At 32.6% G+C, this 72,089-nt stretch overlaps 2 protein-coding genes across 3 annotated transcripts; both read left to right on the top strand.

The window, feature by feature from the left end:
• The first annotated feature begins 17,820 nt into the window (after nt 1-17,820).
• On the top strand, nt 17,821-23,882 carry LOC130947321 (solute carrier family 40 member 3, chloroplastic). The gene is made up of 13 exons (XM_057875989.1): nt 17,821-18,450; nt 18,927-19,152; nt 19,234-19,297; nt 19,881-20,095; nt 20,177-20,353; nt 20,446-20,520; nt 20,797-20,898; nt 20,983-21,100; nt 21,185-21,331; nt 21,872-21,978; nt 22,070-22,183; nt 22,482-22,785; nt 23,582-23,882. Exons 1-12 carry the CDS (start codon nt 18,284-18,286, stop codon nt 22,773-22,775), a joined length of 1,806 nt encoding a protein of 601 aa, XP_057731972.1. The 5' UTR covers nt 17,821-18,283; the 3' UTR covers nt 22,776-22,785; nt 23,582-23,882.
• A 22,492-nt stretch (nt 23,883-46,374) lies between these two features.
• On the top strand, nt 46,375-50,419 carry LOC130951469 (uncharacterized). Of its 2 annotated transcripts, none has more exons than XM_057880123.1 (9): nt 46,375-46,589; nt 47,552-48,079; nt 48,259-48,324; nt 48,425-48,591; nt 48,710-48,863; nt 48,949-49,030; nt 49,135-49,493; nt 49,617-49,721; nt 49,924-50,419. In XM_057880123.1, the coding sequence occupies exons 1-9, from the start codon at nt 46,443-46,445 to the stop codon at nt 50,236-50,238; spliced, it is 1,923 nt and encodes a 640-aa protein (XP_057736106.1). In that variant the 5' UTR covers nt 46,375-46,442; the 3' UTR covers nt 50,239-50,419. The 2 variants fall into 2 exon arrangements, with proteins under 2 accessions (XP_057736106.1, XP_057736105.1); XM_057880122.1 differs by having other exon boundaries at nt 48,707-48,863.
• Nucleotides 50,420-72,089: the final 21,670 nt, after the last annotated feature.

Below are 72,089 nucleotides of genomic sequence, written 5' to 3'. Positions count from 1 at the left end.
TTCAGATTTTGAGAGATCATGTTGACCTGTTGAGTCAACACTTTGTTCTGAGCCAATATGGCATTCAGGGTATCAATTTCAAGAACTCCTTTCTTCTGAGGTATCCCATTATTCACGGAATTCCTCTCAGAAGTGTACATGAATTGGTTGTTTGCAACCATATCAATGAGTTCTTGAGCCTCTTCAGGCATTTTCTTTAGGTGAATAGATCCACCTGCAGAATGGTCCAATGATATTTTCGAAAATTCAGATAGACCATAATAGAATATATCTAACATGGTCCATTCTGAAAACATGTCAGATGGACATCTTTTGGTCAGCTGCTTGTATCTTTCCCAAGCTTCATAGAGGGATTCACCATCTTTTTGTTTGAAGGTTTGAACATCCACTCTCAGCTTGCTCAGCTTTTGAAGAGGAAAGAATTTGTCCAAGAAGGCTGTGACCAGCTTATCCCAGGAGTCCAGGCTATCCTTAGGTTGTGAATCCAACCATATTCTAGCTCTGTCTCTTACAGCAAAAGGGAAAAGCATGAGTCTGTAGACTTCAGGTTCAACTCCATTCGTCTTTACAGTCTCACAGATCTGCAAGAACTCAGTTAAAAACTGATAAGGATCTTCAGATGGAAGTCCATAAAACTTGCAGTTTTGTTGCATTAAAGCAACTAGTTGAGGCTTAAGCTCAAAATTATTGGCTCCAATGGCAGGAATGGAGATGCTTCTTCCATCAAATTTGGACGTTGGCTTTGTGAAGTCACCAAGCATTCTCCTTGCATTATTATTATTTTCGGCTGCCATCTCCTTCTCTTGTTCAAAAATTTCTGAAAGGTTGTTTCTGGATTGTTGTAATTTAGTTTCTCTTAGTTTCCTTTTCAGAGTCCTTTCAGATTCAGGATCAATTTCAACAAGAGTGCCTTTTTTCCTGTTCCTGCTCATATGAAAGAGAAGAAAACAAGAAAAGAAGAGGAATCCTCTATGTCACAGTATAGAGATTCCTTTATGTTAGTAGAAAAAGAAAGGGGAGAAGAATGTAGAAGAGTGGGTTCGGATTTTTAGATGAAGAGAGGTGAAGAGAAGTGTTAGTAATTAAATAATTAAATAGAATAAGAAAAGAGAGGGAGAATTTCGAAAATAATTTTGAAAAAAAGGGTTAGTAATTTCGAAAATTAGAGATAAGATGTAATTAAAATTAAAACATGAAACAATTAGTTAATTAAAAAGAATTTTTGAAAAAGGGGTGAGATATTTTCGAAAATTAGAGAGGGAAAAGTAGTTAGGTGGTTTTGAAAAAGATAAGAAACAAACAAAGAGTCAAATAGTTAGTTGAAAAAGATGTTAGAATCAAATTTGAAAAGATAAGAAGATAAGAAGTTAGATAAGATATTTTGAAATCAAATTTTGAAAAAGATAAGATAAGAGATAAAATATTTAATTTAAAAATTTGAAATTACTTACTTCACTAACAAGAAACTACAAGATAAGATTCTAGAACTTAAAGATTGAACCTTTCTTAACAAGAAAGTAACAAACTTCAAATTTTTGAATCAATCACATTAATTGTTAGTGAATTTTCGAAAATATGATATAAAGATAAGAAAAAGATTTTGAAAATATTTTGAAAAAGATTTTTTTTTTTTTTGAAATTTTCGAAAAATAGAAAAAATGAAAAAGATATGATTTTTGAAAAAGATTTTGAAAAGATAAGATTTTTAAAATTGAAATTTTGACTTGACTTGTAAGAAACAACTAATTTTAAAAATTTTTGACCAAGTCAACCCAAAATTTCGAAAATTTTGAGGGAAATAAGGAAAAGATATTTTTTTATTTTTGAATTTTTAATTATGAGAGAGAAAAACAACAAAAATACTCAATGCATGAAATTTTTAGATCAAAACAATGAATGCATGCAAGAATGCTATGAATGTCAAGATGAACACCAAGAACACTTTGAAGATCATGATGAACATCAAGAACATAATTTTGAAAAATTTTTGATGCAAAGAAAACATGCAAGACACCAAACTTAGAAATCTTTAATGCATGGACTCTAACAAACGAAAAATGCATATGAAAAACAACAACAACACAAAACAAGAAAACATCAAGATCAAACAAGAAGACTTGTCAAGAACAACTTGAAGATCATGAAGAACATCATGAATGCATGAATTTTCGAAAAATGCAAGAAAAAAATTTTTTTTTAAGCATGCAATTGACACCAAACTTAAAAATTGACTCAAGACTCAAACAAGAAACACAAAATATTTTTTATTTTTATGATTTTCTAATTTTTTTTGTATTTTTATTAATTTTTTTCGAAAATATTCTTTAGAAAAACGAAAATAGAAGAAAAATTTTGAAAACTTTTTGAAAAGAAAATAAAAAGAAAATTACCTAATCTGAGCAACAGGATGAACCGTCAGTTGTCCAAACTCAACAATCCCCGGCAACGGCGCCAAAAACTTGGTGGACGAAATTGTGATCCATACTCTTTGTACTTGTATGAAATTTAATAATTGGCTCTATTTGAAGTCACAACTCCGTTCAACTAACCAGCAAGTGTACTGGGTCGTCCAAGTAATAAACCTTACGCGAGTAAGGATCGATCCCACAGAGATTGTTGGTATGAAGCAAGCTATGGTCACCTTGTAAATCTCAGTTAGGCAGATTAAATTGGTTTATGGATTTTTGAATAATTAATAGTAAATAGAAAATAAAAAGGGATAGAGATACTTATGTAAATCAATAGTGGGAATTTCAGATAAGCGTGTGGAGATGCTAGAATCCTTTCGAATCTCTACTTTCTTATTACTTTCATCCAATCCTTCTTACTCCTTTCCATGGCAAGCTGTATGTAGGGCATCACCATCATCAATGGCTACTTTTAATCCTCTCGGGAAAATGGTCCTATGCGCTGTCACTGCACGGCTAATCGTCTGGAGGCATCACCCTTGTTGATAGCTACATCCCATCCTCTCAGTGAAAATGGTCCAAATGCTCTGTCACAGCACGGCTAATCATCTGTCGGTTCTCAATCAGGTTGGAATAGAATCCATTGATTCTTTTGCGTCTGTCACTAACGCCCAGCCTTCAGGAGTTTGAAGCTCGTCACAGTCATTCAATACCGGAATCCTACTCGGAATACCACAGACAAGGTTAGACTTTCCGGATCCCCATGAATGCCACCATCTATCTAGCTTATACTACGAAGATTCTGTTGGGGAATCTAAGAGATATGCGCCCGGCCTAAGGTAGAACGGAAGTGGTTGTTAGTCACACACGTTCATGGGTGAGAATGATGATGAGTGTCACGGATCACCACATTCATCAAAGTGTTGTGCAACGTATATCTTGGAATAAGAATAAAAGAGAATTGAATAGAAAGTAATAATAATTGTATTGAAACTTGAGGTACAGCAGAGCTCCACACCCTTAATCTATGGTGTGTAGAAACTCCACCGTTGAAAATACATAAGTGAAAGATTCAGGCATGGCCGAATGGCCAGCCCCCTGAAACGTGCTCAATGGCCTCCTAAGATGAAGAATAAAACAAAACTGAGACCAAAGATGAAACGTGGTCAAAAGACTACTAATACATTAGTAAAAAGTCTTATTTATACTAAACTAGCTACTAGGGTTTACATGAGTAAGTAATTGATGCATAAATCCACTTCCGGGGCCCACTTGGTGTATGCTTGGGCTGAGCTTGATCTATCCATGAGCTGAGGCATTTATTGGAGTTGAATTCCAAGTTATAACGTGTTTTGGGCGTTCAACTCCGGATCATGACGTGTTTCTGGCGTTTAACTCCAGACAGCAGCATGTACTTGGCGTTCAACGCCAAGTTATGTCGTCAATTTCCGAATAAAGTATGGACTATCATATATTTCTAGAAAGCTCTGGATGTCTACTTTCCAACGCCATTGAGAGCGCGCTATTTGGAGTACTGTAGCTCCAGAAAATCCATTTTGAGTGCAGGGAGGTCAGATTCCAACAGCATCAGCAGTCCTTTTGTCAGCCTTTTTCAGAGTTTTGCTCAAGTCCCTCAATTTCAGCCAGAAATTACCTGAAATCACAGAAAAACATACAAACTCATAGTAAAGTCCAGAAATGTGAATTTAACATAAAAACTAATGAAAACATCCCTAAAAGTAGCTTGAACTTACTAAAAATTACCTAAAAACAATGCCAAAAAGCGTATAAATTATCCGCTCATCACTATACTCACAATGCGGCTATACTTTATAAAATTCTTTACTAGCAAAAATCCCAACGTCATTGTAACCTGTTTCTGGCGTTTAACTCCAACTTGCAACCTGTTTCTGGCGTTCAACGCCAGAATGCAACATGGAACTGGTGTTCAACGCCAGTTTACATCGTTTATCTTCGCGTAAAGTATGGACTATTATATATTGCTGGAAAGCCCTGGATGTCTACGTTCCAACCCAATTGAGAGCTCGCCAATTGGACTCTTGTAGCTCCAAAAAATCCATTCCGAATGCATGGGGGTCAGAATCCAATAGCATCAGCAGTCTTTTTTCAGCCTGAATCAGATTTTTGCTCAGATCCCTCAATTTCAGCCAGAAAATACCTGAAATCACAGAAAAATATACAAACTTATAGTAAAGTCTAGAAATATGAATTTTTCCTAAAAACTAATAAAACTATACTAAAAACTAACTAAAACATACTAAAAACTATATTAAATTACCCCCCAAAAAGCGTAGAAAATATCCGCACATCAAGGGTCTCTCAGTTGTACAGATATACAACACAGACATAGAAATCACAAATAGAATGCAACTACTGCAAACAGAACAAATAGCAGGTAAACAGGGATAATCAGTTAGGCAAACCAAAGTAATTACACTCAAACAAAATACACAGATGCATATGATGTATGCCTTCCCTATGGTTGATGACATCATCTGTCGGTTATATAGCCAGCTCGACATGTCCTGGTAACTAACCATGGACAGTCCCTCTGTACGCGCATCCTTAAGCTCAAAATTAACCATGGGAAGAATCCCAAGCTCAAAAATATCTATAAGAAGAATCACAAACTGACATGGAGGAAACAACACCCCAAGCTAAAAAAATATCCATGGAAAGAATCCCAAGCTGATATGGGGGAGACAACACCCCAAGCTCAATTCATATATATATGTGTGCATGCCCCTGGAAAAACCCAGAAACTTAAAATGTCTGGTCACATCTTACATACAGGGGGTCAATGAATGTCTCAGAAATCTCAAAACACATAAATCATGTGATCATTCAATCATAAATTATTAATGTCAGTATCAATATCATTCTCATTCATATCTTATTCATCATTTGTATAATCATAACATTTTCGCACATCCTCAAATATTTCACATTAATCATTCATCATTCATGCCATATATCACCTTCTTCACCCTTCTCAAGTCAGTTTCTCTACTTCACACTGCTTTAGGTTCACTCTCCTTCTTCGGCTTAAAAACTAGGTAACAGACCTTATAGGATAGTTATAGAGATTTAGAAAGCTAGGAGATTGGCCAAACTTTAAAAAATCACATTTCTGCCAAACAGGGGTTTTGCGTACGTGAGACTATGCTCCCTTACGCGGGAGTGTGAAAACTGGAATCTTGCGTACGCGACCCCTGGTCCGCATATGCGCATCATGAAAACAGCATTACTTCCTCGCGTCCCGTGCAGATGCTCGTGTACGCAAGCCTTCAAAATTGGGACCTCCGCGTATGCAGGCCTTGCTCTACGTACCCGGGACGTCTGAGCACTGCCCAATCCCCACGTCGTGTGTGCATGCTTGTGTACGCTACTCCTCCTGTTTCTCAAAAAGTTGCTAAGTTGCAGAATTTCCAAGTTTAACACCAAACTTCAAACGCGCATAACTCTTTCGTTTTAAATAATTTTTCATCCGTTCTTTAAATGGCATAAACTTCACGGATCCAATTTTTATTTAAATCAAGTTTGACAAAAATCGAGGGTTCGGAAGCCGAATTATAGTCTGCCGAAGTTAGTTAAAAAATCAGGTTTTCATAAAAAATAACCAATCCCCAGTTTTACCAAAAGCTCAATATATAACCCATTATTTCACAACTATCACAATCCCAAGGCTCGCAAATATTATTCATCATCAATACATAACTCTCATTAATACCTCTAAGCATGCCCAACCAAAACCACACATAATCATTATTCATTTCAAAACTCATCATCATAACTCAATATCATCATCATTCATCACACATTCTCATCAATATCAATATTCAACACAAATCTTAATCAATCATTCATCATACATTTTAGTCACTCACTCAACTAATTCTAACAATAAGTCACTAATCCTCAATCTTTCCATATCATACAACTTATCTTATAGTCATCTAGCCTAAGTTTTCACGAAATGTTATATATTATATATGAGAAACCAAAACCATACATTGGTCAATTCCTCCCTAAGTTTGGAACGCCACAAATACCACCGTTCCACCAACGCCCAAGGCGCGAATCACTCACCAAAACAGAAGACCTAGCCTCCAAAGTCCCAAAATTAAGCTTTCAACACCACCGATTTAGTTCCAATACATATAATCCAATCTAATACCAAATAATATCACTAAAATAAACTTAAGGTTCATAATCATTAATGGTTCACAAGAGTTAGTGGCTTTTCACCTTACCAACGAAAACTTGGAAGAAGACCAAGTAAGTCCTCAAAGTTAATTTGATTTTAAACACCAAGATCACATAATTTCTAAAAATTAAGACCTAAATTTTCGAAAATAGGAGAGAATGGCTGAGTAAAAAATAGTGAGGTACTTACCAAATTATTCTATGAGTTTTGTAGAGGGTTTCGAGATGAATGTGTGGCCACTGACGGCTCGTCAATCAGAGCTCCGAATTGAAAGTTGCGGCAATTTGAAATTGGAACAAGGGTTTGCTCTTTCTTCTCCTCCCCCCTGTGACCCTTATGAGGGAGGGAACAAGAGCTGAAGCTCTTTCATTAAAGGGTATTGGGTTAGGCCTTGGGCCTAATATGGGTCTGATTCAATCGGTTTGTCTCGTTTGACCTAATTTTGGGCAAAAATTTTTAAAATTAGTATTAAAATTTATATTTTAATTATTCCTACTTCTTTAAACTATAAAATTTAAGTTTCAAATTTTTTTAAATAATAATTAATTTATTGGCTAATTATTTATTAATTTTACGGGTTTTACACAAGGCATATGACCATAAAGTCTACCTTCTTCATCAAACTCAACAAGTATGATGAAAAATTTATAACTTTCGGTGATGAAGGTAAAATAATTGTTATTGGTAAGGTTGACAAAATTTTCTCAACTTACACCGATAATATTTTCTTAGTAGATGGGTTAAAGCATAATTTCTTAAGCATAAGTCAATTATGTGATATTGGTTATGCAGCAACTTTTAAAAAAGTAGATTATAGGGTCATAGATGAAATAACATGGGCTGTTTTATTTATTGCAAAGAGATTTGACAATATCTATAGTCTTACTCTAGACGATCTTAAAGTTAAAAATGTGACTTATTTTTCTTTAATGGAATCTGAAAAATGAATGTGGCACAAGAGATTAGGACATGCTAGTATATTCTAAATCTCTAAACTTGTTAAAAGAGACTTAGTTAGAAGTCTTCATAACATTAAGTTTGATAAAGATATCACTTGTAATGCTTGTCAAATGGGTAAACAAACAAAAACTTATTTTAAACCCAAAGATGTCTCCACAAAGAAACTATTGAAATTCTTACATCTTGACCATATTTGGACCAACTAGGACTCAAAGTCTTGAGAGAAAAAGTTATAAAATGATAATAGTGGATGATTATACTAGGTTTGGTTAAGTATTCGTCCTAACTCATAAGCATGAAGCCTTTTCTATTTTTAAAAAATTCAGCAAGAATATTCAAATAAAAAAGATTTAAAGATTGTTTTCATTAGACGTGGTAAGAAATTTGAGAACCAACATTTTGAATCTTTTTGTGATGAACTAGGCATATCACACAACTTTTATCTTGTCCTAGAATACCACAATAAAATGGTGTTGTGGAAAAAAGAAATAAAAATTTACAAGAAACGACTAGAGCTATGTTGTGTGAATATGATGTTCCAAAATTTTTATGGGTTGAAGTTGTAAATACAGTATGTTTCATTTTAAATAGAACACTCATAAGAAAGTTTTTGAAGAAAATACCTTATGAACTTTGGAAAGGACACCCTCCTAACTTCAAATATTTTCGTGTATTTGGATCCAAGTATTCTATACTGAACATGAAAGAAAAATTAAAAAAATTTGATCCAAAGAGACATGAATGTATTTTTCTTGGTTACTCCATTAATAACAAGGCTTATAGAGTTTATAATAAGAACTCTAAGACTATTGAGGAGACTATGCATGTCACATTCTGTGAATCTAACAATATTTCTAGTGTTTACATTGATAAAAGTCTAAGAATTAGAGTTGAAGTGACCAAGAGAGTTGAGATAGAATAATCAAATTTGAGTTCACAAGAAGCTGCACTTGAAAGTACAGAGAATGGCAATTCTGCAGGAGACAATCTGAAATTATCTCATGTCACAGCTGAAAATTCTGAAGCTAAGACAATTGTTGATCAAAATGAACCTGAAATTATCAACCAAACCAAAAGACCAAGAGAATAGAAATTTTAGAAAAGTTATCCAGAGGAATTCATAATTGGTGATCCCTCCAAAGGTGTGAGAACAAGATTATCTTTGAAAATAGTTAAATCAAACAATGTAGCTCTCATATCAAAGATTGAACCTCAAAATGTCTTGATCCATCTTGTGTATTGGCTATGAAGGAAGAATTACAACAGTTTAAAAAGAATCAAGTTTGGACCTTTGTACCTGATTTGCATGGAAAGAAAGTCACTGGTACAAAATAAATTTTCAAAAATAATTGGATGAAAATGGAACCATTGTCTGAAACAAAGCAAGACTCGTTGATCAAGAAGAGGGAATTGATTTTGATGAATTTCTTATACTTGTAGCACGAATGGAGGCCATCAAATTACTCTTAGCTTATGTGGCTTATTGTAGCTTCAAGTTATTTCAAATGGATGTAAAGTGTGTATTCTTAAATAGAATAATATATAGAGATATTTGTGTGGCTCAACCTCCTGGATTTAAAAAGAAAACTTTTCCAGATTATGTTTTCAAACTTGCTAAAGTCTTATATGGTTTGAGATAAGCTCCTAGAATTTGGTATGATAAGTTTAGCTCATTTTTGCTAAAAAATTATTTTCAAAGAGGAGCTACTGACACCACTTTATTGATTAGAAATTCAATGATCATTTTATTTTTGTGCAAGTTTATGTTGATGATATTATTTTTTGTTCTGCTAATGAAGACTTATGTGCAGATTTTGCTAAGCTTATGACTAATGAGTTTGATATGAGCATGATGGGAGAACTCACTTTCTTTCCAGGTTTGCAAATTAAGTAAACTGTTGAGGGAATCTTTGTTCATCAAGAGAAGTATGCCAAGCAACTAGTTAAAAGATTTGGGCTGGAATGTGTTAAACTTATGGGAATTCTTATGCATCCAAATATCAAGCTAAACAAAGATGAGCATACTAGAGATGTAGATGAGACAAGATATACAGGAATGATTAGTTCCTTAATATATCTTACATCCTCAAGGCCTGATATCATTCAAAGTGTTGGAGTGTACTCAAGATTCCAATCAAAGTTGAAGTAATCTCATCTCTCAGCAATGAAGAGAATCATTAGATATGTGTTTGTACCACTAATTATGGTTTGTGGTATCCAAAAATTGATTTCTTTCAATTAGTGGGTTATTGCGATGTAAATTTTGTTGGAGATCAAGTTGACAGAAGAAACATAAGTAGTATTTGTTAGTCTAAAGCTACCAAAACACTAACGAGAATATTTAGCAACAGATCCTGAAGAAAATTTTGTTCTTTCGCATTTATGGTAAAATCATCCTATCCTTAGTTGCTAGAGGGAGAACTTTTATTTCATAATCACTTAAAAGAACAAGCGCTCTAGTCTCTTACTGGTGTTTGAAACTTTGAAGAATTGACATCTTCTGTTGTTTCCCTATAACAAGTGCCTCACATTGGTTATTCATATGGTTATAAGGTACTGGAGCTAAAGAAATAAGGAGACTTGCCACTTGCTGTACAATTTCCAAAACCTGCACATATGATAATTCTCTTAGGATATCTTTAACAGTAGAAAAAACAATCAAATAGCCAATCAGCTAGCCCTAAATATAAAAGTCTATAAACTTTTACCGATTCTAAAAGTTGATTAATACTTATGATGTCAGGGTTCTGCATAGATAATGATGACATGCGATCCGACTGACTTCCAGAGTTACTGGAGCCACAATTTAGAAAACAAAATCATTATAAAACTAATAACAAAAAATATTAAACAACCACATAAATACACACGCTATTTGAACAATTTTACCTTATTAAAATTTGGAAATTCGATCTGAGCTAGTGGAGAGTAGACGAGCAGAGAGAGTCATGGCGCAGAGGAGAATCTTGGAAGAACTGAAGAGGCACTGCTTCTGAAATGAATTCAAAGGAATTTAGTGGAATAAGAAAAAAAAGCATCAAGAATCGGGAGAATTTAGATAAAATTGAGAAATTGTGTTGAAACAGAAAGGTACCTGGGGCAGAAAAGCGTAGACGAAAAAGCACCAGGATCACGAAGGTCTTTCGGCAACAAACAGTTGAAACGAGAGTTTCATTCTATAATTTTATATGGGGCAATTTTAAAATATCAAAAGAGTTGTTATTTTTTCGTGTAATTTTTAATAAGTTATTTATAAATTAAATTCTAACCATTAGATCTTTTATTAATCTAATTTAATGCTTTAAATTTTATGGTACGTTAAATAAATTCAAAACACTTGAGTTAATTTTAGATAAACTCCCTAATTGCTAGAAAAGAAATAAATAAATCCAAAATATTACAAGTGAACAAAATTTCTTTTCGGATCTCAGGTAATAAAGAATATGTTTAATTTATTAGGCATAATGAAACAAAACATAAGTCAACAATACAGTTAATATACTCACCTGGCGAAGGATTAGATGGTTTCTCATAATTTAGATTATTAAATGGTTTTAGTAATAACAAATATTTTTTTAATTTTTAAATAATTTTTGAATAGTCATTTTTTATTTTATTTATTAATTAGTATTTCATATATTTAATTTTAAAATTTATCTTTTATTTTATAAATTATTATTTTATTATTCATAATCTATTTTATCTTTACAATTCTATCATTAACAAATTAAAACTGTAAAAAAATAAAACATTCATCAATAATGACTTTAATTCTAGTTTGATATGTTCTATGAATACGATCATGAGTAAAAATATTTCAGCTAATTTGATTTTTCAAACCTAAGTGTTATATTGTAAAATTAGGATCCAATCTTTATTATTCTTTTGAATTAAATTATTACTGAAAAAAGAAAAAAAACAACATAAATCATTTGAGAAGAATTTATATAATAAATTGTATATTTGATCTGTTCAACGGCATAAATTTGAATAAATTGGTTGTTTTTTGTATCAAAAAAAGGATAAATTATGAAGATATCTAATCAATTAGTTTTTTTAGCTAATCAATTGGATAATTCAACCAATTAATTGAATCCCTCAACCAATCAATTAGATAAGTAATTAATAAATTTGATTGACTTGAAGAAAAACTGAATTTTTGCTCATAAAACAATCTATTGTCATAAAAAGAAAATGATTTTTATTCACTAACAAATCGATTACTTGAATGAAAAAATCGATTTTTTTTTTCAAGTTGTAAAATAGAAAGGATTTTTATTTACTAACGAATCAATCAATTACTTGAATGAAAAAATCAATTGTTTCTTCTACAAATTTTAAATTTTTTGCCATGAAGAACGCATATCTGGCAATTGATAAACAATGATTAAAGTTGTTGCAATAAATTGATAATCACAATAAATCATAAATAATTATAATTATAGAATTAGGTAATTGAAAAAGTGATTAACTATATATTATGAAATTATTACTTTTAAAATTGAAAAAAAATATGATTTCAAATTCATAATAAAATTAAAAAAAAATTAAAGATATATACTGAGAATATCAAATTGTTAACGAAAGAATTATAAAGATAAAATAGATGATAAATAATAAAATAAAATGTATAAAATATAAGATAAATTTTAGAATTAAATAACATATAGAAGACTAATTAATAAATAAAATTAAAAAATTATTATTTAACAATCACTACAAAAAAATGCTGAGTATCGTCAGATTTATCGTCAGAAAAATGAATAAATCCGATGGTAATTTAATTATCGTCGAATTTATCATCGAAAACAATCAGACGGTATAAATCTCACCGGTAAATATTTACCGTCAGAATTTTTTCGTCCGACGATAATCAGCTCAGAAAACCAATTGGTTACCATCGGATTCTTCCGAAGTTATTGTTGGCACCTAAAATATTTTTTCACGCACTATTACTGTCGGATTATTCCGGCGGTAATACTAACGGTAATGTCATTTTTCTTAATTTGAAATAAATGGTCAAATTTAATTTTAAATTTAAATTTTTTCACATAATTAGTGGTCCATTCATGAATAGTAAAAAACTTTTATTTAAAATAAATAATAAATATTCAAATAAATTAAAAGTCAATTACATCAAATTAAATAAATACAATCAAACAATAAAACAAAAAACTAATAACTACAGATTCAGGTGGTCGTCATCGGTTTGTGGCCTTGAGTCGGCAGCACAGAAGACAGTGATTTTTGTATGCTACCAACTGTTTTGCTGCCACCAGCAACGGTGCGCATCTGGGCCTGGTACACCTCTATTTGAGCCTTCATACGCTGCATCCACTCCAGCGGCTCCCTCCATTCCAGCCTGAGCTCATCCGTAGATGTCACGCGAGTGAGGATCTCCTGATACCTCTCCCGATAATCGTTAAGCTCTTGAGCATGCTGCTGTAGGTTGCGTTGGAGCTTCTGCACTTGCTGCCTCAAATCCACGCCTTCCTTGGGCTCAACGGCTCGACTAGCGGCAGAGCCTGACGACTGCCTCAACGTGGAGGTGTGGAGACTACTGACGAAGAACAACCCTATCCTATATACGCGATTCTTGTACGGCGCTGAGGCGGTCTCGCACTAAACCGCATCGAGATCGACGACTGAAGCTATAGAGCCATCGGTGGCATCTTCCTCACCTTGCTGAGACTGCCGAGTCACGGCCTCTAGTCTCTGTGTGTAGGACTCTTGTGTAATTAACACAAATTATTGTGATTAGTACGGCAGATATACAGTTATCTCTAATAATTTTATAGCAAAAAATAATCAGATGTATGTTTACTCACATAATAGTCCTGAGACTGTTAGTTAGCAAATGTCTCTTTGTTCTCCTTTAGTGTACTTGAACGTCTCTACCAACGTCGCCTCACAATCCAACGACTTCGACTGCACATTTTGCATTGAAACAATATGATTAGGATGCCTAGTAATGATATGCAGAAGAATATAACTAAGTTGTTAACAAAATCAAAGTCAATTTACATACCAGTCTAGCTTTAGTCTTCATAAAGGTTGTTTTGCTGCCTGTATAGTTGGACGACTTGTCCGAGGCCCTGTTAGCTCTGTTGGTGAGATGCCGATGCCGAAACCCCTCATCAGTCTCCTAATGAAACAAATAGAGCCTTCTTTATGTCCGGTCAAAGCCACTACGTCCAGTGGTCCTGTCCCTGACAAACATCTTTCTGATGGTAAGGTCGTGCTTAGCGTCCCACCTAAAGTGCAGCTGCAACAAAGAAATTTTAAAATTAGTAAGCAATATAGAAGATATAAACTAGCTTAAAAATGTTTGAACGTAAAAAAAATATTAATTACCGTGGTCATCTCTTGGGTATATGTGTTGTTGTTCGATGCAAATCTAATAGCCTACAAACAAGATTCAACCTAAATCCACTAGACATGACTCAAATTTCAAGAACTTTTAATAATAAAGTTAATCATAATCATTGAAACTTAAAAACACAAGCCATGCAACCAAATCAACCTAAATCCACTAAATAGGAATCAATTTTCAAGAACTTTCAGCAATAAAATTAATCATAATCATTGAAACTTGAAACACAAGCTAGGCAACCAAATCAACCTAAATTCACTGAATAGGAATCAATTTTCAAGAACTTTCATCAATAAAGTTAATCATAATCATTGAAACTTAAAAACACAAGTCAGCCAACCAAATAAATCTAAATCCACTAAATAAGAATCAATTTTTAGGAATTTTCAGCAACAACCATAATTATTGAAATAAAAAATATTAAACAGGTAACTAAATCAACCTAAATCCACTGGACATGAATCAATTATCAGGAACTTTTAGCAAGAAAGTTAATTATAATCGTTGAAACTTAAAACACAATCCAACCAACAAAATCAACCAAAATTCACTAAAAAAGAATCAATTTTTAGGAGCTTTCAGCAATAAAGTTAATCATAATCATTGAAGCTAAAAAACACAAGCCAGCCAACCAAATCAACCTAAATCCACTAAACAGGAATCAATTTTTATGAACTTTCAGCAACAACCATAATCATTAAAATAGGAAACAATAAACAGGAAAATAAAGTCAACCTAAATCCACAAGACAAGAATCAATTTTCAGGAACTTTCAGCAACAAAGTTAATCATAATCATTGAAACTTAAAAACACTAACCAGCATTCAAACCTAAATCCGCTAAATTAGAATCAATTTTCAGGCACTTTCAGCGGTAACCATAAATAGGAAATACATGAGAAACGTGACACTTATCCTGTGCCGCCATCAGGCCAAATCTTCAACCTTATGATGGGAGGTGATGGAGGGGCCTCAGCTGCGACCTCACTTCTGTGGCTAGACTCCAAGGTCGTAGCATCCGTCATTAGAGGCGGCATCGACATGGATGCCGGCTGCTGAGTGGTAGGAGGCGGCATCGTCACCATAGACGGGGGCACAAAGTTGGGATTAAGGACCACGATGAACGATTAGTCTGCTAAACTCGCAACTTGTGGCATCAATGGGGTGGTCGGAGTAGAGGGAGAGGATCCATAAGTCTTAGGGATACCGGAAGAAACCCTCCCTCTACCCTAACCACGGCTACAACCACGACCAGTAGCCTGATCCACAGCACCTCTACCTAGCGACATGTTTGCAAATATAAAATTATCAAACAATCGCAGCAACAATTTCTCAGCAAAATAGTCATCAACGCATCAATTAACATAATTAGACCATTTTAAATACTTCAACAATTCAAAACCTAATGTATTGAATCTAACCTAACTTAATCAACCTAAATCCACTAAGATTAGAAAACTAAACTGAATTAACTTTGAAACTGATTCAAAATTAAAATTGAAATTATAATCAAAGCTAAACTAAATTAAACTAAAATTAAATAATTATGAAACAATCTCAGCAATAATTTCTCAGAAAAATAGTCGTCAACACATCAATTAACACAATTAGACAATTTCAAACACTTCAATCATTCAAAACCTAATGTATTGAATCTAACCTAACTTAATCAACCTAAATCCACTAAGATTAGAAAACTAAACTGAACTAACTTTGAAACTGATTCAAAATTGAAATTGAAATTCTAATCAAACCTAAACTAAATTAAACTAAAATTAGACAATTAGCAAACAATCGCAGCAATAATTTCTTAACAAAACATTCATTAACACAGGAAATAAAAAAATTAGAGAATTTCAAACACTACAATAATTCAAAATCTAAAGTATTGAATCTAACCTAAATTAATCAACCTAAATCCACTAATATTAGAAAACTAAACTGAGCTAACTTTGAAACTGATTCAAAATTAAAATTGAAATTCTACTCAAACATAAACTAAATTAAACTAAAATTAAAGGAATTGGAGAAAAGTTGCTCAAGAACCTGTAATGAAGATCAGAGCATGAAATAAGGAAAAGAGGTGGATGTTGCAGCCTTGATCGCCAAAGTTGCAGTGGCAGTAAATGATGGTGGCGGCAGATGGTGGTGACAACGAAGGAGGGAGACCGAGGGGAAGAAGGAGAAGAAGGATGCGTCGGCGGTAGGGGTTGATGGCGATAGAGAGGGGGTGGCGACGATGGTGGTCTCGGTGGCGGCAGCAGATGATGTTGACGGTGACGGCTGAGCCGAAATGCGTGCGAGAGAGAGAGAGAGAGAGAGAGAGAGAGAGAGAGAGAGAGAGGGGGGATGGCAATGAGGGTTCAAATGAGAGGGAATGGGTTCGTGATTTGAATTTACGCCACTTTTACCGTCGGATTTATCATTGAAAAATTTCGATGATAAACCATTGCGAGTCACCAAAATGCATCGTTTTACTAAATTGAGTTACCGTCGGATTTTTCAGACGGTAAATCTGATGATAAAAGACGCGCCAATTTAATTTATTTTTCCTCTAAATATTATCGACGAATTTACTGTCAGAAAATAGAATCCGCCAGTAATTACTTAATCTTACAAATTTGACGTGATTATCACTGGTAAATCCGACGATAAATCCGTCGCTATTTTACGACACTAAATCCGATGATAAATTTGATGATCCTTAATATTTTTTTATAGTAAATTATTAAAATATTTTTAAAATATATTTTATTAGTAAAATTATTTAATATTCCAAATATTTTAAAACTATTAAAATCCGAGCCTAGTCAGTTATGTATTTTCTTGTTCTTGTAAGAAATTATAATAAGTTTCCTATTTTCCTCTATGAGTGAGTAAGATGCTATTTTATCTGCATGTTACATACTCCACGTCATTCTTAGAGGAAATTAAAAAACATATTGCGACATATTTCCTTGAAAAAATCTCAAGTGTCATTTTCTCTCTCAACTTTTTGAAATTAACGAAATTGATCCCAGGGAACATTATATTGCGACATATTTCCTTGTCTCTATGGGCTTCTAAATGCTTGAAATGTCTCTATTACCCCCTTTTTTGGGTCTGAAAAAAATTCTTCAAATATCTTGGGGAAGTTTTATGATAGTGACTTGGCCACCTACAAAAATCAAACTTACTTGTGGATTTCTTTAACGCTACTTGGCACATTTTATTGCGTTTCAAAACCAAAATCCAAAACCAAATTTGGAGTCCAAATCAAATTGAAATTCTTAATGCTCATAATTAATTAAAAATATTTTTTAAAAACTATAATACTGAATTATGTCTTAAAAATTAAATAATTATATTATTTATATATTAAAAATTAACTATTAAATTAAATACACTTATAAAATATATATTAAAATATATAAAATAAATCAAATAATATATATAAATGCATGATAATTAATATGGTAATTATTTTTTGAATAAACATAACATTTTGGTTTAACATAAATTACACTCACATTTTGCATGATTTATTTTTAAAGTTTTGTTGATATGTGCTCTCAAAATATTAGTTTAAAAAGGTTAATGTGCTGATTTTTGATAGTTTAATTAAATTTGAAATTTAATTATTTGATAATAAAATTTATATATCTTATATATATATTATATTAAACATTTAATTAAAATCAATTAAAACATTAATCTGTCTAATAAAAATAATTTTAAGAAAAAAAAGTTATTAAAATATTAGACTAATTTGAATGTTCTTTCATAATCCAGAACCAAACACAGGAGAGAAACTAAGTCAGGGAAGAGTGATGCAGATTACGACTTTCCAAGTTGGTGTAAAATGATAGGACGATACTGCCACGTGGCGGCATGAGAAGGCTCTGTTCTGCTGAATGCTGATTCACGAAAGAAAAGAGAAAAAAATGGCCACACAAGGAAGTTGTAGTTTGCACTCTCCGCCCACACTTGAAAAAACGCAGCTTCTGAGAGTGCAAGCCGCAAACACATTCCCGTAATCCAAAACTAAGATAAGGTTCTCTCTTTTCTTCTTTTCTCCTACCATCTCAATTCTCAACCACCAACTCTTTTTTTCTGAATCGACGGTGAATTGAATGAAGAAGCTGAACACTGAATAGAGAGTGATTCTGTATTCTTCGGATTGAAGAACCAAACAGGGAAGTGAATTCAAAGGGAGATACGTACGAATTAGGTTTTATTTTTGGGACTGTATGAGTTGGGAAAATCCCAATTGGTTCTTATTCTTTAAGTTTGGAAGCTTGAGGTTTTACAAGAAGGAGCAACAACAGCTTCAGCTATGGCTATTGCTACGGCCACCTTCTCTCTCCATTTCTCCAAAGCTTCCATTCTTCATGCTCCTTTTCGTTCGTCTTCTTCGCCATACGCTTCCTCTAGAATACGCCATCGCTTCCCTTCTAGTAGATGGTTGAACAACACCACCATTTGCCCTTATGCTCCTCACAGGTCAGATTCTTGTGTTTCTTCAATTTGTAGATGTAATCATGATTTAATTTTTTATATGATAGTCTATGATTATGTGTATACATTGTCATTTGATTCATGTAGTTGATTTATCTATTGGGATAAAGCAAAACATGATACATTAGATTAGATTAGATACTATAGCATCATTTGTGAATTGTAATATGAAATATAGATGCGATAGCATCGTCTGATTTATGTAGTTGGTTTTTCTGATGATTTGTGGTATGCGTCGTTTAATTGATGTATTAGATTTTATTTATTAACTTATTTATTGGTAGAATGTGGTCAACTTTATCATATGGAATAAGGCTAAACTTGATGCTATTGAATGCTTAGAAACTGCATTTTTTTATGTTCCTATTTTATCTAATAGGATAAGGCTGAATTCACTATGGGGTTTCAGTTATGGTTATTTATTGTGTATTTCTCTATACCCTTTTTGGCTTTGGTTACAGATTTGCATGTATTAGTCCCAAATGTTCAATCACAGATACTAGTGTACATTTGGACCATGTTGCCACAGATGAGGATGGTGAGGAAGGGTGTTCTTGTTCTTCTCCAATGGTTAAACCTGAGTGTCCGGTGCCAATCGTTAAGCTCAACCCTGATATTCTTGAGGCTGAGTCTTTGAACCTACTCAATGAAGACACATTTGTAGATACCCTACTGACAGCATTGCCTGTAGGTTTATTTTTTCACCATTTTAAATGATGTTTTGCGTGGCCTTACCATTTCTCATATTTTTATGGTGGCATTATGCAGGTTTTGTCCAAAGAGGAGCAACATGCCCTCGCAGCTACTCCAGCTCATCCTGCCGGGTTACATGGTGGGTTGCTCTTCAAACTTGCCAAAGTTCACCTTTGGCATTGTTGTTATTGAGAATGTTGACTCGTCATAGTTCTAGTGTCAAGTCGTGTCAAAGGTCAATTGACTGAAGTTTTCACTTTGTAGACAAATGGAATGCTCTTTATTGTACAACCTACTCTGTTCTGCTTGTGGCAATATGGTCTCTTTTTCTTGGATAAAATGCTAGCTTGAATCAAAACACCTAATCTTCTCTTGGCATTTAAAAGGTGCTGTCAGTTGCACTAGGTGGTTCTTTTTGTTCTGGCATTACTGGTATTTGATTTCATATGTATCTTTAATGGGACAATCATACCTTAGGGTAGCTTGCTGGGTCACTCTTTTGTTTATTTGTTTTTCCCTCCCCAATCTCAAGCTTTCATTAGATTGATGTCATAATCTCTTTAAAAGAAAGCCATCTCCTTCTGGCTGATGAATCCAGCTTAGCAGTGTTATTGTGTATATCAATAATCTCAAATTGTTTGATGGCAGTGAAATCAATGATGCTATTGTCTTTTATGGCCAAGTTTAATTTTCTTATCTAATTTGAGTGTTGTATATTTCAGCTTTCTATGCTAGCTGCATAGTTGCAAATTTAGTTGAGCAGCTTTGGAACTTTGCTTGGCCCTCCGCCATTGCCTTGATTCATCCAAGTCTTTTGCCTGTTGCTGTAATGAGTTTCTTCACTAAAGTGGCTATAATTGTTGGAGGCCCCTTGGTTGGCAAAGTTATGGACCATCTTCCAAGAGTGCCTTCATACAATTCCTTAACTATTATTCAGGTGAGTTTTTCGATACGTACTCAATGTCAGTGAGGATACATCTCTGTTTTTCCTAAAATGGATCGCTCCCTGTATTTTCAGGCTGTAGCTCAGTTGCTATCTGCATCAATGATTATTCATGCTCATTCTGTGCGTCCTACTTCAGTGTCTACCCTGCTTCTGCATCCGTGGTTTGTTATATTGGTTGCAGCCGGGGCCATTGAGAGGCTATGTGGTGTAGCTTTGGGGGTAGCAAATGAGCGTGACTGGGTTGTGATGGTATTGTCTTTCGGATCTTATCCTGTTTGATTTATTTGAAAATTTTGTTTTAAAATAAATATTTTTCTGATCCTCGGCGGTGTTTTCTATAGCTGGCCGGAATGAATAGGCCGATTGCACTTGCTCAGGCAAATGCTATACTAAATCGAATCGATCTCCTCTGTGAGGTATTTGCTTTTGTTTTTTTTATTTGTATTAAAGAGAATAATATCCTTTTCCCAGTTGAATAGAATATGTAGGAAAAAATGACCTCTATAATTACTTTCTCCGTTCCAAAATATATGTGTCATTGAATATTTGGTATATTAACAATCCAATGTATTTGGATGCAATTTGTATCAAAATGCATTGAATTTATGAAAGTAATATATTTCCAAAATGACTGATATTTTGGAATGGAGATCTGTATGTTTGAGTCAAACTCATAAAATGTTCATTTACAGATTCTTGGTGCATCACTGTTTGGAATCCTGCTTTCCAAATATCATCCTGTTACCTGCCTGAAATTTGCTGCTGGCTTAATGATGGGGTTACTGCCTGTTACAGTAATTTCTCTTCCTTTCTTCATGTTCCATTACTTCCATTAATTGAAAGGAAAATTCATTTCATTCTCTATTTTAAATTCGCAGATTATTTTCACTTGTTTGGCAAACAAGCTTTCTACTGGTGTTCTTGAAAGGCCTAGACCTTCACAAACCTGCTGCAGAACATTCAATGAAGATTTTGCACCAGATGCTGAAAATATAGGTACCATTTTTACTGATCTTACTGAAGATGATCATCTTGTCCCTGTATTTTAAATATAATTTCTTTAATTGGATGGTGTAACAGTTGTTAAAGGTCTTAAAGCCATCAAGCATGGCTGGAAGGAGTATCTGGGTCAGCCAGTTCTTCCCGCTAGTCTTGCCTGGGTGCTCCTCTACTTCAATGTTGTTCTTACACCGGGAAGTTTGATGACAGCATTTTTAACGCAGCGTGGTATGTGAAATTCCCTGCATGATTGATTCGTTTATTCCTCAATTTTTGGGAAATTTCTTTTAAGTTCTAATAGATCGTTTGTATCAGTAGAGAATACATTTACAGTGTTATATATACATGTACAGTGTTCTAATAAAATTGTTAGTTCCTTCATAATCTATGACATTTCAATAGGAATTGCACAAATTGTGATTCGATTCATACAAATCAAATACATTGGACTAGGTTTAACATCCATGCTCTTTTTAATAACTATTTCTCACTTCGAATATGTGATTGTTAAACTGAATGCTGTAAAAACAGTCAAAAAGACAGAAGGCAAAATGGAGTAAATTCGATGTGACAACTTGAGGTTTATGGTCCTAGTCTCTACATTTGTTTGTACCTCATAATCAATCTGTTACATATTTAAACCAGTCATAGATGTTATTTATTTATTTCCCTTTTCTGTATCCCTTTAATTGTTTTTTCTCTGATGGGGATTATTTCCTTTTTATTCTTGCGCCAAATCCAATAGCATTATTTAAAATTGTTGAACAGGTTTACATCCATCTATCATTGGAGGATTCAGCAGCATGTGTGCTTTTATGGGTGTTACAGCTACATTCGTGTCTTCAACTTTGGTCAAGCATTTTGGCATTTTGAAGGTTTCTTCCGTAGCCTTTTCTTCATTACATGGACCGGAAAATATGATAACGTTTTTTATGTGCAATTATTGAAAAAAATTTTCTTTCCTAGGCTGGAGCTGTTGGTTTGGTGGTTCAAGCTTTACTTCTCAGCATTGCTGTTGCCGTATATTGGACCAGATCAATGTCGAATCAAAGCCCACTTCTCGTTTTCCTGTCTATGATTGTAAGTCACTGTACTTTTTATTTTTCTCAACTATCATCAATTTATGTGTTCATTAATTAGGATGTCCTAAACCATAACAACTGAAGTAGATCTGAGAGCTATAGAGGATCTGATTTGCTTATACAGAATTACTGTCCCAAAACATTCGGTAAATGTAATATGGAATGTTCACAGTAGTCAGTTCCAAAGAAGCCTAAAAAATTGAAGGCCCCAGATTTTGTAATTTATTTTTTTAGAAACTTTTAATCTTTATTCACTTTGCTCAAATTTGTTCATTCTGACGTTATGTGCGGTGCAGATATTGTCGCGGTTAGGACACATGTCATACGATGTTGTAGGGGCACAGATTATCCAAACAGGGATCCCATCATCAAAAGCAAATCTCATTGGGACAACGGAGGTCGCTGTTGCCAGTTTAGCGGAGTCTATAATGCTCGGTGTCGCAATAATTGCAAATGATCCATCTCATTTTGGGTGTTTGGCAATGTTGTCCCTTCTCTCGGTGGTTGGTGCCGCATGGATGTTCTGTAAATGGTTGTTGAATCCGACAGATGAACAAAAAACACTCTTTTCTTATGATCCTCAATTTTGATAATATTTTGGTAAGTATATCTAAATAGTGTCTGTTTTAGTGTTGGATATAAAACTACTTTGTGCCTTAGGAGAGTGTTTGTGACAATGTATCGGTGTTTTTATCACAAAAAAGTCTAGAGTTCAATCCTTATTGTTACCATCAAATACTAAATTTCAACACAAAGATGAGCCTATGTGCCAAACCCAAAAGAGACTCTGGCACAAAGAGGAGTTTTAGATATAAAATCATTCATATATTTTACCGAACACGTGTTTTTTGGAGAGATGGTTCATTATAATACCATATTTTTCAATAGGGTTTCTGTCTTATTATATTACAATTGTTTCAAAAATGCCTTTCTTCTTATGATCCTCATTTCTGATATTAATAGTTCATTGTCTGATACCATATTTGACTATAACTTGCTATATCCTTTCATAGTTCGACATGTACTCATGGAAACGGGCCTTATTTATCTGGTTTATGTTTACTTTCCTGCTTTGGCATGTGACATTTGTCATATAAAAGAAAAATATTAATTCTTCAAAATGTTCAATTAACTGTTTGATGTAAGACAATATTGGATTAAATGCTGAGCCTATGAATGCAACTGTTGCTTTGATTCTTTTGCTAATGGTGCAATACTATTTATCTAATCAAGTGTTGTCACTTAGATAAAATTGATACTTGTGAAAGTTACTTGGTTTTGTATACTTCGCTGCACTTGATTGGATATTAGAATAAAAGAGTTTTATACCACTTTGCCTTGAAATTAAAATCATAATATTTTCATATAATCTAACCAATAACATTGTTTTATGCAGTTGCTTCCATTAGCTGCATTAGTACAAAGGCTGTTTGGTGGTGGACAAGAACCCAAAAAAAAAAAAAAAAATCTTGGCGCTATTATTATCATCCACTTAATACAGGAACTAGGGTCATTGTCTCGATGATGATTTCTATGAACAAAAATAGATAGATATGGCTGTAACCTGTAATTCTGTAAATGCAAACAAGCATGCCTTGCTATTAATAGCAGTGTGTACATGACACTTATTTTTTATTTTAGCTAGGTGCTCAGAAATAATTATAAAATCTTTGTAAAGCATTTTATTGATTTTTAAATTAATTTTTTCTGGGGTCTAATAATGAGATTCTTGCGTTCATAATAGCACAGAACAGACTGCTTTGCCCTTCTTTTTTGGTTTTTGGGGTTGGGGGGGAACCCAGATATGCATGCATGGAAAATTTCAAAGAGGGGTATAGGTCTTTTAGCATGGTTACTTTATACTTTGAACCTTTTGTTTTTTTTTCCCCTTTGAGACCGATTGGACAACATCTACACTCATCACTACACTCGTACACACACATACACACACTATTAAGTGTTCTATTCACTATTTGACATCTCCCAAGTTTTGAATTCGGATACACCCATTACAAGGCAAAATGATGACCATTACACTAAAGCTTTGCTGCTATACTTCGAGGTATTTTCTATGCTGTCTACGAACAAGAAATCTTTCTCGATTAATCCTTTTGTCCCATTCCAATCTTCGAGAATAAAAAAGATTATTTTCAATCAAAGTTTGAATTTGTTTATTTAGAATTGGGACTCTTCTACTATATTTTATTTTTTTTTTTCTTCCATTTCATCATTCTTTAAGTCTCACAGATTTGATCCTATAGAATGTGACCCATTTTCTCATTGAATAAAAGGTATAAAATATTTAGTGCCTATTTCGGCCAACTCTCCATCATCTTTTTTTGGCTTGGTGGCATGTATTTTTATGGTGTCAGTTTTTTCAATTATGAAGCATGGCTAAGTAATCCAACTCACATTAGACCTAGTGTATTTCACTCATAAAATTCAAATATAAAAATATAAGTTCTACCTTATTCTCACTCTACTTTTAAGTAAATTAGGTACCACTTTCATAGTTACTAAAGAATTTCTCAACTTCAATTTGAATCTATTAGTTAAGATATGTTGCAGTTGATGTGATTGGATAAATACTAATTTTATGCGATTGGATAAATACTAATTTTATTCCCTCGCGGATAGAGTTTAACTATTATGTTAGTAAATTAAATTAATATATTATGATAGTAAAAGGGATGCATCCAAAACGAGCACAATACTTTTGTGTATAAATTTCGTGTAATTAATGAATAATTAATTAATAAATTATTTATTAATCAAAAGAATTAAAAAAGTAATTTTTTTTAATTTAAAGAAGTAAAAATATTAAAAATATGAATTTTGTCATTAATTTTAAAAATTTTTTGTCCAAAACCAAACTAACAAACTAAACCGGTTGGACCGAGCTTAAAGGCCCGACATATAACTTATGACTACAGCTCTTTCTCCCCTCATTCATCACATGTCATGCTGAAAACTGTAGAGGGGGGGGGGGGGAAGAACACAAGTAAAATCCCAAATCCTTGTTTCAATTTTAATTTCACTTATCTTTCAATTCGGAGTTTCGATCGCCATACCATTTGCGGCCATGCGATCACTGCATTGAGCTCTACAAAACCATCCAAATAATTTGGTAAGAAAATCTCAATTTCACACTCAGTCTCTCTTTCTCCAATTTTGAAACTTGGATATTTGGGTATTGAGATTTGTGATTTGTTTTGGTGTTATGATGAAATTATTGAGTTTTGTTCAAATGGTGCATGGATAATGTAAAAACCTTCAAACCCTCTGTAGATTATTGAGTTAGTAAGCTTTGATGTTGATTATAGTGATATATTGTAGAAATAGATTGAATTATGAGTTTTGGAGATAAATTGATGGAATTGGAAGCTTGAATTTGAACATTGGAGGCTGAATTTTCTGTTTGGTGTACGTTTAGAGCTTTGGATGGTTGTGGAACGGTGATAATTGAGGTGTTCTGGGCTTAGGGAGGAATAGGCCAAGGTATGATTTTGGTTTCTCGTAGATAATATATATTGTAACGTGAAAACTTAGGCTAGTTGACCGTAGGATAGGTTGAATATTGTGAACTTGTTAATCTTAGCAGTTTTGGTGAAATATTGAGTTGTTATGAACTTGTAATGTTGATATGTGCATATATGAGTTATGTTGTTTGGAAAGTGGAATGTTTGGAATGAAATTGATACAAAGGAATATTGGTATGTTGTGAAAGAGATGGAATGATATGGAGTTATTTCGGTCATAATTGATGTTGTTTTGAAGTGTGGAATTTTGGATTGAGTGAGGTTTTTGGTAAAAATAGAGGTTTGGTGATTTTGGTAAAAACTTAATTTTTGACCAAATTTCGGCGAGCCATAACTCGGCTTTTGGACCCTCAAATCTTGTCAAACTTATTTCAAATGAAAACTGAGTCCATGAAGTTTATGTTGTTCGACGAACAGACTAAAAATGATTTTTAACAAAAAAGTTATGCACGTTAGAATTTTGGTGTGCAAAAGTGATTTCTGCAGAATTTAACAGCTGTTCACAATTTTAAGGGCATGCATACGCGAACATACACGTGACGCAGACCTTGGGCTCTACCCAGACGTCTCGCGTACGCAGATGTGTGCATGAGTACACGAAAGTGGGTGAATTACAGTCTCGCGTATGCGAGCAGTAACATGCGACGCGGGACGGCTTTCCTTTCCAAGGGGCTCGCGTACGCGGATAAGAGTCACGTACACGAGTTGGGCAAATGACACTCCCGTGTACGCAAAACATGACATGCGTACGCGGAATCCCTGTTTTTGGAAAAAGTGAATTTTTGTGATTTCAACCTATTTTCTAACCTCCAAACCTCTATAGTTACCTTCTATAGTCCCAAATTTAGTTCCTAATCATAAGGAGAAGGGTAAGCTTAGAGAAGGAGTTAACTTGGTGGTGAAGAAAGGTTTTGAAGTAATGATTTATGGTTGAGGAAATGCGGAAATGACGATGATGTTATAAATGATGACAGAATTGATAATTTATTACTTGGCTTATGCACTTCCACTTATCTGAGATATGAGTTTTCCTGGGTAGATGCAGTGGTTACCCACTACTCGCTCCAGGTGGAGACTCAATACTCTGTTGACCCTAAGTCGCAAGATGTGGTCGGGCACTTTAACGCCCTGAAAATTCTCCAAATGAGATGGAATTTGATGATATATATATATATATATACCCTTGGGGATGCGCACACGAGGGGACTGTTGCAGGTTAGCTACCGGACATGTTGGATTTGACCATATAACCGACAGATGATATCATCAGCCACAAGACAACCATGCATCATATGTAGTGTTTGTTTTGTTTGAGTGTGCATTACTTGGGTTTGTTTATTTGGTTAATTATATTTAATTGCTACATATTCTACCTGCCATAAATGCCTTCTATATGTGTTTTCCTTGTTTGTATTGTATGTTTATGCAACTGAGAGATCTCTTATCTGGTGGAAAAGTGACAAGGGTAGTTCCACCAGTGTTTTGGAGGATTGGAGGAAACGGAAAATAAAGTGTTAAGTTAGGTTAGGGTTAGAACATGAACTCCTCAGGTAACCTACACAATTTATGGATTTGAACAATTCTTTAAGTTAAATTTCTAAGTGTCGAAGTTTTAGGATTGCCTTTAGCTTTTTCTGGGACTTTATATATTATATACGTTGGCACCTTTACCATGCTGAGAACCCCCGATACTCATTCCATACCTATATTGTTGTTTTTCAGATGTAGGTCGAGAGGCACCTCACTAGGCGTCAGGATTTTTTCTCTACAAGCAAAGTTGGGATGCTATATTTTGTTATTTTTCTATGTATATAGATGTATATAGACTTCTCCTTTGTATATGCTTTACTTTCGTTCCTCCTAGAGGCTTTTATGGAGAAATAAGTGTTTGCTTTATGTATTTTTGGGATAATTTTAGCTTTGCAGGTCGAGTCTGGAGCTTAATATTCTGTATCTTTTGGTATTCCTCTTCTTATGTATATATCTTTACCTTTCTCCTTATTCGAGTATTTGTTTATGCGAGCAATGCGTTTTTTCATTTGCGACTTGTTGCTTAAACTTTTCTTCAAGGCTCGTCGATTATGAATTTCTTTCAACTATATATATATATATATATATATATATATATATATATATATATATTATTTTTAGAGGTCGTAATACCACACCATCTCTATTTTACGGCTTAAGCGTAAAGCTCTATGTGGTAGAGTATTACATTATGCAGATTGGATGCGCCACTTTTTATGAACGATTAGATTTTATTAAATAAAAACAAAAAAATGTTATAAAAGGAGAGTATTGATAGATTTTATTAGCCTATTTTCACACAAAACTCTATTTTTAACTGTTTGACCTTTCCGGCAAACTTGTAAACTTCTGCAATACCTGTTTATGGTAAGATAGCTAGTGTTTAAGTCTTAGGATGAGCGAGAAGGTAGAGGAGTTAAGGAAGAAGCCTAGTAAATTAATATCGAGAGATAATAGGAACAACTATGATTATGACTATTAATGAAGTAAAATATGATTTTGATAATAATTGGTGATGATGTGAGTCTGGTACTTAATAAGAAAAGTATTGGGTTTTGAATTGTGAATTGCTATGGCATGGATGAAAGAAAATAATGAGTTGGAATTGAGAATGGTGATGAGAACGGTGGTCGTATCCTGCTCAAGTGTTAATGAGAGATGTGATATTGAGGAATAATGATTAATTATAAGTAAGGTATGACGAGGGTGACTATGATATCCCGAGAAAGAATGAAATGTGTACAGTAGTGACTGTGAATATAATGAGGGTTTATGGCCTGGCAATGATGCTGGTATAATCCCGCTTGCTCAGTGCGTAAACCATTGTATAGAGATGGTGGTTTTATCCTGCTAGCAGTAAGGAGAGAGGTGTGATCCTGCTTACAAATTAAATTGTGTAGTGAGGACAGAGTTTTCATCCCGCTCACAAGTTAATAAAAATGAGTAATTGATAAATGACTGGGATTTATGAGCTTTGTAATGTATAAAACAAATAAGAGAGATTATTGTTAACTGGGTTGAGTTGTCTCGGTAAGGACGGTGATTTAATCCCGCTTTTTTGTGGTTATTATGCATATGCGGGGATGGTAGTTTTATTCTGCCCGCAGTGAGGACGGAGGTTTTATTCCACTCACGTACTAATGAATTGTGTATTAAGGACAGAGGTGTGATCCCGCTTACAGATTGAATTGTGTAGCAAGGACAGAGGTGTGATCCCACTTGCACATTGTTTTGTGTTTGGCAAGGACAGAGGTTTAATCCTGCTTGCAGATTGAGTTGAGTGTAATCCCACTTGTTCGAGGTACCCAGAAAAGATGGTGGTTAAATCCCGCTTATTTTGGAGGTAAGGGCAGTGGTCTAATCCAGCTTGCATGTTTCGGGCAATGATGATGGTGTAATCCCACTTGTTTATGGAACCTTTGGGTAAGGACGGTGGTTGAATCTTGCTTATCCAAGTTGAGTCTGACTACATAATTGACACGTGAGCACATGACCAGTAGGATATGCATGTATCATTTGTATCTATGTGACATTGTTTGAGTGCGTTTATTGTATATATGGTTTGCCTATATGATTATTATTGTCTAACTGCTATCTGTCATAATTGCTGTAATTGAATTTGGTTGTGTTTGAATTTTATTACTCGTGTTTGTTGTTACTGATCAACTGTGAGACCATGTATATGGGTGCTAAAATGAAATGGGAGAACTTGAGACTGAGAAGAAATAGGACGAGTGAAAGGTGAGAGAATTGATAAGAGATAGGCTGAGAGGGACTTGAGGCTTGATGCAAAGAGAAAGGCGAGTGAAAATCGGAGATGTATGAGCATAGTTAGTTACACCTAGTATGCCTTACTATTTTTCTGGTTTAATATACTTCTAGGCTTGGATTTCTGTCTGTTGAAGTTTTAGGATTACCTAGAGGATTCGTGTAGTTTTTACATTATCTTTGCTTTGGAATTGTTACCCCTACTGAGAACTCTGAGAGGGATGATGTTCTCATCCGTTTCGAAAATTTTCACTTTACAGGTACTGGACGCGATGCACCTCGTTGAGAGTGCAGGATCTACTTTTGGAAAGCGAAGATTTCTTTTGTGATCTATATTCTGTACTTAGATTATATATATTCTCCACTTTTATAATATTAACTTGTACATCCCTCTTAGAGGTTGATTATAGAAAAACAGGATTTATGTTTATGCTTTTGTCATACTTTTGGGATTATATATTATTGTCTAGTCGGCCTTTTTTTCACAAGTCGAGACTAGTACTACTTATGTATTCATAGTTATAAAAACCGAACCGGACTGGTCGGTTTGACCAAAAAACTGGTGAATCGGACCCTAATCCAATTCGATTTACCACTTGGACCGTTTAAGAAAGTAAACTGGTGTGAACCAGTAAGAACCGAATCAAACCGGTCAAAACCGACAAGAATCGGTGCAAACCAGTCTAACCAAACCAGTGCAAACCAGTCTAACCAAATTGGTCTGCTTGAAAATTTTTTTAAAATGTCTCCACCAAGAACCTTTGAGCAAAAGCAACCTCCACTTGTGACTCAGCCATTGCGCTTCTTATTACTATATGTGACAAATATTAATTATATAGTATACATAAATATCTAATTTAATTTAATTTTCATTTTTCTATTTTTAAATTAATTATATTTTAATTATATACCATTATTAATATAAATATAAATTTCACTAAACATTTATTAATTTACTTGATCTATTTCAATGCTAGTATTGTGATTAAGGTTATTTTTTTTATATTAGTATTAAAATCTACTGATATTATAGTTAGATGATAGACTTTGTGAATTCATTATTTTTTTATTGTGTCAAAATAAGATACTATTGTAGTATTACTGATAAATTTTATGGTTTTTTTTATATTAGTTATTTTTAGAAGTTGAGACTTGATTCTTCATAAAATGTTATGTATTTCAAATTTTAATTTTAAGTTTTTAACTATTTTATATTTTATATTTACATGAGACCGGTTTTATCGGTTCAACCAGTAATTTATTGGTTGAACCAATAAACTAGTAAACCAGTAACTTGATCGGTTCGATCACTAGTTCGACTCTAACAATTATATATGTATTTATATTTTGAATTATATATATATATATATATATATATATATATATATATTCTTATCACTTTTATTTTTTCAATTATGCGCGTTTATTCTCATCGTTTCGCAAGGGATGCAGACTTGTTTTAATTATTCTCTTTACGGGCTCCTAGTTAACATATATTTTTTCAAATACTATGTATATATTTTGTTTTTAGATGTCGTACCTCACCACTTTTGATTTACGACATAGGCGTAAAACTCTGTGTGGTATGGTGTTACATATATAGTATGGGATTTGTCACTGATTTTAAATTTGAATCTCATTTCAAATTTAAATCATATCTTATTATTTTAAACTTGAATCTTTTAAATTTAGAATTCAAATTTAGAAATAAAATAACTAATTATTGTCAAATCTCATTTAATATTTTCAATTATCATACTACTATTATATTCTTGGTGCTAGTAAAAAATATAATAATATTCTATTTGAATTAATATGGTTATTTATTTGATCAAATCAAAATAATAATTAAATAATTATACAGCAAAGATTAGAACACTCGTTAGTATGTGACCCCATAGGTTCAATACTAAGTGGATAGTAAATTAGTCATACTAAATTTACTAATTAAAGTTGACGTCGAGCAACATTGCTTAATCTCCCGAGAAGAACAAAGTATAATTTCTTCCATCGTTTTAGCTCTTGGTTAACCCATAGCGTATGATTTAATTGTCAAATATTTAACTTGTTACCATTATTATATTGAACTGTGAATGACCTAAGAAACTCATTTCTTCATTCATTCAATCTCATTGGCCAAGATTTTATTTATCTCAATCATTATAATCATAGAGTTTAAACTCTTTACCGAGAGTTGACGGATTTTTTATTGACTAATAATTAATTCTAGAAGTATTTAAATAATATTCGATATCCATTCAACTAGCACCTTAGGGTATTAGGTGTTCGGAATCAAAGTATAATAAATACATTATTAATTATTATGACAATCGCAGGTCAAAGGAAACTCCATAACTGTGTTCATCTTAAGAATATCCTATTGACAAATATGCGATAATTATAACCATTAGGATTTCTCAAAGTGAGTTAGTTCAATAGTCATATCTCTATATGCATCATCTATATATATAATTTAATAAATAAGATATATTAGTTTTTATCCAATGAAAATCATTATTTATTGATCTTTTCAGATTATTAATGTCTTTTTAATAATCATATGACCAAGAACAATTTAAATTAAATTATAAAAAATTTATCTCTTAATATTATGATAACTATCACAATAATAAATCTATGAATTTAATCAAGAATCTTATTATATTAATTTTTTTAATATTTATCATTAACAAATTATTTAACACATAATAAATTAGAATGTGATTATACTACTTATTCTCAACACTTCTAACTCACAATTAAAGCCAAAACCAAAATAAATAATCTCAGTCCACAAAATTCAAGAGTCTAAAAGATTTATGATTATTAAGCTACTCAATTTATCTAGAGCCTGGATTCCTTGATCCAAGTTTGACCCAACTTGAGCAAGAAGAATGGCTTCAACTACACTAACATGTCCCTTTATAAACTTGTCTACTATTTAAAATGTCGGATAACAATAATTTCTTAAACATTGAAAAATAACTACTCACTATATAGGTATAAGAGTTCTAGAGTGATGGTCAAATCACCATCCCATTTATATAAATATTTCATGAAACACAGTATCTCTCAAATTCTATTTTATTAAAATTTATCTATAATTCTTACTAATTAGTATCAGAATTACTTGTAATAAATATCGCTCACCTTCCTCATTTAAAGATTTCAGATAATTTTACATCGATTAAAAAAGACATTAAAACCTTCATAAAAAGAAACCTCAACTTTACATCTAGACTAAAATTACATTAGTTTTAAATAACTCTTGAAACAATAAAATTTAAAAAATTTGAACTAATATATATTAAATAAAATATTAACCTTAAAAAAGTTATCCATGAAAAAAAGTGTCGTGTTGACCGGTTGATCCCGTTATGTGTACCGTAATAACAGTGTTATTGGTGAGAACATGAACGTATCCGTCACGTTGGTCCCTTCTTCCGAGAACGTATTACGTGCACTCTATGCTAATGAATAATGAATGATCTTTCTGTCATTCTTCCAAATCTGCTTAATTATTTCTAAATCTCGTTTTGGCGTTTATCATTTCTGTTTTATAGCATATTAGCATCTAACGAAACAACATAATGTGCTTCTATTCAAATGGTTTGCTAGGTACTTGGATATGATATTATGATAAGATATATATAGGGTTTTTTTCCCTAACAGGTGTCTTTAAGGTATTGACTAAGGTCATTACAAATAAGTTTTTTAAAAAAATTTCTCTTTTAACAAATATATTATAAATACGTTAAAATATTTAATTATTTAAATTTTTTTCCATATTTTTTTCTGTTAAACATCTTAACTAGTACCTACTCACACACTTGTTAGTAGTATTTCTTTTAAAAATACACCTGATATTTTATTTGTAATTTTGTTCTTAATAATTTTTAAAATTGTCATATTGATCTTATAATCTAAATCTATTAAATTATTATTTGGTTAAAAAATATTTTAAACAAGTAGTAAAAATAAAATTTTTTATTAAAACTAATTTTTTAAATTTTCAATATATTTTTAATAAGTTAAATATATTAAAAACTTTATTATTCTTAGAGTGAAACCTTACCCCGATGCCTAATAATTTTACAAAATCCTTTTTTGTCCTTTAAAAAAAGTATAATTCCATCGCGATCTTTATTCATAATTTTCGTCAGACATCCTAGCCATTCCGTTAAAGTCTTCGTCAATAAGAGAAGTATAACTCCAACTCGACCCCTAATCATCACCAATATTTATCATCATTCTCTGCATTTTCTCTTTCTTCTCTCCACCATTTTTGGCCACTATCATCACTAACATCCACCATCATTCTTTGCTTTTGTTGCACCAATCCACTGCTATCATTCTTCTTCTTTTTGATCAAACCAAAACCACGCAGCCAGATCGCTCGCTTTACTTCTCTGTTCACCATCGACAATTCCAACATCGCCATGGCTACCCTATTTCCCTTTTTCTTCTCCTTATCCTCACAATCCTTCTCTAACCAGCTTGCTCCTGTCTCTATTTGCTTTCACACTAAATTCCAAATCTGCATCCCAAGTAGAGAGAACCTTACATCGATTAAATTAAAACACCGAGACACCCCATAATCATCAAATCACTCTTTCACATAAAAATCGATACTTTAAGTAAATATCCATACTCAATCATTAAAATCTAGAAAAGGACAACTCGTAAAACTATATCACAAACCAAATTCAAGTATTTAAACAGATAAAAATACTCAATTAAAAGGAGGTGACAGTGGGTTGGTGCAGCGAAGGAAGAGGAGTAGGAGGTGGCAGTGGATTGGTGCAGCGAGAACAGAGAATAGTAGTGAATATTGGTGATGTTGGTGGCCGAAATGATATTGAGGAGAAGGAGAGAGGAGAGTTGGCCTAGTGGTGTTTTGGTTCGTAAAGAGGAGGAGAGGAGAAAAGAGAAAAAGAAGAGGGGGCAATTTGTCCGATTAAATTGTTGACTTAATGGTCATCCATTAGCTATAGACGGAGACATTAATAAAAGAGGTAGAAGATCTCATGGAGTTAATTGTTAGAAGTCACGATGGGATTATGCTTTCGTTAAGGGGCAGAAAAAAATTTGGTGAAATTGTTAGGGATCGGAGTGAGATTTCGCTCTTATTCTTACCTTCTTATTACCTCTCTAGGTAACCAAATGTCTTGCTATATATGTACACTACGTGTAAGGAATTAAGAATTGAATATGGGATTAGGAGTAGCAACACAACCCATCCACTCTATTCTTTTCTATTTTTTTTTTGGACAAATTATACTCTAACACAAACACACACAGCCTTCCCCTCCCCCCTCTTTTTATGGATTCTATGTCTATTTGTTACTTTCACCTAAGATTTGAACGCAAAAAATATTAGAGGATTATCAAAATTTATTGTGTTTGATCATTAATTAGTTATTATTAAATTAAAAATATTAGGTTGATGGTTAAAACTAATGGCAAAAAATAATAGATTCTAATGACTTTCTAGTATTTTTCTTTGAATGCAATGCACTTTTCAAGCGAGGCATACATATATGATATTCCATCCCTATTTAATTGGGGCAAATAATTATTGGACTCTGCGTGAAGTGAATTTTTATTGGAGTGAATTGGGTTGAGTTTGAGATATTTTTACTTGTCCTAGTACAAATAATTTATATATATTAGAGATTATATAACTTATTTTTTAATTTAATTTACATTTGAATGATGTTTAAATTTTGCTATCCATAGAACAAGTATTATATAGAATAAAATAGGATAAAAATGGAGTCGAATAATGTAAAAACCTATCTCTATGCGAAGCATGATTTTGATATAATATCTTTAAGTATGACAAAAAAAATAAGATAATTTTATCATCAAAATTTAGTGATTTTATGTATAGTAGATATTTTTATGTTTTTATAAATGATAAAAAATATTTTTAAAAAATGAAAAACTATAAAAATCAAAATTTGGTTTTTTGCATGTATGTTTTGAATATTTATTCAAATATTTTTTTAAAACTTCAAATCAAATATACAAATAAGTTGCTAAATATTAAAATCATTTATCTCATACAATAACAACAATTGCAACAACAACAACAAAGTCTTGTCCTATTAGATAGGGTCGACTACATGGATCAAACGATGTTATTGAACTCTATCATGTATCATGTTTATAGAGAAATCATTATAGATCTCATTTGACCACCTTATAAATGGTCTTCTTAGATCTTCCTCTCCCTTTCATTCCTTGTCCATCTTTTATCTTCCATTTCATTCACCCTCCTGACTAAGTATTCTGTCGGTCTTTTTCTCACATGTCCAAACCACCTGAGATGCGATTCTACCATCTTTTCCACAATAGGTGCTACTCCAACTCTCTCTCTCTCTCTTATATCTTCGTTCCTTATTCTATCCAATCGTGTATGACCACTCATCCATCTCAACATCTTTATCTCTACTACACTTAACTTATGTTCGTACTTCCCTTTAATCACCAAACACTCTGTATGTTAAAGCATAACCGGTCTAATATCAGTCTGATAGAATTTACTTTTAAGTTTCAAAGGAAATTTTTTGTCACATATAAAACTAAATGCACTCCACCATTTTGACCAACCTACTTGGATCCTATGATTTATATTCTGTTCCATCTCTCCATTATCTTGTATTATATTTGAGATTATATAACTTATTTTTCAATTTAATTTATATTTGAATGATGTTCAAATTTTACTATTAATAGAACAAGTATTATATAGGATAAAATAGGACAAAAGTGGGGACAAATAATGTAAAAACCTATCTCTATGCGAAGCATAATTTTGATATAGTTTCTTTAAGTATGATAAAAAAATAAGATAATTTTATCATCAAAATTTAATGATTTTATGTATAGTAGATATTTAAATTTTTTTTTTATAAATGATAAAACATATTTTAAAATATGAAAAATAATAGAGATCAAAATTTGGTTTTTTGCATGTATGTTTTAAATATTTATTCAAATATATTTTTTTAAAATTTCAGATCAAATATACAAATAAATTGCCAAATACTAAAATCATTTGTCTCATACAACAACAACAACAACAACAACAACAAAGTCTTGTCCCACTAGATAGGGTCGGTTGACTACATGGATCAAACGATGTTGTTGAGCTCTATCATGTATCATTTCTACAGAGAAATTATTTACATATAGATCTCATTTGACCACCTCATGGATGGTCTTCCTAGGTCTTCCTCTGCCTTTCACTCCTTATCCATCTTCCATCTCATCTACCCTCCTGACTGGGTGCTCTGTCGGTCTTTTTCTCACATGTCCAAACTACTTGAAATGCGATTCTACCATCTTTTTTACAATAGGTGCTACTCCAACTCTCTCTCTTATATCTTCATTCCTTATTCTATCCAATCGCGTATGACCACTCATCTATCTCAACATCTTCATCTCTGTCACACTTAACTTATGTTCGTACTCTCCTTTGGCCGCCCAACACTCTGTACCTTAAAGCATAGCCGATCTAATAGCAGTGCGATAGAATTTACTTTTAAGTTTTAAAGACACTTTTTTTTGTCACATATAAAACCAAATGCACTCCACCATTTTGACCAACCTACTTGAATCTTATGATTTACATGCATCCTATTCAATTTCTCCATTATTCTGTATGATGTACCCAAGATACTTAAAACTTTTAACTTTTTTTAGGATGTTTTCTCCAATTTTTACCTTTGTATTAGGGTTTTTTCTTCGACGGCTAAACTTACATTCCATATATTCTCTCTTACTACGGCTTATACACAGACCATACACTTCTAGAGCTTCTTAGTATAAATCCAACTTCTTATTTAGGTCTTCTCTTGACTCTCCTATAAGGACGATATCATCGACAAAAAGCATGCACCATGGCACAGGCTCTTGGATATGCTCTGTGAGTACTTCCAAGACTAACGTGATAAGGTATGGACTTAAGGAGGATTCCTGTTGTAATCCTATACCAATAGAAAATTCCTCTATCACACCATCTTGAGTCTTCATCCTAGTTGTAACTCCATCATACATGTCTTTAATTGCACGAATATATGCGATCCTTACTCTCTTCTTTTCCAAAACCTTCCATAAGACCTCCCTTGGCACCTTATCGTATGTTTTTTTCCAAATTAATAAACACCATATGTAAATTCTTTTTATGACTACGATATCTCTCCATCATCCTTCTTAATAAGTATGTAACTTTAGTAGTGGATCTTCCTGGCATAAAACCAAATTGGTTCTCTGTTACTTGTGTCTTTTGTCTCAACCTCCATTCTATCACCTTTTTTCATAACTTCATGGTATGGTTCTCTGTTACTTGTATCTTTTGTCTCAACCTCCATTCTATCACCTCTGTATATACCCTTTATTCTTGTAGATAGGTATCAAGATGCTCTTTCTCCACTTATTTGTCATCTTCTTTGACCTTAAAATTTTATTAAAAAAGCTTGGTTACCCAACTAATGCCTTTCTCTCCAAGACCCTTCCAAACTTCAATCGGAATATTATCGGGTCCTACTGCCTTGCCATTTTTCATCTACTTTAGATCCTCTGTTACCCCGAAGTCTCGAATCCTTCGAAAGAGTCTTCTGTCCTTCATTAAATAACTCATAGAAGTAGCTACTCTTCTACCTTTTATTAATCTTCTCATCTTGAGCCAAAACCTCTCTATCTTTATCCTTTATGCACTTAACCTGATCTAAATTTCTCTTTCTTCTTTCACGGCGCTTTGTGATTCTATATATACCTTTTTCTCCTTCCTTCGTGCCTAAAGACTGGTAGAGACCTCATATGCTCTTATTCTTGCTTCACTTACAACCACTTTTGTCTCTTTCTTAGTCGCTTTATATTTTTTTCCCAATTATATGCATTGCGAAACAAAAACCACTCTTTAAAGCACTCCGTTTTTGCCTTTATCTTTTCTTGTACATTCGCATTCTACCACCAAGACTCCTTGTCCCTTGGTCCTATCCCTCTAGATTCACCGAAACTTTCTTTTGTTGTTCTTCTAATAACTTCTACCATCTCCCTCCACACCTCCTTTGCACTTCCATCCCCTTCCCACTTTACTTCTTCTCCTACCCTTATGAAGTTTCTTTGTTCCTCACCTTTCATCCGTCACTATTTCGTCCTTAGATTCTTCATATAATGTCTTTTTCTCAATTTTTATTCAACGCAAAAATTCATGACGAGCATCCTATGTTGTTTTGTTAAACTCTCTCTCGAAATAATTTTATAATTAATACAAAATTTCTGATCGACTCTCCTCAACAAGAAAAAGTCAATTTGAGAGCTTGTCATAACACTTTTATAGGTTATAAGGTGTTCATCTCTCTTTTTAAAGCATGTATTTGCGATGAGAAGGTCAAAAGTTGAGGACAAGTCCAAAATAATTTTATCCTCGATATTGACCTCCTCGAAATCATGACCTCCGTAAATATTTCCAAACCCAGTCACTTCTCTTCCAACATGGCCATTTAAATCTCCTCCTAAGAAAATATTTTCTCCCGAAGATATGTCTTAGACCAAACTCTCTAGATCTTCCCAAAACCTTATCTTGTGTTGCTCGTCCGAACCCACTTGTGGTGCATAGGCGTTGATTATATGAAAAGTACCTCTTTTCACCACAAGTTTGATAGAGATGGTCCGATCACTCACCCTCTTGACATCTACTACGTCCTTCTTTCACTGTTTGTCCACAATAATACCTATCTCATTCTTATTCTTCGCCTTTCCTGTATACCAAAATTTGAACCCAATGGTATCCAACTTCCTAGCCTTCGCATCGACCTATTTTGTTTCTTGTATATACATGATGTTAATCTTTCTCCTTGTTGTGGTATCCACCACCTCCATGAATTTTCCTATTAGAGTACCTATATTTTATGTCTCAAATCTCAATCTTCTGTCGCTCCGACCTTTACCTTTACCTTTTTATTTGTGAACTAGTTTATTTACCCTTACTCATTCACGAGAACACGGGAATCCTTACTCATTTAACATTATACCCGAGCACCAATGCAGCGACTCTTACTCATTTGACACTGTACGCGAGACATACAGTGCATTGCTTCCGAACAACGGCTTAGCTTTAGCGCATGCAATAACGTCTTTGATCCATGTCAAAAAAATTCGACTAAGTTTTTATGTTGGCTATCAAAGATCTAACATAACCCTCCTCTTTTATCCAAGCTTAGGATCAGCTATGTATCGCAGGTGTTGTATAAGCAGATTTAATCATTTGTCTTGTACACATATATACATATTATTTGTTTATTTTATCACATTTTAAAATAGTTAAAACATTTTTATTGTTAATAAATTTAAATAATACTTTTATTAATAACTTAGTAATTCAAATATACTTTTGGTGATTTTTTTTTAATGTTGAATCGGGTAGTTTACTCAAATAATTTTTCCTGTTTTAATCTAAACATTTGTTTGAGTTTCATTAAGTTATTAAAAATAATTTTTTTCAATAAAAATATTTTTTCCTTCTTTTAGTGTCTTCAATAAATTTTTAATAGTAAACTAAAAATATTAGAAAAACAAAATAAAGAATATTTAAAAAAAAACTACAATTTATATTTTTTTGTTAAAAAATTTTTTATTTTAAAAAATATTTTAACATAATAAATAAATAAAAAATATTTTTATATTATTATACTCAAATTTAATTAATAAATAAAAATATTTTTATATAAAATATTTAAACATCAAATTATATTTATTTTCTTAAAAATCTTTTAAAAAATACTTAAAAAATTACTTTAAAAAAACTAGTTAAAAGAATATATTTTTTTATATAGTTACCCAAACAAATCCTAATTATTTGCTCAAGTTACTATGACACATTGACATTGACTGGTGTGGTGTGTGAGAGTGAGAGTATGAGCTCAAGAAAAATAGAAAAGGCAGGACATTGTAGTATAGGCTTTGAAAATTCTAAGGTTTATGACTTAAGTTTTGTTATCTATCTGCTGCTACCGCCATCTATTATTCACTGACAATACCCCCGTGTTCGTCGCATGACTCGCATCTCCTCTGTTTTACCTTTTATTTTATTTTATTAAAAAAAATATTAATGATTATCAAAATTTATTATTTTTAATTATTAATTTAATTTTTTTAATTTAATAATATATTTTATTTTATATTTTTGAATATTAATAATTAATTGATAATTAAAAATAATAAATTTTAATGATTATCTAATATTTTTTTATTTTATTTCCTTTCACTCTCTCCTATCTGCTACTTGTCCTATCCCTACTTCCTAGCTGATACTATATTACTAGTAGATTAAATAATCTATATTAAGATATTTCGCGTTCAAATTTTAAGAATAACGATAAAATTTGTTTCAAATAATGTATATGAATGCTTTTATAAAGAAATATGATTTAGTAAGAAGTATGCGTGAAAATAAAATATAATGGAAAACTAATATTTGTTGTATATTATGAATTAAATGTTTTCTAATTTTCTAAGAATTTTTAGTGTTTTATACTTTTATTAACTATTATTGGTGATATAATACAAATAAAATGGTGTGATCTCTTATTTGAGATGTTTTAGATATAGATAATTTGATTAGTCTATCAAAATCAGCTCAACCCAATTTAATTAATTTTGAATTTATTGAATAATCAAATATATAATCGGATATGACTTAGTTAAATCTTACTTTAATTAATTTGGATATCAATTTTATGATTGTAAAATTCAAACTAACTCAATTATTCGATTAGTTTTATATTATATTTTAAAAGATAAAATATATATACAAACTTTTTAACGTGTTTAAACTTAGTAACTTATATACTTACCACTTACCAGTTTATTTTATGATACTCAAAGACTTAATAACTTATGTTTTATGGTTTATTTTGTAATTTTTTTTGTTAAATTTTAAAGATATAAAATTTGCCAAATTATAAATATTAGCTAATATTTATTTAATTATAAATTTAATGATGTATTGTAGTTTTTTTTTACTATTACATATTTGCATAATTCCCCCCCCCCCCATTTTTTCTTTTTGTTTTGCAATTTTTTTAAAATTTAATTTTTAATAGAGTACTTAATTATCCGAATCGGTTTATCACGGATTTAATTGGTTTGAATTGATTCGAACTCATTTATAAAAAAAACTCATCCAATTTAACTCAACCCAAATTAATTAAATTTCATAAGTTTTATTTTTTTTTTTCTGAACCCTAACTAATCTGCACCATAAACATCCCTACTCCTAACATGAGCCATTTCTATTACTCTGTTGAAAATTAAGATTAAATAAAGAATGTGCTAGAGTGCACTTTTTAATTTAGATATGGAAGGAAAAATGGTGTAGAACAGAGTTATGGAGTATATGAGTATTTTACGTAATTGTGGTGTTAAGAGTAAATCGGACCGTCCGATTTGTGTTTAAAAAATAAAAAAAAAATTGCATTACACAAATCGGACCGTCCGATTTGTATTTTAAACAATTAAAAAAAATTTAATATTGAAATCGGACCATCCGATTTTTGTTTTCAAAATAAAAAAAATTTTAAAAGTACAAATCGGACCATCCGATTTTTCCTCCCTCACAAATCGGACCATCCGATTTGTGTTCAAAATTTTTTTAACAAAGAAATCGCACAGTCCGATTTCTTCACTTTATAGTTCAAAAAAAATTATCCCACATTCATGTCTAGCACCACCCACCTCCACACCTATGCACAACACACACAGAATTTCCATATCCAAAAAAATTAGCCGCTAGAGTGCATGGTAAGATTATTTAATATAAAAAATATATATCTCCTGAGAAAGTAATAAATCTAGTGTTGGTTTAATTTATTTGAACTAGCTGAAGAGTTACTTTTTTAAGTAAAATAAAGAAATCTGCTGTAATAAAACACTTGACCTTTTTGAGGTAAACAAGAGCATCCCATTTCCCAAAACTAAAAAGAATTTCCACAAAACAAAGCTCAACACACTTCCCCAAAGAGCCTTGAAAATAGACATTTCTTGATTTACATCCCACCTTGAGACTTGGGTGAACCAGCACAGAGAAAATCACAAATAAAAAATCCATCAATCCCTAATCATATTACTATTTACAAGGGTAATTAAAATAGTGTTTATAGAAGTAATAAAAGAAAAAGTTTTATTATTAGCCTAACTATTCAAATAGTGGCGGATTCAAAAAATTTTGATAGTAGGACAAAATATATATAATATAATAAAAATTTTAATAATAAAAATATTTTGTATACATAAAAGTTAGATATTAAATTATTTATTAATTGTTATATATTTATATATAAATATATATATTTTTAATTTGTATTTTTATTTTAATATATATACATGTGATTATTTTTTATATCCATATAATATGATTAATCTTTAAAATATATAATTTACAAATTAAAACATTAAAATAGTCATTTAAATGATAACATATAATTTAAAATTTCATTATTTAGGTTTTATATTTTAAAAAAATTGAGTAATTTTTTTCTTAATAATACAATCGAAATATCTCTCTTTTTATATAGAATAATATTATATATTCAAATTTTTTTGTTAACTAATTCCAACCAAATTAGTCTACAATAACAAAAATCAGTTATAGCTAGCATTATTTAAAGTTTTATTATTTAATTTGATTAGACTTAGTTCATAAAAAGACTTGAATGTGTAGTATTACTCTTACAAATATATATATATATATATATATATATATATATATATACTTATTTAGAAATTTACTTCTCATACAATTAGAAGTCAATTTTTATTGAAATTCATAATTAAAAATTTTCTTTCAATTAATGCAGTTGTTACCGAAATTTTTTTTTAAATTAATATAAAAGAAGATAAATAATACTCTTTCAAGTCGATTTCTAAAAAAAAAAACACAAATTTCACTTAAATTGAAAATTGATCGTTCTAACGATATCTAATATAAAATTCTTAAATTAACTATGAAGTACTAAAAATTGAATAAAAAATTATTGTGAGATCAAATTCAATAATTTAATGGGACAAATAAATTTTATTATTATATACTACTCAAAAAAAATTTCAAATTACAGACACTTATACATGTGCATCCGTCCCTGTATTCAAACATTTAACATAAAAACATACCTGGACTTAATATAAAATAGAAAAAAATTATTCTAAAAATATTGGTTAAAAAATAAAAGAAAATAAATATATTTTAAATTTTTAATGTTTTAATACATAAAAAAATTAAAATTAGATTTAATTTATATCTTCTATTAAAATTATTTATATATGATATTCTTAATTAATGTTTTAATTTTAAGATATTTATTAGTAAGATACTGTAAAATATAAGGGTGTGTCAATGAATGATTACATAAAAAACTTAAAATTAGATTTAATACCCTCATTTCACACAAACTCAAATGCTCCCACAATAAAATAAAAAACAACAAACCTAAACATTCCTAAGTACCCATAATATATAGTATATTTAATACAAAAGTTTAGTTAAAATCAAATTAATATTTTCATAATATATCTATTAAAAATTAAATTTTTGTTATAAATAATTTCATTTAATAATCTGATACATTTTTTTTTTAAAAATTAGCTACCACAAATTAAAATATCGGTCTATCCTTCTCTGTTGACACTCCCCCTTCAATAGTCACATTCCATGATTTTACATCACTAGTTAATGTTCGTGAAGCTTATCCATCCAGTACATACAAAGATGTTTTTAGTAGTGTGGTAATATCACTTGTGCCTTTAAATTTGTTTCTGTTTCTACTTTTTAAAATTTTATAGAATTGAATAGTGCGTCTCGTGTTAGATAATAATTTCTCGAAACGGATACGGATATTTATCTTTTTTATCAGATATAAATCTTATACTATTTATAATTTATAAATATCATTCGGCTTTTTTATGAATGAAAATTTTACTTCTTAAAAAAGAAAAAAAAATTATTCACTTGGGCCTAACCATGTTTATCTAATGCTAGTTCTTCAATTTTGTAATATATATATATACTGTTCATATAGTTTATTTATACATTATTACATGGGGTATTGTTAATGACACTCATTAAAAATGTTATAAATAGAGATATTATACTACGATTAAAGTTGAACAAAAACTATTGTAAATCATATTCTTATTATTAGAATAAGCAATTTTTTTTTTTGAAAAATTCTTACTACTATAGTATAAATCAATTTTTTCTTCACTATAAAAATTTATTACTCCATATAAAATATGAAAAAATTAATTAAGGTACTCTCCAACTAAAAAAATCCTTATCCATATTATATGTTGCTATAACCATAATAATAGATATCATTAGTGGATGAGCTTATAGTGATTATCTTATACATATTTTATTTGACTTTAAAATTTTATATTTAGTTTCTAGCTTATTTCATTCTTTAATTATTATAATGTAAATTATATATCACTACAACACACAGAAGAAATTGCAGCGGTTTTTTTAGATTTGTGGCAGTTTTAAATCGCCGCATAATTGCATTCTAGCAGTTTCATAAATTCGTATGGTTTGTTGTGCAGAAATTAGTATTTACGGTAATTTTTAGCAACCACTAGTAGTATAATTATTGTAAAATAGGATTAAATTATTTTGTGACAGTTTAAAATCGCTGTAATACAATTAATAGATTTTATAAAAAAATACAATGGTATGTAAACCATCGTAATTCTAAATACAGCTTAAAAAAAAGTGTATTGCAGAGATTTATAACTTTCATAATTTTTACAATTATATCTAAAAAAATTAATTTCATAAAATTATTCAATTATATTGCTTCTACATCTAACAAACAAAAATTTTTCTGCTACAATTTTCAATAACCGCAAATATTAGACAGGAATAGTAATATATATTTTCATTTGGTTAGTACATAAATACATTTAATTGTACTTAGATTAAAAAGATAAGAAAAACATATGCAATGCAATATTTTAATACACTTCTGAAAATAAAAAAATTATTAATATTTTTTAATATATATATTGGTGGAATTTGTAGTAGCCATTATTACAATAATTATGTTAGATATAGAATTTTGAAAATACTAAAACAATATTTTTAAAATTAAAATCACATTAATTTTTATATTTTTATAAATTTTTTAATTTTAATTTTTGAAATTATAAAATTTTTAAATATTAATAAAATACTATTTTAATTTTAAAAATATATTTTAAATATTTTTAAAATTATATAACCACTATAATTTTTGAATATACATTTATATCATATCATATCATATCTTAATATTCCGTTTCATCATGATGTCATATATAAAAAGACAATAATACTCCAATTCACAAAAAATTAATTTAATAAAGTGACTATTTTTACGAAGATGTTTTTATGTAAAAATTATATTATAAATTATTAAATAATTTGATATATTCTATTAAACATATTTAATTGAATTATCTAATAGTTTATAATATAAATTTTATATAAAAATATCGTTATTAAAATAACCACAATTGCATGAATTACAAAAAAATAAAATAAAAAATAAAGTAATGTCTTAAGTGGTTTTTTTCAGAATGACAAGAATCATGTAAGTATGTGTGTACTTCTATGTATGTATAGATATATGTATATGTATGTGTGTTAGTTGGGAGTGATTTGGAATTGAAAGAGGCCATCTTTTCATGTCTTAGCTTACTGACATTGATATTGATAGTTGATACATCATTTGGGTCCATCTACTTCTTCATCTTTTTCTTTCTCTCCATTTCTTATTCATCCTTGTCAACTCAATAAATAACACTAACTACTACTACTGCTTCTTACTACTTATTATTAAAGAAAGAGAAACAGATAGATAGAGAAAGAAAGAGATAATGGGGTCTTTGGCAATGGTAGCTGAAAGTGAAGCAAAGAAGAAGGAAGGAGCAATGTGGTTGTATCCAAAGGTTTTGGGTTTCAATCCTTCTCAAAGATGGGGTCACTCTGCTTGCTTCTCCAATTCCCTTATGTATATCTTTGGGGTATTTTTTTGTTCTTATTTTATTATTAATTACTACTGAGAAAGTGCTTTTGTGTCATTTAATGATGTCTGAAAAGTTTTCATAATCTTGAGTAGTATTACTTAGTTAAACTTGTCTCAAGTTCTGCTTTTCAATCTTTGTTTATTTTATTTTTTTTATTCTCTATCTTTGGCTAATAACCAAACACACTTTCTTCTCTGAATTTTAGTTTTTTCCCTCATTCATCTCATCACCTATGTTTTATTTATTTCTTTCTGTAATTAGTGGGGACAATGCTTGTTTTTTTGACAATCATCTTTCTGCTTTCTTAATATAGAAAAAATCACATTTTTTTGTTGTTGTTCTTGCTCTTCTTCTCTCCTTGTGTTATGCTTCAAAACTTCCAGAACATGCACTTCAATAGAAACATTCTTCCATTCCTTTGAAATCTGAGAACTTCATTTTCTTATTTCTTTTTTGGGTGAAAAAAGTTCTGAGGAATATCTATCTTAATTAATTACTTTGATGTCTCTTCACTCTTGTTTCATGTTTGTTAGTTTTAATTATTGCAAAACTCTCATTTTATCATTTTAAGCAAGATTAACCTTCTTAAGGTCATTTTTAGCTTAGTTTTTAATTATTGGAAAACTCTTATTTTATCTGTTTAATGTTAGTAATTAAAGTTATTTTATCTTAGGTAATTACTTTCTTAATTAGGCGTCTCTTGATGGTTAATTAGTTTTAAATATAGATTGCAGAATCTCTAATTTTATCATGTTAAGAATTACTTGATTAACTGAAAGAAATAACTTTTATTAAGAAAATGCATGAATATTCTAAATTTCTAATTTCCATTCTGTTTATTTGATCAATACTTGACATGATACAAGTCTTGTACTTTGGTTACACTGCCTTGAAGGCCGTTGTTGAAAAGTTTATGTTTGAAATGATTATAATTATGGTATGTTTTAACACATTTTCAGGGCTGTTGTGGGGGGCTGCATTTCAGCGATGTTGTGTGTTTAGACCTCGAGAAAATGGCCTGGAGCAAGCTCACCACCACGGGCGAAAAGCCGGGACCTAGAGATAGCCACAGTGCTGTTCTTGTTGGGAACAAGATGATTGTGTTTGGTGGCACAGATGGCTTCAAGAAGGTAAATGACACTCACATCCTCGACCTTGTCACGAAAGAGTGGATTCGGCCAATGTGTCATGGGACTCCTCCTTCGCCGAGGGAGAGTCACACTGCCACTCTTGTTGGTGACAAGAGGATAGTTATCTTTGGTGGTAGCGGTGCAGGCGAGGCAAACTACTTGAATGATTTGCACATTCTAGACCTTAGAACAATGAAATGGAGTTCGCCTTTGTTGAAAGGCGAATTCCCTGTCCCCAGGGACAGTCACACAACTCTTGCAATAGGCAACAAGCTTGTTGTGTATGGCGGAGATTGCGGCGATCACTATCATGGGGATCTTAGTATGCTTGATATGGAAACAATGACTTGGTCAAAGGTATCCTCCTAACTACTAAATGAATTCCAACACAAGTGTAAATATCAAATTTGTGTGTCATTTAGTATTTAGCAATATTTTTAGGATGCAATATCTTTATATTATACAAAATTGCAATTCATGTTTTTCAACTTCATGGGTCTTAATGGTTTTTCCTTAAATTTGCAATTCAATTCTAGTTGAAAATTCAAGGTTCTTCACCAGGAGTAAGGGCTGGTCATGCCGCCGTGAATATTGGTACCAAGGTAAGTTCTTCTGCATCCTTTTTTCTTTCTTTCTTTAAAATATTTAGTAATAAATGTATGATACTCTTAACTAAGCAAATGAACACTACATACTTTATAGGTGTACATCATTGGAGGAGTAGGAGATAACCGTTATTATAACGACATTTGGGTCTTTGATATCTGCACTTGTTTGTGGACTCAACTCGATGCTGGTGGTCAACAGCCGCAAGGGCGGTTTTCTCATACGGCCATTGTCATGGACATGGACATTGCCATGTTTGGCGGGTAGTTTCCTTGTGAACTAATTAACTAACCCTATCCTACTTTATAAACATGACAAATTTTATACTTCACTTTCTATATCCTTTGGTTAATATGATAATTTGATGTTATCTTATAGCAGGTGTGGAGAAGACGAACGTCCTCTAAATGAATTGTTAGTATTGCAGCTTGGAGGGGAGCATCTGATCGGAGGCCATAACATTTCGATGTGCAAAGTTTTTGGAACTTATTGGAATCAAGAAAAGAGGACTATTCCAGAAGCAGATAACAACTTGGTACAGAATCTCATTATGTACTTGTTCATGTAATAGTTTTATTTCTCTTACAAAATTTTGTACTAACCAATGTTTTTCGAAGCAGAATATGCCACCAACAGAAGGACTAGGAAAATGGGGTTGTGAACTAGTTTCGGAGAAAGCGCAGCCTTATCAGTTTGATTCAGGTGGGGTTAAGTTAAGACTTGTTTTTTAAGATCACATTTTGTGAGAAAAAGGACATTTCATCATTCAAGGACTAATCATTGACCGAAGATGCGATTCGATGCAGGTATTTTGCAACAGAAGAGAAGAAGAATTGCGGCTGCGAAGGTGTGGGATGTTGATTCAGAGCAAGAAGAGCATTCTCTTTCGCATTCGCAGCATTCTTCGCCATCTCAGTCCGATCAAGAACAGACCCCAGGTCAAAAGGTGAATGCATCCGTCATGGATTCGCAACGGTATCATTTGTTCAAACATATCAATAGAATTCCAAGCAATGAAAATGGCTTGAGTAATAAGAAATCTTTGAGTTTAAACAATGTCACACAAAGAAGTCCACAACCACCAGATCTTCATCTCCTAGATCATCAACAGAAACAAGAAGCCGCAGATCAGAAGCCGGTAGCGCGAGGACACGTTCAGCATCTGGTAGATCATTTTGCTTTCAAAATTTCAGAATTCAACTATGCTAACAAAATTTCCTTATCCTGTTTTACAATTTTTCCTGTTTCATGTTACTTAAGAGTTTTAGTCCTTTCTTTTCAATCCTAGATTGGTGCTGAAGTTCGAGGGAAGGTCGACGGAGCCTTCGATTCGGGGTTGCTCATGACTGCAACCGTGAATGGAAGAATTTTCAGAGGAGTGTTGTTTGCACCTGTTAGCTTCTCAACTCTGCTTACATTCTCACATTTTAATGCTTCAAATATCTTGAGTCTCTTATTACTTTTAGTGCACTAGTTTTTTATCCTCATCATTATAAATGTTTTAAAAAATATTTATTTATTTCATAAAAATATCAAACTTTAAACCTATTTTTTGTTGTGGTTCCCTAACAAATGTATTTGAAAATTGTCATCAGGGAGCAGGAACAAGCAGTGCTGAGCCAAATTGTTCTTTACCATGTTCATTTCCTTCAACTCATCATCAAACATTGATGAACACAAACCAAGTAGAGATTTTGAGGCATTATTCCAAGCAGGTAGCTAACAATAATAATAATAATAATGGTAGGCAAGATCTAATAGCTACTAGACCATTTCCAATAATGAGAGGCACTAATAATGGATCATTATCCAGAGACCATAATAATAATAATAGTAATAAAATGAGGAGTGATCTTCAAGGATTGGCTTTGACACTTGGAGGGCCTGCTAGTAGTGGCAACAATGCTTGAAAATTAGTGATTAGTGATGAGGAGGGTAACTAATAAGGTTCATGTGATGTAAATTTTAGAAATAATTATTATTCCTTTGTACTTCTATGGTTTATTGAGTTTATGTGATCAACCATTATTTGTGTAGATGTTTTGTTCACATTTTTTAGTAATGAGCAAGTCTTTTAATTTCTTGCCACCATATATTAGATATAAAAGTATTCATGTATTACTACTTAATTGCCTAAGTTTTTAGGAAAGATAATTTATGACATGATAAATAGTATATCTGTTTTTAATTTTTATGACTAAAAAATTTAGAGTAATTCATAACACATACAAGATACAAGTATACTATACACGTTCGGAAGATTAAATTTCATTCGTATAGTGACTGTGATTTCAGTAGTTGTGGTGATTATGTAATGTTGGCAATATTTTTTTTAATATTTTCAAATATTAAAAAATGTTATTTTAATTTAGCAACATACAGTTTTAAGTATTGTTAAAATTATATAATTACTGTAATCATTATAATAATAGCTCTCATGCACTTATATACAAATGATCTAATAATATATAATTTTTTTAAGTAATAATAGAAAAGTTGAATTCTATTGGATGAAGAAGAATAATACACAAGGATTAGAGAAAAACAAAAATAAATCATAAAGTTGTTCTTATTTTATCCAATTGTATGTTAATAATATTAACAATTAAATTTTCTTCAAATAAACTCTAGTTTATTTGTCACAAGTTTTAAAATTATTCTTAATGCCAAATTTATTTCAGTTTTACTATTGCAGTTTGGGATATGTTTTACTTTTATTCCTACCATTTAAATCTATTAAATTATTGATATTTTAATATTTTGATAGACAATTTTATTTTATATCTTAGAATCATTTAACAGCAGTCCAATCCATTTAGATCTGATTTGTTTAAACTTATTTTATTTATGGACCATAATTTTTTAGTTCGAACCGTTTAAAGTCATTCTAATTGGTCTGTTTATCATTTCATTTTATTTTTTGAAAAATATTTTATCAAAAAATATGACTTTTAGATAAAAAAATCTTAAACAAACAATTTTTTTCTGTTGATGAATCAAATTTTTAGATCAAATCAAAAGAAATATTGGCTAAAAATACTATTTTTTAAAAAAAATATATAAAAGAAATAAACGGACTGTCCGTTTATCCCATTAACTAGCTTATTTAACCCATCATCTTTTCAGATTTAGTCCAAAATTTAATCCCTTTTAATGGTGCTAATATATCTCTTATCTCTTTCTCTTCTAACTCACTACTACAACTATTTGGCGTTGCAATATGAGTAGTGTTGAGACAACTTTAATTAGATTTGGATTCAACCTTAAATTAATTTAAAATAAGTTAGATTAAATTAAACCAATTCAATATAAAAATTTAAATAAAAAATTTTTTAAAAATTAAATTTAACAACATTATATTGTATTATAAAAAAATAAATTATTTTAAAATAAAAATAATATCATATAATATAAAAAATAGTAATTAAAGTATAAAAGTATAATATTTCATTATTTATTCTATTCTAAAATATATTTTTTATTATAAAATACAATTTTAAGTTGAATCGAACCAATTTGAAGTATAAACCGAACACAATTCAAAATCACATCGAGTAAAAATGACAAAAACAAACTGTCTCGACAAAATATACTTCAAATTTGGACTGAAATTGAGGTTGGGTTAGCTTTTAATCACTGCTAACTGTAACTATCGCCACTATCCCTTCTCACCGCTATTGCCATCACCCTCAATACGACACCTCTAGGGCTGGCAATGAGCAGAATAGAGTAAGATTTAAACTCTACTTTAACCCTACCTAGGGATTTAAAATTTCTCTAAAATTCAATCCTAACCATGCTTCATAAGCATACGAATAAAGATCCAACCCGACTCTTGTCCATTTTCACAAAGGATAAGGCGCCCCTTATCCAAAAAAAAAAAAGGAACACTTTGATTATCAACCTTTTCATTTTAGGATAATACGATCCTTCTATTAAAGAATTCATTAAATAGTAACAAAAGTTAGTTTTGTGGGAGTTTTAAACTCCCACAAACTATTAATAAGTTTATTTTTTAAATTTTTTTCACCGGTAGTAGTTAATTGAAGAAAAAACTATTGTTGGAAATGATGTCGCAGGAAAAAAAAGTAATTGCAGTACGAATACTTTTTAAAGGAAAAAAATAACATCGAATAAGAAATGAAATAAAATAACATTGTTGATGCTATTTGTATTGGTGATGATGAAGTAAAGGAGATAACGATAATGATAATGATAAAGTATGGTTACACAATAAAAATAGTAGAGGTAGAAGTGATAATGACGAGGATAAAAATGTGGTGGTAATAGTGGTTATAGTTGGTTATATTGTTGAAAAGCATTTTATGGGAGATTTAAAACCACCACAAATTACAAATAAAACCCCCTACAAAACTAATTTTCATTACTACAGATTTTTTAACAGATGAGTCGTATTGTCCTAAAATAAAAAAATTGAAAGTCGAAATATCCATTTTTTGAATAAGAATCGGATTGCGTTTACTCTAAGCATATTAATAAGTTCATATTAAAATTAAAAACAACTAAATCATAATAAAATTTATGTTAAAATTACAAATAACATAATCATCAATTCATCAATTTCATTAATCATATATAAAATAATAAAATAGAGAAGATGTGGGTTTGATTCCTATCAATCTAACTATACATGTATAAATTTTTTAACTATATACTATAATACATTATTGATGCAGGTAGATTGAATAAAATTAAATCTAAACTCATACCTAATCTGTAACTTAATTTGTTCTGCTCTCAATCCGATCTATTACAAATTAAATTACTAATCCTACTCTAAATAAATCAGATTGAATACCTGCAGATAATATATCAGTCTTGCCTCCCTTTTATCCATCACCTATCCTTCCTACCTTAACCTTGATCACTCCTAGCTCCACCACCACTGCTAACACCACGAACGCTACCATGACCAATTTAATAATAACAACTCATCCAAACAAAGTTTGAGAGGTAGGCATCAGAGTGGTCCCTGAAGTTGTCCTCGAGGATCAAAGTAATCCCTGAAGTTAAAAATTTGTCTGGATCGTCCTTGAAGTTGATCTCCGGTACTCATAGTGGTCCTTCCGGTGAATTTCGTCCACCTGGCGCAACCGGAAAGCTGAGGTGGCGTCGTTGGTGACACGTTAGCAGCCCAACGGCTAGCTGACGTGGCTTGATGAACGTTTTGGAGTCAATTTGGTCCCTAATTTAAGTTTAAAAACCCTAACCCCCAAATTGACTTTGTTCTCCTTTCTTCTCCGTCGCACACGCTTTTCTCGTCTTCTCTCCGATCCTCTCCATCGCACCAGAGGTGAGTCTTCAGTGTTGTCTTCATCATCGAACACCAGTGTTGATGGCTAGCGCAAGCAACGCAGCTGGGAGCTCCAACAACCCAAGATCATTTGGAAGCATCATGAGGAGGATGAATAGAAACAGAGATGCACGTCTGCCAGAATGGTGTGCATGCGGGGCGAGACCAGTGCTGCGATGGTCAGCAACGGATTCGAATCCAGGGAGACCGTTCGTGGGTTGCCCAAACTACAATGTAAGTGCTTGATGCTGTTCCTTGTGGTAAATCTAGAGGTTGGTTGATTCACTTTCCTGGGTTTAGACTGCAGGAAAGAGGTGGTGTGGGTTGTTTCTTTGGGTGTACAAAATTCTGGAAGAAGATACGGTGACATGTGATGGTAGAACAAGCTCCTCAAACGACAACGAAGAATGGAAGATGAAGATTGCTTGGAAACTTGGAAGACTAGAGTCTGAAGTTAGAGTTCTGAAAATGGGGGGGATTTTCTTGTTTACATGTATGCTGCTGCTGCTGGTTACAGTTGTTGTGCTTGTCTTAAAATTGGATAGGCAGCAGAGTCAATTGTATTTAGCCAAAAACTAAGTGAAATGTGATATGCATATATTGTTCTGTTCATGTAATTTCACTTGTCATTTTGGTTGAAAGGAATGCAGATTAAACTGTTTTACATGACTGTCCAAGAGTAATTTGGAATCTGAATAAAGTAGAGGTTATATGTATAAATAACTGTTCCTGCAGGACTAATGGAATCCTCTAATCAATGAGGCCATAATAATCCATAATCATATATTAATGCATTAAACATATACAAAATAGGCAAGGAAGAGCCAGGGCAATATTGTGCAAGTCTGTCAGCAGTTCTCAACATATTGAGAACACAAGTTTTGAACAAAAAAGATCCCCAACACTTGGGTTCTAAATACAGAAAGTACACTGCTTCATCAAAAAAGTTACACAAAATAATGTTCTCCTAAACATAATAAACCTAGTCTTCATTTTTTGTTTCTTGGTGGTCTGAATCTAGGATTCGGAACAAACTTCATGAAGTTAAAATACTCCAAGAGTCTCTAGGCCACTTGTTCAAATACTCCCAAGCTTCCTTGTTAACCCTCTCAATCTTTTTTATACTCTCTAGGAACCCATCTTGGCTGGTGCACCTTGCACACTCCCATAGCAACCCTCTCAACTGGAGATCTTTCCACTGCTTGTTAAAGTTCTTCCATAAGTGCCAAACACAGAATCTGTGATGGACACCAGGAAAAACTTCCTTAACAGCATGGATTAGGCCCTGATTTCAAAAAAAAAAAACAGTTACATACAAGTTATCGAGCATCAAATTGATCCCTTTAGTTTTATAAGTGACATCAATTTGGTCCCTTAAGTTTTATAAGTGACATCAACTTAGTCCCTTAAGTTTTATAAGTGACATCAATTTAGTCCCTGTTCGTTGCAGTACATATCAGTTCAATATATATATACCAGTTCACCCAGCAGTAGTCCATCTATTTAGGCAAAGCATTTGTACATTAAAGCAAATTTATACAACAACACAGCAGTTCATTACAACACAGCAGTTCAGCAGTTCAGCATATGTAAAACAAAATTATACAACAACAAAATTTAAATAAAAACAGGGACCAGCCTATACAAATTATATCAGAGCAGCAGAGCAGTAGTAGTCCATCTATTTAGGCAAAGCATTTGTACATTAAACAAATTTATACAACAACACAGCAGTTCATTACAACACAGCAGTTCAGCAGTTTAGCATATGTAAAACAAAATTATACAACAACAAAATTTAAATAAAAACAGGGACCAGCCTATACAAATTATATCGGAGCAGCAGAGTAGTAGTAGTCCATCTATTTAGGCAAAGCATTTGTACATTAAAGCAAATTTATACAACAACACAGCAGTTCAGCATATGTAAAACAAAATTATACAACAACAAAACAACAAAAATATGGACCAGCCTATACAAATTATATCAGAGCAGCAGAGCAGCCTATACAAGTTGTGTATTGTATGCAATTAGTCATGTTTATATCAGAGCAGCCTATACAAATTATACAACAACAAAATTTAAATAAAAAATGGATAAAACGTACCTTCTGCATATCTGAAATGAAACAGAGCTTGTTTTGCTTATAATCTCCCAAATCTTGATGAAGTAATTCTAAGAACCACCTCCAGTTTTCAGTATTTTCAATAGGGAGAATTGCATATGCAATCACATATATGTGATTGTTTGCATCTTGTCCAATTGCAGACAAGATCTGGCCACCATGCTGGGTCTTCAGAAAAGCTCCATCCAAGCCTATGAGCGGTCTGCAGCCAGCCAAAAATCCCTTCTTACAGGCATCCAAGCAGATGTACATCTTTTCAAATATTGGTTCATCATCAGGGTTGGGCTGAGGGATAACTCCAACTGTGACAGTAGAGCCTGGGTTAGGGTTAACTCCAACTGGTGCGATGGAGAGGATCGGAGAGAAGACGAGAAAAGCGTGTGCGACGGAGAAGAAAGGAGAACAAAGTCAATTTGGGGGTTAGGGTTTTTAAACTTAAATTAGGGACCAAATTGACTCCAAAACGTTCATCAAGCCACGTCAGCTAGCCGTTGGGCTGCTAACGTGTCACCAACGACGCCACCTCAACTTTCCGGTTGCGCCAGGTGGACGAAATTCACCGGAAGGACCACTATGAGTACCGGAGATCAACTTCAGGGACGATCCAGACAAATTTTTAACTTCAGGGATTACTTTGATCCTCGAGGACAACTTCAGGGACCACTCTGATGCCTACCTCCAAAGTTTGATAATAACATCAACCATCACAGCCCTATCTAAAACTCCTCTTTTGGGATAGACAATTTCATAAAGCAAAATTCTTTGAAGAAAAAAATACAAATAATTTAATAGATTTAAAAAATAAAAATAAAAATAAAATTTATTTTAATTATTGAAAGTAAAATTAAATTAAATTAAATGTTGATAATGAATTTAAATTTTATGACAAATCTTAAAAACAAAAAATAATTTACGTTAATAATAATTATAAAACCACTAATGGGAGAATTAATTATAAAAATAGTATTGAATAGTCAACTGCAATATAATTAAGCTACAGCTAAGGTGAATATTTCACAATAGAAAAAACGAAAATGTTTGATAATAAAAAATATTAATAAAAAATTGATATAATTTATTATTATATTTAATATATTTTATAATAAATATATATTAAATAAAATAAATTTAGATTTTTTTCTAATATTATTGGCAGAAAAAATGGTATACAAACATTATAAATTTGTACAGATTCTTATTGAGAGTGAATTTTTTTCATATTTTTTAATTATTTAATAAAGTATAATTTTTTATTATTTAATATTTTTTATATATTTTTTTTACTTAAAGAATATAAAATAAAAAATTATATTTTACTAAATAATTAAAATTTTTTTTGAAAGAATCCATTTTTCAGAAATTATTTTATATATGAAAAAGAGAATGGTAATTTTTTTTAATATTGGTGTTATAGGTGCTTTGCATAAATATAAAGTGTCAGAAATCACAATTTCAATTGGCATTCAATGTATTACCTTTTTAGAAAATTGCTCCAACTTTTGTAGAAATTCTATGCAGAAATACGCAGAGATTCGCCACTTGTCAAGCTACCGTACACCACGCAACCTGCGTTTTGAATTAGCAGGGATTCCCTGCTTGTTTCTCATGTCCTTGCCGTCGCAGAGATTCCAAGCCATGTTTCGAGCATGCATGTAGCATAGAAGCTGCGTGCTGCCACGTGTTGCCTCCCTGCACAACACGCAACCAGCGTGTTGACCACTTAGTAGGATGGTCTCCATGCACGCGACCAATATTCTCCGGGAAGGCCAATAAAAAGGTTCGTTTATGGCTTTAAAAGGGGGTTGGATCTTCATGCGCTGCATGTTTTCATTTATGGAGAGTTTTGGTAAGAGGGTTTTGATTGGAGGGTTTTGGTAGTTATTGATAAAGAAGAGAGTGATTTTTTTTTTGTGAGAGTTAGAATGAGATTAGTTAGTTTGTTAATTGAAAAAATGGTATCTGATTATACGTCTTTAGAAGATCATGTTATTAATTATTTAGGACATTCTAATTATGTAAGTTTAGTATTTTTGTTAATTTAAAATTTTGTATTTAAATTATATTATTCTCAGTGTAATTATATGGATAAATATTGTTATTAGCAATTCTATTATGACGTTATTATTAATCGAAAATAATACGATTAATCGAAAATAATATAGAATTTTGTATTTAAAATTGTATTTAATAAGATAAATTTGTCAATTTTTTTATTGGATATTCTATTATGATATTATTAATCAGAAATAATTTAGAATTTTGTATTTAAATCGTATTATTATCAGTGTAATTATTTGAATTAGTATTATTATGAGAAGTTATAGTGAATTAATTGGATATTTTCGAAATTAATGTTAAGCTGTTTTTTTTTTGATTTGTTAGGCTACTTTTTTTTTGGTATTCTTAGTATCTTGTTATTGTTTTATTATTTATTTAATTAATGTTATTTTTACTTTATGTTATGTTTGAATTAATAAAATGACTTTATTAATGTGAATATAATAAATTTGAATTTCTGTAATTATTATTTATTTTATTTTTTGTTATTGATTTTTTTTTGTTATTTATTAAATTAATTTCTTTTGTGGTTGAATTTTATCAGGCTAATAGGAATCTTCTGCGCTATAAGCTTGATCAGCCAGAGACGTGGCATCCGACCGTTGACCAAGCCTTACGAACCATCGGATTCTACCAGCTCTCGAGAGTTGGAGTGATCAGAGGGCATTCCGCGATACTAGCTGCTCTTGTTAAAAGGTGGCGGCTGGAGACACATACGTTTGTAATGCCAGTGGGTGAGGTTACAGTGACACTTGAGGACGTGTTACACATATTCGGCCTACTGATTGACGGATTGGTTGGATCGATAGCAGTCACGACTTCTTGGTCACCCAGAGTCTTGCGATATTCGGCAGTAAACTCGAAGTGAGCAGATCCTCCAAGAGCTACATAAATCTTTTATGAGTCACCATATTAGAGACACACAACCTTTGGACACATAGGAGTCTGTTATGCGCTATGTTAGGTGCCACATCTTCTGTCTGCTGGGTACCATCCTCTTCGTGGATAAGTCGATGGCATATGCACCCGCGAAGTATCTCCCACTACTCCAAAATTTTTATCAGATCGGCAATTACAGTTGGGGGTCAGCTTGTCTTGTGCACCTTTATAGGTCACTGTGTCGTGTATCATGGTATGATTGTAAGGAAATGGATGGCCCACTTGATTTGTTGTTTGCTTGGGCATGGGAGCGTATGCTGTGGCTGGCGCCCATTTTCCGACACCAGCAATCGTGTCCGAGTCTAACTGCTTACGTACCTATATTTGCATATTTGGAAAACTCCGGTGCATGCATGGCGTCAAGATCCAAGCTACGCATAAAAGGTGAAACGTCCATCGGTTGACTAGCTGTGGCTGGAGCCACTACAGTTTTTGCCACTGCCTCACCTACCCCATCGCTGTCCTCGTCCTCATCACCAGCTTCGTACGTAGCCTCAAACTCCTCATCGCTATCATCGTTCATTCCCAAGCACGTCTCGGCTCTGTCATCTTGCACATTTGGGACATGTTGAACCTCATCTGTAGCAATATGTTCAAACTCAATGTATAACTCAATCCTCGGGTGTTGCACCTGAGTTTGCTGGTGAATATGAAACATCCGCTGAATACTTGTTTCGTCGACGATTGGTATACCCTCAAACTGTATGCCGCCAAATACGACAACCGGACTCCTGTAGAGAATGTTGGTCACCCTCTTTACAATATCAGCCTCTATGCTTTAACAGAACTCGTACTATAGTTCTGCAAACGTTAGAATGCACAGAACCAAAAACGAAAATATATTCTCACACGCACAACTCACACCTTCATACGTATTTCGGACGACCTCACCGTTGTGGTAAACCACTATATTTGCAGTGCCCTTCATCGTACCTGGAGAAAAACACTTCTCTCTCAATGAAGCAAAATGGCTACGAGTTTTGGTTTTTATAGACAGAAGACTCACTTTGCAGGCTATGTATTGCAACGCCATCCAACTAGCTTTTGCCACGTGTACAACACATTACTTGCGTGTTGAAACGCCATCCAACCAGCTACTGCCACGTGTGCAACACGTTACATGCGTGTTGAAAGCCATCCAACCACGTGTGTGCCATGTGTGCAACACGTTATCTGCATGTTGAATGGATGTGAGCCACGTGACAACACGTTACTTGTGTGTTGCGTACGACTGTGTCACGTGTCCAACTCGTTGGTTGCGTGCTGACTTAGCACATTATCTACGTGTTGTGGCTACATATCTGTAAGGTCCATCCAACGGTATATACACCAAAAATCTCCTTTTTCAAATAAAAATATCTCTAAAATCCATATTAAAATTATTTAGCCTCCATTTCAATCTCAACTGAATTTATTGTAACACTATACCTACTTGCTGCTTCCAAGCGCTTACGCATTTACTTCTGCACGTACAAATTTGTCAAATACACATGAAAAGCCAGTGCAAAGGACAAGTATAATATGTTAATATTTACATATATTTTTTACTATTTTGAGATGCTTTTTGGTGTTTCCATAATAAATAACAAATCACACTATTTCAGTATTTTGGTCAATATATTTATTACATATGACCCATATAGTTGATGGGGTTCACATTTATTGAAATCTTTAATTTATATTAATTATTTTCTTTAAAATTTTAAAAGAACTAATTTGATCTAATAATATGTGACATGCATCTAGAAAAAAAAAAAAAGCGAGTTCTGATCACGTGATGTATGACATAATAAATAATTAATTAAAGTAAAATTATCATTTATTCTAATTTTATTTTATTTTAAATCTTATAAGGTGTCATATAAATATTTATAAAATTATATATTATAAAATTTGATTTAAAATTCAATATGAAATTTGTTACTCTGATACTTAATTTTATTTCAATTTATACTTAAATTATTTTAGTAATTTTAAATAAATTTAATTAAATTGTAAAAATTTGACTAAAATAAAAAAATATAGAATTGCAAAATTAATAGTTTTGTGAAAGTGAAGATCGAGAATTTTGTGTATTTGGATTAGGAAAAAAATTAGAATTCTATAAATAAATGAAAAAAAACTTACGTTAAATTAATTTGGATTAATTTTTTTATTAAATTGATTAGAAGATAATAAAAAATAAAATAATAAAATGTAAGAGTATAACTGAATATATCTCTTTTATTTGAGTATATTTTGTTTGAATTTTTGTTACAATATTATAATAACAATATTACAATAACAATATTATAATGTTCATTTAATTGGAGTTTAATGAATTATATAAGTGATAATGTTTTATTGATCTTTCTTTAAAATAATAGGATATCTCCTTACTAAAACCATTATCATTTTAAAGATAATATTTAATACAAGTTTTAATTTTAAATAATTTAAATTAGAATAAAAGTAAAAAATGATACCCAAAATTGATATCATTGAAGTTGCTCTAAAGTTATTTGTTATCGTGGGAATAACCTAGATTTTAAGCTGCGCTTAATTCGTGAGAAGAGGAGGGTGGACTTTTAATAATAGAAAGCGATATAATATATGATAAAAAAATCTTCAAAAGACATCCTTGAATCTAAGAATTCTTAAGTTATTTTGCTTTGGGTTAAGTACAACTTTAGTTCTCAAGGTATAGGTCGAATATTTTTTTCGTCATCAATTTTTTTTGCATACAAAATCATCCTTAAGGTTTCACTTACTTTTAAAATCATCCATCTGACCTAAATCTTAACATTCTGAACTAAATTATTCCTAACAAAAAAATTATAAAATGAGTAAAGTATCGTTTTTGTTCCCAACGTTTAGGGTAAGTCTTATTTGTGTCCCTAACATTTAAATCGTCCTCTTTGTATCCCTAACGTTTGTAAAAGTGATTGAATGTTATCCTGCCATCAATTATACTAACAAATCAGATTATATTTTTCAATTATTCTCACTTGGATGTATTCATTCTCAATTAGGTCTCACTTGGATGTGTTCAATTTTAATATTATACCCACTATTTGTGTTTAGATTCAATTATGTCTCTAGAAAAGTGAATTATGTAAATGTTGTAGGAATTAGTTTCAACTTTTGATGAGCTATTTTTCGGAGTGGATCATCAATTCTATCCCAGAAATTTGTATTCTAACTTCAAAAAGAGATTTTTAAAACTCAAATTAAAGCGTTCATGATGTGTAATCGATGGCAGGATAACATTGAATCACTTTTACAAATGTTAGGGATACAAATAGGACGATTTAAACGTTAGAGACACAAATAGGATTTGTCCCAAACGTTGGGAACAAAAACGATACTTTACTCTTATAAAATTAAAAAGAAAGGAAGAAAAAGAACAGAGAAGTCAATAATGGAAGAAGGAACCACAAAAAAGCCATTAATAAAGCACCAACAATAACAATACACAATATTCATGAATTCATCAAAACCAATGTCTTTCTGGTGTTCTTTTTGACATTCACTTCTTCAGCAAAGAACCAAATTCATGTATTCATCAAAACTAATGATACAGCCTTCAATCCTCAAATCCTTGTGTTCAAAGAACTAAATCTGAATGCAAGTTTTACTTTGAAGGAACCTGAAAATCATGTTAAAAGGTCGGGTCATAACCCTCTAAACTTTAGTGTTGCCATGGTTTGGAAGAAGAAGAAGAAGAAGAGAATAATATTTTGGTCTGAAGAATGATTTTAAAATTACATTGAACCTTAGGAAAGATTTTGTATACAAAAAAAGATTGGGGACAAAAAAATTTTTTATTACCTATATTTTAGAAATCAAAATCGTACTTAACCCTTTTGTTTTCTTTTGATTTTTCATTGCTTTTATTTATTTGCACCAAATTAAATCACTCTTAAATCTCAATCAATTATTATATGTTTTCTTTGTGAGATGACCTAAATTACACTATAACTACATTAATTATGTATAATTTGGTTTATAAACTCTAATTTGGTTGCTAGTTCAACCAAACCCTTTCACCAAACTGTTCCGTCAAATAAAGGTATTCAAAGATAAGATAAGAATTAATTTGACCAAAATATCAATCTAATTCATACAAATAAATTGGATTGATAAGGTATATATGTTGTCAAAAATGTTAGATAAGTAATCTTTTTTATTTTTAACCAAGTTAAACCAAGTTAAATTTACATACGCGCGTGTTACGAATAAGAATAAAGCTCACCATTATGAGTAAATAGGAATTCGACGTTATTGATTCATAAAATTACACATTTATTAAATTGCCAAAGCATGGAATTAAAAATATACAATGAAGGCATTAAATTCTTAGAAAACGGTTACTTTGGAAAAAGAAATAAAAGAAAAATAGAAACTCAGCAGGTAAAGGACTGTTCACTCTATCACCTAAAATACTACTGACTTAAGTATCAGAGTATTTTGTAGGTTGTCCTTCCGGCCTGGTTTTGATATTGCTCAAGTTTGGATATCCAATCTCTTAATCTCACAAGCTCGTAACCTCAACAAAAGGTACAAACATTTAGCACCGTCTGTGGGAATCCTACGTTGTCTGGACCATGGTTGATAAAAAAATTCATTAGATAACTAATCTAATCACTCCTTTTAAGGAACAGTATCATGATGATGGGTATGAAACAGATATTACCCCACCTACCAATGAGGAACATCAAGTTCCTCCAGGATTCGAAAACCGTGAAGAACATAACACTGGAGCTCAGAATATTGGGGCTCGTCATTTTGCTAGGTCAGGGTGCAACTACGTTCATGCCATGTAAGAGATGCACGATAGAGTGCAAGAATTGGAATATCACCAAGTAGAGTTAGAACATCGGCTGGCAGAATGATCACAATTGAAGTAATTCTAGGCATGGCAATTTCTCCAGGCAGGGCGGGTACCCGTGGGGATTTACCCTTTGAGGGATGGATATGATGACAATTTTGTACTCGCAAAAAAAGAAACAAGGACCCGTAAAATAAATGGGGGTGGGGGCAGAAAACTGCCTTGTGTATACCCGTATAATCCCCGCATATAGAAAATGATTAAAATATCCCTGGTATATATATATAAGTTTCACAGGAACCCTAGCCGTCACTCTTCCCTCTCATCTCAGATTTTCAAACCATGTTCTCTCCACCTTTCCTCTCACCTAGGGCTGTCAAACGGGCTAGTCCGGCCCATTTAGGCCCGACCCGTTAAGCCTATGGGTTAAACGGGCTGGCCCGTTTAAACCCGTTTTATTCACGGGCCTGGATTTTCTAGCCCAGACCGTTTATGGTCAGCCCGATGGGTTAAATGGGCCAGCCTGTTTATCATTTTATTTTATTTTTGAAAAATATTTTGACAAAAAATACCACTTTTAGGTCAAAAACCATTAAAAATAATAATTTTTTTAGTTGATGGGTCGGATTTTCGGATCGGATCGGGAGAAATATTAGCTAAAAGTGCTACTTTTTTTTAAAAAAATATAAAAAAATTTAAACGGGCCACCCGTTTAGCCCGCGGGCTAGCCCGTTTAACCCGTCATTTTTTTTTTGGGTTAATCAGGCTCAGCCCGTTTAGTCCAAAATTTAAACGGGCTTAATTTTAGAGACAAAGCCCACCCATTTAAATGGGTAAACAGGCTAGCCCGATGGGTTTAGCCCATTTTGACGGCCCTACTCTCACCGGCGTGATTGCCACCCTCCTACCCCTTTACCACCAAGCTCTTCCCCTCTCATCGATTCCCTTCTCACCCTCAAGGTCACCGCAGCACTGCCACCGTAGAACGTCATCGTTGGGTGCGGCACACCTGACCCAGTCGAGGAGAACATTGTCCTCGTGTGCCTAACCTAACCTATTGTGTCAAAGGTAGAAGCGTCGCCGCCCTTGGTAGTTTCTGTCTTTCTTATCATCGCCAATTTCTTTTCATGGATGCTACTTCTTTGTTTGGATTCAGAGCAATCAAAAACACAAAATGAAAATTTTCTAGGTCATGCTTATTAATTATTTTTTATTCACAATTTATATGTGATTAAAACTTTTAATTTACTCCTTTGCTCACAAATTTCATAGAGATTAATCCTTTTTAACATCAACACGTTATGAACTTAACGACTATATGCTTTTATTGATTTATTTATCTTACATGTTAATAACTCTATCGAGCTAGAACTTGAAGATCAGTAATCTATACAATAATGTTTACTTCTCTTATTCCATGAAAATCAATATTTTTATTATCTCCATTTTTTTTTGTTTAGTGCCTTTAAAACTTAAAGGTAAATTCTATCGCACCGCTATAAGATCGGCTATGCTGTATGGTACGGAGTGTTGGGCGGCTAAAGGGGAACACGAACATAAGCTGAGTGTGGCAGAGATGAAGATGTTGAGATGGATGAGTGGTCATACGCGATTGGATAAAATAAGGAATGAAGATATAAGGGAGAGAGTTGGAGTAGCATCCATTGTGGAAAAGATGGTTGAATCGCGTCTCAGGTGGTTTGGACATGTGGGAAGAAGACCGATAGAACATCCAGTCAGGAGGGTAGATGAGATGGAAGATGGACAAAGAGCGAAAGGCAGAGGAAGACCTAAGAAGACCATCCGTGAGGTGGTCAAACGAGATCTACATGTAAACGGTCTCTCTGTAGACATGATACATGACAGAGCACAATGGCGTCGTTTGATTCATGTAGCCGACCCCACTTAGTGGGACAAGGCTTTGTTGTTGTTGTTGTTGTTGTATCTCCATTTTTTTGTTTCTAGTCGACATGTTTAGCAGCTAAAACTTTTTAGAATTTGCTTTGTTAATCTTAAAAACCTTCTTTTATTTAAGAAGATTTATGAAGGAAGAATACACAAGCATTAAGATGTTACATTTGTATTCTACCTCTTTATCTTCAAAATTTTCTTTCAATGTAGATTTTGATTTGTCTGATGTGCAACAAGAACATACTATAGCTGTTGAACAACTAGCTCCAAGCTTAGCTGCTCTTAGAATGGAACTTTGTCCGACATTTATGAGGGATGCTTGCTTTTGGATGATTTATTTTGTACTCTTGCACCCTAGACTTAAGAAAAGTGATGTTGATCTTCTATCAACCCCACAAATGAGTAAAATGTTAATTGGAAGTGATTGTCTTGCCTTGATGTATTTGTTTGGCTTATTTCAAAAATTTCATGGCCTAACCATTGTTGATGCCTTATATAACCATAATTATGTTATTTACTTTAAGATATGTGTTTTTCGACTCTGATAAGTATGTTTGGTATTTGGATATATTATCTTCTATTTTTTATTTTTTCTAATTTTTTTGAATTTTTTAAAAAACCGTGGATACCTGCGGACATCTAAGTCCCCGACAGATACAAGATCCTTGTTACCCATTATGGGGACGGGGCAAGGACGGAGATTGATTATAGAGGAGGGGGCGGGGTGTATGTCCTTGTCCCCATAGGACCCGTTGCCATTTCTAGGCAATTCCGGTCTTGAAGTCGTACGATCAAGGGCCATGATCATAATCATGAAAGGGAAAACTCAAAAAGGGCCCTTGATCATCGAAAAAGTGACAATCGGCGACGATCACACTCACCTCAAAGATACAAGGGATCACCTTGACGTGATGATGGGCGTCGTGAGTCTGGGAGACGAGGAAGGGATGAGTCCCGATCAACCCAGTCTAAAAGGAGACAGACTCCACAAAGAAGTCCAACTCGTAAAAGACTTAGGGATTATAGGCAGCACATGATTCTGGGTCAAATTCTGTTTGCATCTCATGTTCTCCCAGTTTGCCTACCCAAGCATTTTGACAAGCCGATAGTTCTAAAATATGAGGGAAATTCGGATCCTCAAAAGCACATTGACGCTTTTGAGTTCAGAATGAACCTTGAAGTTGTTGGAGATGCGATTTGGTTAAAAGCATTCCCAGTAATGTTGTTTAGGCCAATAATGGCCTGGTTTAATATATTGCTCTCTGGATCCATCTCGTCATTCATTGATATCAAGACCAAATTCCTAGATCACTTTACTATGAGAAGAACTAAAGCCAAGCATAATTATTTGGATCACTTTAACAAAACCTTGCAGGAAGTGAACACATGAACTCCTAAACTCATGTGCTTATGCCCCATTGCTGGTTTCCTAGAAGGAGAATTCAGAAAGCATTTAACTTTCAAGGATGTAAAGTCTATGGAAGAGATTCATCAGATTGCCTTGGAGTATATGCGAGGTGATGACATCTCGAAGGTGGTCTCGACAAAGAGAAAAAGCCCAGCTCTATCGCCTAATAAGGTCAGAAGCTTGGGGCAATCTTGGGTCTGGAAGTTTTCAATATATACACCTTTCGTGATGTTATCAATGGAGATGTATCAATAAGTGTCTCACTGAGGCATCCTCTCGAACGTAAAACAAATTCGACCGAGGGCTTCTCTGAACAAGTTGCAATATCGTAACTATCACAAGTTCTATGGTCATAGAATAGAAGATTGCATTGACTTAAAAGATGCATTGGAGCATGTAATTTAGGACAGAAAGCTTCCTGAGTTTATTCAGCACATTAGGCCACCTAGACAACATAATGATGATGAAGATCGGGAAGCTAGGAACCCTCTGTAAGAACCGCAACTAATCAACTGGTTAATTAAGTGATTAATTGCCCAAATTAGATTCCAAAAAGTTAGAGAGAGAATTTGAGGATTTAAAGGTGATTTTTGGACTCAGTAGGTCTTTCTGAGTCAGAAAATGCGCTTTTTGCAAAAAATCGTGAAAAATCGCGAACCGACAGTTGAACCGGTTGAACCGGTTCAAGTCTACCCAATACTACACAAGAAAAGCGAAAAATTGTTGAAAACCTTAGAAAAATATTAGAAGTTGAAAACCGGGTGTTAATTTTAAAGGTTTGGCCCAAAGTTGGACCAAACGGGCTAAAAATGCTAACGGGTTGGACCGGGCCCAAGTTGGGCCCAAGCCCAACATATATAAGGGTTCATTAGTAAACCCAATCACTCATAACACTCAAACATACCCACACATTGCTGAAGAGAAGAAGAAGAAAAGAAACCCCAAGAGCACTATTCACCTCCTTCTTCTCTAGCTAATATCTTGAGCTACAGTTTTTCGATTTGCGTGCCGTCAGTGGCTACGCGCTCCTTGTGAAAAGCTCTACAAAACTCATATAAGAAACTGGTAAGGAAAGCTCGAATCTCTCTCAGTTTCTCTCCTCAAAATTTTGGGTTTATAGGATTTTTGATTAAATGAGTTTTTGTGATTTTGGATGTTTAGGTTTGCTTTAAGCCTTGCTTAGCATTGAGTTTTGACATCCAAATCTGTGGGAGAAGATAAGAGCCATTAAACCCTTGAGAACTTATGTTTAATTGGAACCCTAGGTTGATTTGAGGTGATTTATATGTATATAGTTTGATTATTGTGGCTTTGGGAGCTCTTGGGACTTATTTGTGCTTATTGGAATGGAATTGAAAGCTTGGATTGTGGTTGGAAGCTTGTTTGTGCTAAGTTGGAATTTGGGTGCATAAAGGGAATCGGCCAAGGTATGGTTTTGATTTCCTCTATGTAGTATATAATATTCATGGACACTTAGGCTAGTTACCCATAGGATAGGGTTGAATTTAAATAGTTGTTGAGTTGTTAAATGATGGTATGTGGTGATTTATGATTAATGATTGTTGTGTTTGATTATGATGGATGACAGTAATATGATAATGATGATTGATTGTGTAATTTGAAAAGGCAATAATGATGATATAAGTGATGTTGAATTGGATGATTTGGTATTATGGTTGTAAAAGTGTGATATGTTGGTATTAATGTTGAACATGATTAAATGAGAAGGAAAATGTGGTAAGGTTGGTGTATTATGGTACAACTAGTATATTTTGATGAAAAGTGGAGTTTTGAATGGTTTGATGTGATTTGGTATGGGTATGGTAATAAATTGTGAAAATTGTGAAGTTTGGCGAAATTAGATTTTTGGTGAACTTTGCTCGATCATAACTTTTAACTCAATTTTTGAAATTGATTGAGATTTATTTATAATTAAAGATCTTTGAAAACTCTTTAAATCGGTATAAAGTATGTGAAAATTGGAATTTTGTAAAGGGAGTTATGATCCGGCAAAGTTGGTGTTAAAAATATGAAATTCTGCAAAGTTGCAGAATTTCATGATTTCTGATATGTGCGGACGTACACCCTTGTGCGGGCGCACACTGATGAGCGGATAATTTATACGCTTTTTGGCATTGTTTTTAGTATGTTTTTAGTATGATTTAGTTAATTTTTAGTATATTTTTATTAGTTTTTAATTAAAATTCACTTTTCTGGACTTTACTATGAGTTTGTGTATTTTTCTGTGATTTCAGGTATTTTCTGGCTGAAATTGAGGGATCTGAGCAAAAATCTGATTCAGAGACTAAAAGGACTGCAGATGCTGTTGGATTCTGACCTCCCTGCACTCGAAGTGGATTTTCTGGAGCTACAAAAGCCCAATTGGCGCGCTCTCAACGGCGTTGGAAAGTAGACATCCTGGGCTTTCCAGCAATATATGATAGTCCATACTTTGCCCAATATTTGATGGCCCAAATCGGTGTTCAAAGTCACCTTCAGAATTCCCAGCGTTAAACACCGGAACTGGCACCAAAATGGGAGTTAAACGCCCAAACTGGCACAAAAGCTGGCGTTTAACTCCAAGAAGAGTCTCTACACGAAAATGCTTCAATGCTCAGCCCAAAAACACACCAAGTGGGCCCGGAAGTGGATTTTTATTGTCATTTACTCATCTTTGTAATTCTTAAGCTACTAGTTCCCTATAAATAGGACCGTTTACTATTGTATTTTCATCTTGGTAGCTATCTTTAGTCTTATGCTATCTTAGATCACTGGGGGCTGGCCTCACGGCCATGCCTAGACCTCGTTCTTATGTATTTTCAACGGTGGAGTTTCTACACACCATAGATTAAGGTGTGGAGCTCTGCTGTACCTTGAGTATTAATGCAATTACTATTGTTCTTCTATTCAATTCAGCTTGTTCTTATTCCAAGATATCACTTGTTCTTCAACTTGATGAATGTGATGATCCGTGACACTCATCATCATTCTCACCTATGAACGTGTGCCTGACAACCACCTCCGTTCTACCTTAGATTGGGTGGATATCTCTTGGATTCCTGATACACGACGCATGGTTGCTGCTCGCCTGACAACCGAGCGCTCGCCTGACAACCGAGCCACCCATTCCGTGAGATCAGAGTCTTCGTGGTATAAGCTAGAATTGATGGCGGCATTCAAGAGAATCCGGAAGGTCTAAATCTTGTCTGTGGTATTCTGAGTAGGATTCAATGATTGAATGACTGTGACGAGCTTCAAACTCGCGATTGTGGGGCGTTAGTGACAGACGCAAAAGAATCACTGGATTCTATTCCGACATGATCGAGAACCGACAGCTGGATAGCCGTGCCGTGACAGGGTGCGTTGAACATTTCCACTGAGAGGACGGGACTGTAGCCATTGACAACGGTGATGCCTAACATACAGCTTGCCATGGAAAGGAGTAAGAAGGATTGGATGAAGACAGTAGGAAAGCAGAGAGACGGAAGGGACAAAGCATCTCCATTCGCTTATCTGAAGTTCTCACCAATGAATTACATAAGTATCTCTATCTTTATCTTTATGTTTTAGTCATATATCATCCATAACCATTTGAGTCTGCCTGACTGAGATTCACAAGGTGACCATAGCTTGCTTCATACCAACAATCTCCGTGGGATCGACCCTTACTCGCGTAAGGTTTATTACTTGGACGACCCAGTGCACTTGCTGGTTAGTTGTGCGAAGTTGTGTTTATGCCATGGTATTGAGCACCAAGTCTTTGGGGCCATTACTAGGGATTATTTGAGTTGTGAAAAATAGTGACCACAATTTCGTGCACCAAGTTTTTGGCACCGTTGCCAGGGATTGTTGAGTTTGGACAACTGACGGTTCATCTTGTTGCTTAGATTAGGTATTTTTCAGAGTTCTTAAGGATGAATTCTAGTGTTTCAAGGTGATGATCTTATCATCACCAAAGCTGATTGATTCTCATAAATTTAGCTCTTGAATGCAATGTCCTGCTGAAGCTTGGCCATCCATGTCTAATTCCTTTAGACTAAAGCTTTAGACTAACATTGCATGATTCCTGGAATTCTCATTAAGAATTTTGATACCTTTATTTTCTTTTTCCCTTAATTTTCGAAAAATCCAAAATAAATTACAAAATCATAAAAACCAAAAATATGTTATGTTTCTTATTGAGACACTAGTCTCATTTCAAGTTTGGTGTCTTGCATGCATTGTTTATTTGATCTTGGTTCTATTTTCAAGTCAATAATACAGGGAACTGAAGATTCAGTACATGCAGCAGAGGAATAATACAGAAAAAGCTGGGCGTTCAAAACGCCCAGCGAAGACGGAAAAACTGGCGTTTAAACGCCAGCCAGGGTGCCTGGCTGGGCGTTTAACGCCCAAAAGGGTAGAGCTTTGGGCGTTAAACGCCAGAATGTGCACCATTCTGGGCGTTTAACGCCAGGATGGCACAAGAGGGAAGATTTTGTTTTTAATGCAAATTTTTTTTCAAGTTTTCAAAGTTTTTCAAAATCAAATCTTTTTCAAATCAAATCTTTTCAATCAAATCTTTTTAATCAATTTCTTTCCCTTTTCAAAGATACTTGCTATCAATTAATGATTTGATTCAACATTTCAAGTATGTTGCCTTTTCTGTTGAGAAAGGTTTAATGTTTGAATCATATCTTTTCTTGCTAGCCAAGTCATTAATTTTTAAAAATCAAATCTTTTTAAATTATTTTTCAAATCATATCTTTTCAATCATATCATTTTAATCACATCTTTTTCAAAAAAAGTTTTCAACCATATCTTCTTCAAAATCTTTTTCAAAATGATTTTAAAATCTTTTTTAATTAATTTTCAAAAAAGCTCTTCCCCTCTTCTCACATCCTTCTATTTATGGAGTACCACTCCTCCTCAATGCACAATTCGAACTCTATCTCACTAAGTTCGAATTCTTCTACCTCTTCCTTCTATTTTTCTGTTCCTCTGACACCTCAAGGAATCTCTATACTGTGACATAGAGGATTCCACATTTTCTTGTTCTCTTCTCTTTCATATGAGCAGGAGCAAAGAGAAAAGCATTCTTGTTGAGGCTAACCCTGAACCTGAAAGGACCTTGAAGTGAAAGCTAAGAGAAGCTAAAGCACAATTCTCTGTAGAGGACCTAACAGAAATCTTCAAAGAAGAAGAACCCATGGCAG

This window comes from Arachis stenosperma, chromosome 9 (assembly GCF_014773155.1).
Source record: "Arachis stenosperma cultivar V10309 chromosome 9, arast.V10309.gnm1.PFL2, whole genome shotgun sequence".
Lineage (NCBI taxonomy): Eukaryota > Viridiplantae > Streptophyta > Magnoliopsida > Fabales > Fabaceae > Arachis > Arachis stenosperma.
The sequence above is the reverse complement of the archived record's forward strand: the minus strand, read 5'-3'. Positions and strand labels throughout refer to the sequence as shown.

Excerpts from the sequence above, each read along its gene's own strand:
- LOC130947321 (XM_057875989.1), top strand. The coding sequence starts at position 18,284 with ATGGCTATTGCTACGGCCACCTTCTCTCTCCATTTCTCCAAAGCTTCC. Across the intron at positions 19,298-19,880 it reads TCATCCTGCCGGGTTACATG|CTTTCTATGCTAGCTGCATA; the intron begins GTGGGTTGCTCT and ends TGTATATTTCAG. Across the intron at positions 22,184-22,481 it reads TCGTTTTCCTGTCTATGATT|ATATTGTCGCGGTTAGGACA; the intron begins GTAAGTCACTGT and ends TGTGCGGTGCAG.
- LOC130951469 (XM_057880122.1), top strand. The coding sequence starts at position 46,443 with ATGGGGTCTTTGGCAATGGTAGCTGAAAGTGAAGCAAAGAAGAAGGAA. Across the intron at positions 46,590-47,551 it reads CCCTTATGTATATCTTTGGG|GGCTGTTGTGGGGGGCTGCA; the intron begins GTATTTTTTTGT and ends ACACATTTTCAG. Across the intron at positions 49,494-49,616 it reads GAGGACACGTTCAGCATCTG|ATTGGTGCTGAAGTTCGAGG; the intron begins GTAGATCATTTT and ends TTTCAATCCTAG.